Source organism: Coenobita brevimanus, chromosome 27 (assembly GCF_032717465.1).
Source record: "Coenobita brevimanus isolate Jiangsu-jjx chromosome 27, ASM3271746v2, whole genome shotgun sequence".
In the NCBI taxonomy this organism is placed as follows: domain Eukaryota; kingdom Metazoa; phylum Arthropoda; class Malacostraca; order Decapoda; family Coenobitidae; genus Coenobita; species Coenobita brevimanus.
This window is the reverse complement of record NC_136980.1, coordinates 13,689,830-13,761,918: the sequence shown is the minus strand read 5'-3', so window position 1 is coordinate 13,761,918 and position 72,089 is coordinate 13,689,830. Positions and strand designations below refer to the sequence as shown.

The window sequence follows — 72,089 nt, the reverse complement described above, 5'->3', positions numbered from 1 at the left end:
GCAAAGCCATCTATGGTTTCATATAAAGAAACCTGCTTACTGTACATTCCTCACAATTTATTCTTATTATTGCTAGTCCAGTCAGACGGTCTTGAACCATTGTAGACCTAAGGTAGGTTTTTATTTATTTCAGTCTGGAGAAGCTCCTCTCAGCAGCAACAACTGCCACTGGGATAGTGGCAGTGATTCTGAGGGCCACCCACGTATTTGGGTAAATTTCCTTTGGTAGTTTTAGTAGTTTTGAGATTTTGAGTGAACAAGAAAGAAAACCTAACCTAATTTAATTTCAAGGGGGTACAAAAAACATTCTGAGGCTTAGTACATATTTCATAATTCATATTTGAAGATAAACTGCTTATAATGTATGTTATATAACACGTACATAATAATCATTATTGTAAAAGTCAAAATAATATTCCCGTCCGAAAGTAAATACACAGATACATAGCTAGTCTGACTGTCTGGCTTGACCATAAATATTTAACTACATTTTATCGCCAACACAACTTGACGTACCACTATAATGGGCTTTCTCTTTCTCCTCTTCTTTCCTCCGTTTCCTTCCTTGTGCAGCTTGGTCTTTTTCATTGTAAAGTAAAATAAAAGATCTAGCTTCTTGCTCTTCTCGCAAGATGGCATTAGTTAATCAAACTAGCAGTCCATGGAACTTGTACAAGACCTGTCTATGATGCCGGAGTGCCGCGCAAATGGCTGATGTCATGAATCGAGGAAAAACTGCCTATCATTACCAAGTTATTTAATTTTCGACATCAAAGTTGGTCAACTAAACCACGTTCTTTCTATGTGCCCTTTGTGTTACTATAAGAGAGACAAATTATATCATCATTTTACTCACTGCTAAAAGGGAGAGGCTGTAATAAATTATAGTCATATAAAATGATGGAGAAGCTACCATCTCTGCATTAGGGATAAATATTATTCTTTCCTTCCTTAAGTATCGATAAGTTATATTTCTCCTCCACTTCATGTATTTGTCCACCAAAAATAAAATAATCAGGGCAATAAGAAACATGTGACGATTCTTCGATAATAAAAAACATTAGCATGACCAAGCTCAAGATCGTATGTCCTCGTCTGCCATCTTCCCCGCGGAACCTTTTGTATGTTACTTTGGAGCATTCAGAGGGGCGAAAGCAGTTTCGTCTCCTGACGATTTCGACGTTGATCAATGTTTAATTTTCATATGAAAAAACTTTGGAGATATTCTTCAGAATTTTCCAGATGAACCATTGTTTTCTAGAAAACTAAATAATATGGATTTCAACCAGTGCTGCAGCTAGAGCCTTGTACATGGGTGATAAATGCTGTCATACTCCAGTGTGCTTTTATAGTTTCTAGTAACTGTTTTACTGCATTTATTGCACTAAAGCATATCTAAGAAATTAGAATAACTGCTGAATAATAATATCATGAAAAGCTTAAGTACGGTGTATCAATAGCTATCACAGGAGAGATTTTAGAAAATATGCAACTCTTGTCTCAGTAGGGGTAGACCAACTTCCATATTGAACTAGCTGGCGATCACTCACAATTCTAGAGTTAGTGGCACTGGCCATTAAATGGTAACTTATTCCCCAGTCCTATTTTCATTGCACTGATTAGAAATGCTCGAGGAGATAAAAAATTGTGAGGAACAGCCAAATGGGTGCAAAGTATCTAATTTAACACAAGAACAAGACAACCGAATATGTTAATACATACAATATATTATTCATAAATGAATTCACTATACACTCGTAACACTCCTGTATTAATTTTAGCCTAAACTACCTGGGGACTGAAAGTAATACCTCTTAATTGGAGAGTTAATGAGCCAGACTCCTCTATATAAATATTCCAAGCCAAATTCAATTTATAATAATTATTCCATCTTTATTTACCGGTACTACTTCCTTATTCTTTATCTGTAGAAGAAGTGTGTGTTGTATATATAATTTAACCCGCCGACTCCCATTGACGTGTATATACGTCCAAATGTTTTGTCTCTGTGACTCCCGTTGACGTATATAAACGCGCCGCAATTGCAAGGTCTGTCATTTGCACGTTTTTTCAAATTTCATGCATGGTTTTTGGTATGTATACATGGGACACGTTCCTCTACCAGATGCCAAGTAGGGGCAATACCTTACCCCGCATGCCATTGTCTTGGCAATTCACCTGTTACCAGTGACCTGGCCAGTAAAGACATGTCGTGCCATGGTACGAAATTCAAGGCCAGAATGATTCCCCAGTTGATGACAATGTGGAGGACAAAGTTTACGTAGCATTAGAGGAAGAAACAATCAGAAATGATGATCATGTAATGTCGCCAAAAAAGGTGAGGTAAGTTGATGTGTTTGGTGGGTGAAACAATGCTTATATCGCCTATATTACTCTGTGAAAACCAATAGTCTCTTGTACTACATACAAATTCATACCAAATAAATAAATAAATACTGTTTATGAGTGGTCTGGAATAATTACCCCTCCCATAGAACTCGTTTTCTCTGAAGCCTGCCTCATAGAAAACAGTACGGTAAGAGGTATTGTTTCCTGTATCCGGTATTTTAAACCTCAGGTGAGTGATTTCTCTATGAATTTTCAATGTTTCTCACCAAAAGTGGATGTTTGATCCCCCCATTTTTTTTTTTTCCAAAATTGGTCGGGATTGAGGGTGGTCAGTGGTGGAAAATCTTTTGGGACGGGGCGGGTTGAACTTGATAGTGGCAAACTGACATCACCTCATTGCAGATGATGCGGAAAGGTGCTCACCGGTGAATTTTTGCTTATTAATATTATATGTGTATAATATATATGTATATATGTGTCATGTCTCAATGGTTGTTCAATCTGTACATGGCTGCGGTAATAAAAGAGGTACAAGGTAGGGTAGTGGATGTTGGAGTGGCCCTGGTGAGAGAGGGTAGTGTTTGGAAACTCCCTGTACTGTTGTTTGCTGATGATACTGTGTTTTTGAGTGAAGACAAAGGAGAGCTGCAAGGCTTGGTGGATGAGTTTGGGAGAGTGTGTAAGAAACGGAATCTAAAGGTGAATGTAGGGAAGAGTAAAGTGATGGTCTTTGAGAGAGGTGAAGTCAGTGAATGTACAGCGAGATTGGATAGTGAGGAACTGGAAAATGTGAGTACATTTAAGTACTTGGGTATTGTGATGAGTAAAGATGGAGGTTTGGAGGGTGAAGTGCTTGAAATGGTACAACAGGGAAGAAAGGTTGCTGGTTCCTTGAAAGCAGTGATAAGAAGCAGGGAAGTGAGCATGGAAGTGAAAAAGTTACTACATGACGGTATTGTGATACCAACTCTAACATATGGAAGTGAAGCTTGGATGTTGCTGGAAGGACACAAGTCAAGAGTGAGAGCAGTGGAAATGAGTTATTTAAGAGGAGCCTGTCAAGTCACATGGAGAGACAGGCTGACAAATGAGGATATAAAGGAGCGTTGTGATGTGGATGTGGATGTGATAGGAAGTGTTAGGAGGAATACACTGAGGTGGTTTGGCCATGTGGAGAGGATGGAGGGTGAAAGACTGATGAAGAGAGTGTATGTGAGTGAGGTGGAGGGGGGAAGGGGGAGGGGGAGGCCGAGGATGGGATGGAGGGATGGGGTGGAGAGGTATATGAGAGAGTGGGGTGTGAGTTGGGAGCGGGGCAGTAAAATGGTGGGGGACAGAGTGATGTGGAGGCGATTTGTTTGTGGCCACCCCAAATGGGATTGAGGCATCTGGCAATAGATAGATAGATAGATGTATTTCTTTCCTTTGAGGGTGTTCCCTTCCAGATGGTGGCACCCTAGGCAACCGTCTATATGGCCTATGCCAAAAGCTGGTCCTTGTGATCACTATGGCAATGATCTTGAGACAGATTGGCACAGGGAAAATTTTTGCGTAGGTCTGTCCATGTTGTAGGTAGGCCGGTAACTGGAGCATGACTGGGTTGCATGCAGGAGGGGTTGCCAGTGTTTACCTGTGGTGGCAATTACCTGTGAATTATTCAAACAATGCCACCAAACACTAGATCATGTATACATGCTACCTGGACGTCTCCAGGCAGTCATCTATACATGACACCAAGAGGCCATGGGTTAAATAACAGAACCAAATGCTGTTAATTACACAGTAGCAAATCTGTGTTACTATACCCGGATCCAGTGAGTTTTGTCATTAGCCACTGGTGATGATTGTTCATGACATTGTAACCCCAAAAAATGTTTCATTCACATGTTTTTTCCAATATTAATTCAAAAATTGTTCACTTATTATTCATAGAAAATTGTCTTTACCGTGTACATAAAGAAAACTTAAAGATACTGGAAAACTAATGCAATATTCCCTATATACATAATTTATATCATACATAACTAAACAACAAAACTTGCTACACAGCCTGTATATTCAGTAGCCCATTCAGTGCATTCAATAGTCTAGTCTTCTGGAAATACTGCACATCCACAACTGTGACAACAAAATCTAGAGAACTATCAAGTATTGCTGAAATTGAAAGAATTACCACAGTGTCACTTAATGGATAATTGAAAAGGTACTGAAATCATGTTTCATTTCCACTAAAAATCTAATATTCTGAAAGCAAAAAGTCGGCATTAGTAAAATATTTACTCAATATGATCTTCACAGAAACAGGATTGAGAATGTTGTTTCCAAATCTTGGTAGATTGAAAACAGGGCATGAACTTTTTTTAAAGAGAGGTTGTCATTGTCATATGACAGGTGAAAATTAAAACATTTGGGTGAAAAATGCATAGAGGAAGTAAAATATCATGGTTTTACTTGATGTGTGATAGATCTTTTCTTTTGCAGGCATCTAGCCACTTCCGTTGTACTTTGTGTTGGTTTTGCGGAAATACATGAAAAGATACAAACTTTCTTGTTTCTCAATCAACTTTGTATGTATCAACAATGCAACTCACCATTGCTACAAATATAGAATGTAAGCACAAACAAACCGCCTTCCCCTCAAGTGATGTGTGGTAAGGGGGGAGAGCTAGTGATGTCATAGTAACTAGCCAATCAGGACATAGATGAGACTCCCATATACTGCTATATAGAAAATTATTATTATTTATTTAATGTTAACCGAAGTATTAGGAATAAAAAAAAAATTCCTCCTCATCATTTACTTTAATGAAGTGTTTAGTCTACAAATAAACCTTAAAAAGTCCCTAGGAAAAACGTCATGTTCAAAATGTGTTACCGGTACTACAGAGCTCAGTGGGTGTGAAAACACCTCTCTATACACACCTTGATGACACCTACGGATGGTATATACCTCTTTAAAGTCTGGTAAACATTTGTATTGCTGGTTAGATTTTCTTATGAAAATTTTGATAAGGCCAGTGTAATGCAATGATGGTTACTGGGTGCTGAACAAAAACTTGAGATGCAATAGGCAGTCAGAATGATGGAGAAAAAAAACGTCTAGTCCATGATAACACTTATTACTTGGTGATAACTCTTCCTCAACACCTACTTAACTGACATATATAGGTCATAATCGAAGTGGCTAGGGAGAATTTATAAGACATCTTGCTTGGTAATGCATTCTGCACATTATATATCGGTATTCTCTTGCTTGTTACTGATATCAGATGTGGCAAAATTAAAACTTTATATTTAACATATAAGAGAAAGTGAGTGGTCATTAAGCAAAAAAAAAAAAAGAAAGACAGACAAAGAAATCGTTATGGAAGATGTGATACGAAACCTGCCATGACACTTAGAATATGGTGTTAAATCTCAGGGCACATGAACAGTTTGGTGACTCTATGGCAGCCTATGTTGTTGTTGTTGAAAGATTCCCTGCACATATAGTGCAGGCCGGGCCATACATTAGCCCGGTCAGTGGTGTATGGGCTGATTAATAAACAGTAAGTGGGGAGAACGGGACCTGGGGATTGCCCAGCACACACGTCCTGTCTCCTGACTGGCTTTGTGGTGTGTGTGTGCCAGCCTATGTCTTTGGTAACCAAGCAGTTGTGTAAAATTATGCTGGTCAATAAGATTTCTGAAGACCATATTTGCCAAGCCCATACTTGTGAGCAGTAGACTGTAGCACCAGTCAGGCAGGGCAGCACTCCCAAGGTGGATGGAAAACTGATGACAGGGACGGCTGGAGCTCTCATTTCATCAGCCCTCGGGACTAGTTCCTGACCATCCCCCTTTGCTGAACTTTTTCAGTGTTTTAGTAACACAGAGAGTAGGACTGCATGCTCTCCAATACAAGTTTCACTAACCGTCAACACCAGTCTACGTGTACAGTACGTGTTACACTTCCTTTTCAAAATTAGCAAAGGAAAATGGTGCACATTAACCATGACTCTGAGTCCCCAGGGGATGGGGGACCATAAATGCCCCCACCATCCGCCCCTTTCCCGGTGACGACTGAACGAGCTGCCTGGAACCACTGTCTGACTCATTTCTTCTTCATTTCTGCAACATTCACGGCCTTTCCTCTAAGTTTCTCTCTATCGAACACCACGTCTCCTCTAAACCTCACCTCTTTTTAACCAAGACTCAGCTGTCTGTGGCAACTGACAGCAAACACTTTTCTGTATCATCCTACTTTTTCTATTCTCATTTCAAAGCCAAAGGTGGCTGTTGTGCATACGCAGCAACAACTTATCTTGCTCTCGTGTTCCTGAACTTGATTCTTGTGAATTCTATACTCTCTGGCTTCAGCTCTCCTGTCATTCTCTGACTAAATATATCTGAGCTGTTTACTTATCCTCTAATTCTACTGACTATCAAAAATTCTTCAACTATCTTACTTCTACAATGGAACACATTCTGTCCATTTCTCCTTTCTCTTAAATCTCCATTCTAGGAGATTTCAGTGTTCACCAACACCTTTGGCTCTCTTCTCCTTTCACTGATCCACCTGGTGAACAAGCGTTCATGTTTCCTATCCTTAATGACCTAGAGCAGCTTGTACAGCACCCTACCCATATCCCTGACAGTCTAGGTGAGAGCTCCAACATACTTGGCCTCTTCCTTACAACTACTCCTTCTGCTTACACTGTTAATTTTCTCTTTCTGTTGAGCTCCTCTGATCACAACCTTATTACCTCAACCTGTTCGATTGCTCCGGTACGACCTGTGGTCCCTCCAATGAAACGTCGACTGTGGCACTTTGGAGCTGCGGATTGGTGGCCCTCAGGCAGTACTTCTTTTATTTTTCCTAAAAGATTATTGCTTCCATGGTCGGGAGCCATCTGATTGTGCCTTGCGCATTATGGAGGTTATTCTTTCAGGTATGGAAGCATACATTCCTATCTCATATCCTTTGACTGTTGCAAGAGAACCTTGGTTTAATCACACTTGTTCTAATGTTGTCCGCAACATGGAGGTGGCCTATAAAAGGTACCAGAGCCAACCAACCCCTGAATCACACCTTTCTTATGTTTCTGCCAGGAATTGTGCTAGGTCGTTCTTTGTTCTGCTAAAAATAAGTTCATCTGCAATAAATGCCTGTGACTCTCCAACTCGAATTCTTCCCACTCCTTCTGGCATCGTGCTAAAAACCTTTCTAACAACTTTACCTCATCATCCTTCCCTCCTATTTTCTACTCTGATGGCTCTGTAGCTATTTCTTCTACTGATAAAGCAGATCTGTTTGCTCAGGCTTTCTCCTCCAATTCCACCTTAGACGATTCCGTTGCTGTTCCTCTACCACTTCCCCCCCTCTGATTTCCTCATGGCTGACATTAAAATGTCTTCAGCTGATGTATTTTCTGTCATCACTGGCCTCAATACTAACATTACATATGGGTCTGACGGAGTCCCTTCTGTTGTCCTCAAAAACTGTGCTTCAGTGCTTACACCCTGCCTGGGTGAACTCTTTTGCCTTTGTCTTTCAACTTGTACCTTTCCTTCATGTTGGAAGTTTGCTGTCATTCAGCCAGTCCCAAAGAAGGGTGACCATTCCCAACCTTCTAACTATCATCCAATTGCTTTAACATCCTGTGTCTCAAAAGTTTTCGAGTCTAGTCCTAACAGAAAAATTTTAAAGCATCTTTCTTATCACAACCTTCTTTCTGATCGTCAGTATGGGTTCCGTCAGGGATGCTCCACTGGCGATCTCACCTACCTTTCAGACTCTTGCTCATCCTCCTTTTGGGACTTTGGTGAAAGCTTTGCCATTGCACTCGACATCTCAAAGGCTTTTGATCAAGTCTGGCATTAATCGTCAATTTCCAAACTGCCTTCTTACGGATTCTATTCTTCTATCTGTGAAGTCATCTACAGCTCCCTTTCTGGTCGTTCTATAGCTGCTGTTGTAGACGGCCATCGTTCCTCTCCTAGATCTATCAACAGTGGTGTTCCTCAGGGCTCTGTCCTGTCACCAACTCTCATCCTTTTATTCATCAAAGATCTAAGCTGTACATCTAATCCTATCCATCCGTAAGCTGATGATTCCACCCTTCATCCTTCCATTCAGTTCCCGCAACGTCCATCTGAGCAGTTACTTCAGCAGACAAGGGATGAGGCTATAGCACACCTAAAGTCTGACTTGGCTCATATCTGTGACTGGGGTAAAAATAATCTTGTTTTTAATAAATCAAAGACTCAGTTTTTACACCTATCAACCTGACAAAATCTTCCACAGGAGTACTACTAATGTTTAATATTATCCAGCTCAATCCTGCATCATCCTTGAACATGCCTGGGGTTTCATTCACTCGGGATTTGGAAAGTATATAATACATCTCTTGTAAAGTCTGCGTCCAAGAGAGTAAGTGTGCTAAGCTGACTCCGTACTTTCTTTACCCCTGCACAGTGATTGACTTTATCTATCTATATATCTATTGCCAGACACCTCAATCCCGTTCGGGGTGGCCACAAACAAATCACCTCCACGTCGCCCTGTCCCCAGCCATTTCACTGCCCTGTTCCCAACTCACACCCCTCTCTCTCATATACCTCTCCACCCCATCCCTCCATCTCATCCTCGGCCTCCCCCTCCCTCTTCCCCCCTCCACCTCACCCACATACACTCTCCTCGTCAGTCTCTCACCCTCCATCCTCTCCACATTGCCAAACTTGTACCTTTCCTTCTTGCTGGAAGTTTGCTCTCATTCAGCCAGTCCCAAAGAAGGGTGACCACTCCCAACCCTCCAACTATCGTCCAATTGCTTTAACGTCCTGTATTTCAAAAGTTTTCGAGTCAATTCTCAATAGAAAAATTTTAAGTCTTCTTTCCTATCACAACCTTCTTTCCGATCGTCAGTACGGATTCCTCAGGGACGCTCCACTGGCGATCTTCTCACCTACCTTTCGGACTCCTGGTCATCCTCCTTTCGGGACTTTGGCGAAAGCTTTGCCATTGCACTTGACATCTCAAAGGCTTTCGATCGAGTCTGGCATAAATCTTTAATTTCCAAACTGCCCTCCTACGGTTTCTATCCTTCTATCTGTGCCTTCATCACTAGCTTCCTTTCTGGTCGTTCTATAGCCGCTGTTGTAGACGGCCATCGTTCTTCTCCTAGATCTATCAACAGTGGTGTTCCTCAGGGCTCTGTCCTATCACCAACTCTCTTCCTTTTATTCATCAGTGAACTTCTAAGCTGTACATCTAACCCTGTCCACTCATACGCTGATGACTCCACCCTTCACCTTTCCATTCGGTTCCCGCAACGCCCATCTCAACAGTTACTTCAACAAACAAGGGATGAGGCTATGGCACACCTAATGTCTGACTTGGCTCGTATCTCTGACTGGGGTAAAAATAATATGGTTGTTTTTAATGCATCTAAGACTCAGTTCTTACACCTATCAACCCAACAAAATCTTCCACAGGTATACCCACTAATGTTTAATAATATTCAGCTTAATCCTGCATCATCCTTGAACATGCTTGGGGTTTCATTTACTCGAGACTTATCTTGGAAAGATCATATTACATCTCTTGTAAAATCTGCTTTGAAGAGATTGGGTTTGCTAAGCCGACTCCGCTCTTTCTTTACCCCTGCACAATTGTTGACTCTATACAGGGGTTTTATCCGCCCCTATGTGGAGTACAACTCTCATCTGTGGGGAGGCTCCCCACATACAGCTCTTCTCAATAGGGTGGAGTCAAAGGCTTCTCGTCTCATTAACTCTCCTCCTCTTACTGACTCCCTTCAACCTCTGTCTGTTCGCCGTACTGTTGCATATTTATCTTTTTTCTATCGCTACTTTAATGGTCACTGCTCCTCTGAACTGTCTGCTTGCATTCCTCCACCTCTACAATGGGCGCGTAGCACCCGTCTGGCAGCAAACTCTCATCCATTTTCTGTCCAACTCTCTAATGCAAGAGTTAACCGTTACTCCCAGTCTTTCATTTATGCAACAGGTCAGCTCTGGAACTGTCTCCCTCTGTCTGTATTTCCTGCTGCCTATGATCTCCACTCTTTCAAATGCAGTGTGTCCAGGCATTTCAAAATGATCGGATCTTGAATTTGGCTCTCTATTGTATTTTGTTTTTCTCTTGGAGGGAACTGTTACTGCGGGCTCATGGCCTTTGGTTCCTTCTTCCTCGCATAAAAAAAAAAAAATGTATTCCTAACGTTTCCTATCACATCCACACCACAACGCTCCTTTATATCCTCATTTGTCAGCCTATCTCTCTATGTGACTCCACAGGCTTCTCTTAAAATAACTCATTTCCACTGCTCTCACTCTTGACTTGTGTCCTTCCAACAACGTCCAAGCTTCACTTCCACACATTAGAGTTGGTATCACAATACTGTCATGTAGTAACTTTTTCACTTCCATGCTCACTTCCCTGTTTCTTATCACTGCTTTCAAGAAACCAGCAACCTTTCTTCCCTGCTGTACCCTTTCAAGCTCTTCACCCTCCAAACCTCCATCCTTACTCATCACACTACCCAAGTAATTAAACGTACTCACATTTTTCAATTCCTCACCATCCAACTTCGCTGTACATTCACTGACTTCACCTCTCTCAAAGACCATCACTTTACTCTATACTCGGGTGTTATTTGCCACTGTGTAGAGTACAACTCTCATGTGTGGGGGTCTCCCCACATACAGCTCTTCTCAATAGGATGGAGTCAAAGGCTTTTTGTCTCATTAACTCTCCTCCTCTTACTGGCTCCCTTCAACCTCTGTCTCTTCGCTGCACTGTTGCCTCTTTATCTCTTTTCTATCGCTGCTTCCATGGTCGCTACTCCGCTGAACTCTGTGCTTGCATCCCTCCACATTTAGGTACGCACCCGTCTAGCAAGAAATTCTCATCTCTTTTCCGTTCAGCTCTCTAATGCAAAAGTTAACCGTTACTCCCAGTCCTTCATTTATGCAACAGGTCAACTCTGGAACTGTCTCCATCTGTCCGTATTTCCAACATCTTATGATCTCCAGTCTTTCAAAAGCAGTGTGTCCAGGCATCTCGAAATGAACGTATCTTGATTTTGGCTCTCTTTTGTATTGTTTTTGTTTTCCTTTCTTGGAAGGAACTGTTTTCTGGACTCCTAGCTTTTGGTTCCTTCTTCCTCGCCTGAAACAAAAAAAAAAAAAACAACGTTAATCCCCCTGTTCTCATTAGATTGGAGAAGTGCTCACAGGTTCTATATTAACACTAATCCTTTCAATCCGATGAAATCTTGTTAATTTTATATTTGCTACGTCCAGGCGATATCAGTCAGCTTAGATGAATTGGAAAGGTTTGATACAGCACTGATTAATCCCTTGATACATAATGTCTCGCCCAATTTGAATAAGTTGATATGAAGGTAGCAAGAAGATGAATGAATAATTTGAGTGAATGAATTACAATGTGCTCTTGAGCGTCCGCTCCTGTGGTATCTGGTGGTCTCATGGAGTTTGTAAACAGCGCAGTGATATATGGTTCCTGGGACAATTACAGAAATAAATACCAATTCACATTATCATCAGTACTGGGACTGTGAGCAACGGCTTTCAAACCCAGTGATGCGATCGCTGGAACTCAAGAGTCTTCTCAGACTACTACGTGAGAGTTTGATAATTGTTCTACTAAAAAAAACAGAGTGATATTACTATCCACCATTGTACATTAAACTATAGTATCAAGAGGAAAACTGAACTTGTCAAGAAGCACTGGGTACTGACTGACAGTACTGTGCAGCGAGCAGAAGGCACTCAACACTGACTGACTGAGAGAGAGAGAGAGTGCACCAGGTACTGACTGAGAAAATTGTTCACTGAGATAGCAGAGCACTCACTAAATATAGTGCTACATATTTAAAGAGTAAATTTTACTGTGAACTGATTACTGCCTGTCACTTCAGGCGGCGGGAGCGGCATTGGGCGTGCATGCTGTCAGGTGCTGGCCAGGGAGGGCGCCCAAGTGGTGGTCACTGATATCAACCTTCAGGCGGCCAAACACACCCTCACTCTCCTGCCTGGTGAGTCACTCTCCTGCCTGGTGAGTCATTCTCCTGCCTGGTGAGTCACTTTCCTGCCGGGTGAGTCTCTCTCCTGCCTGGTGAGTCACTCTTCTGCCTGGTGGGTCACTGTCCTGCCTGCTGAGTCACTGTTCTGCCTGGTGGGTCACTCTCCTGCCTGGTGGGTCACTCTCCTGCCTGGTGAGTCACTCCTGCCTGGTGGGTCACACTCCTACCTGATGAGTCACTCTCCAGCCTGATGAGTCACTCTCCTGCCTGGTGAGGCACTCCTTCCTGGTGAGGCACTCCTGCCTGGTGGGTCACTCTCCTGCCTGGTGAGTCACTCCTCTGCCAGGTGGATCACACTCCTACCTGATGAGTCACTCTCCGGCCTGATGAGTCACCCTCCGGCCTGGTGAGTCACTCTCCTGCCTGGTGAGTCACCCTCCTGTCCATTGCGTCACAGACTAGCCAGAGGTAAAGTTATGTTTGCATGATGCGCCGTTGTGTTCAGTGTAATACTATGGAGAAAATGGTCGACATAAGCAGCTGTCTGCTGATAACTCACACTCTCTCTCTCTCTCTCTCTCTCTCTCTCTCTCTCTCTCTCTCTCTCTCTCTCTCTCTCTCTCTCCATCATAACCATAGCATGATTTAAGTTAACCTAACAGACCACAATAAATACATGTTTATCACCTTACAACGGCAGTTCACTTTCTTTAACTAAGGGCAATCTGACAATAACATGATTATAAATATCAGGTTGTTAACTTTCTGGCTATTGGAGTGGCATAATATGGCAATTATTCAGCACCAGTAAAGTAGTCTGTTACTGTCATGGGTGATGTTTACATGTCCTCTCTAGTTCCCTCACCTTGACTTGGCCCAGATTTTCGACCTTTGGCAGCTTATCTAACTCAGTGGCAGAAGACAGTGCTACGCCTTTATGTCCTTCCCATAGCAATTCCACGTGACTAGCAACATATTCCAGTGTTAATCTACAGTGTTGTTCCAACTTTATATTTAAGAGGGACTTGACATGTTTAGGCCAAGTTAGAGTAAAAAGAGTATAGTTTCCCTAGCAGCAGCTCACTCCCTAACTCTTTGTTAGAGATGTCAATTACAAATTTGAATGACAGTTCATTAAATAATCACATTCACAGACATAAGTATGTTATTGTTTATTTGGTATAAGTTTCATAAATAAAGCTGTTATGCACTATCTAAAACAGAGTTAGCCTCACATCCCATATCAAGAATTGCTTCGTGAATAGTCCATGGTGTGGGTTGCCAGGCCATTAAGTTCTTAGAATTAAAGCATTCCATAAGCACAGACTGAGGAATATAAATAATATCAACTAATTCTTCTTAATCGTATGTAATAATTTACAAAATGTTTACAGCCTTATAACCCACAGTACCGTGTTAGGTGCAGTAGCATTTAAGTTCCCAGGTTCATTAGACAATCAGTCATTCGTCACAAATCAACAACTTTTTCACCGGCTTTACAAAATGCTTGAAATTAAAACCTTTGATCTGTGACACCTCCTCTGCACTGACAGCAGTGACAATATACTCAGCAAGGAAAAGAAAAATCAGTATAGTAAACATCGCCGGCCTGTTCATTGCATCAAACAATACATCAGTCGTTACAGATGAATAATGAGGCAAATTCTTTGCATTTTGATATATCTTGTTTATTGGTACTTAATCTTCCTACCCATGGCTTTTAGTACAGCTATGGAGATATTTTGCATCGTATCAGATAACTTTTATTTATTTATTTTTTTTAATACTCAGTGTACACTGATGGTGTTCTGTTACGACATATTTTCAGCTTATAGTTTTCTTGCCTTTCCATAGTTATTGAGCTATTGACAGACGATGGTTTTGACATTAATCTTTTCTTTCGTCTGGAGTCCAGAAAGCCCCCAGTATGATAAAGGGGGTGGGGGAGGGAGAGAAAAGCTGGAAAACAGTGAAGCTATGAAAGAAAGAAAAAGCTGCGGTATAATCCTGGAGTATGCGACCACCCTGCACATAATATTCTGCTCGTTGAAATTAGATCATTTTCTCATACTACAAGAGTGTTAGCAGATGTTCGAAACTTCACATACCAATATGTACTTGCTGTCTGAATAAGAAGACTGATAGAGAAGTTTTGAAAAAAAAAAAAAAAGTTATTATTCATCATCCGAGTATAAAGTGAAGGTCTTTGAGAGAGGTGAAGTCAGTGAATGTACAGCGAGGTTGTATGGTGAGGAACTGGAAAATTTGAGTACGTTTAAGTACTTGGGTAGTGTGATGAGTAAGGATGGAGGTTTGGAGGGTGAAGTGCTTGAAAGGGTACAGCAGGGAAGAAAGGTTGCAGGTTCCTTGAAATCAGTGATAAGAAGCAGGGAAGTGAGCATGTGTACCCCCTCCACAATATGTCTACCCCCGATGTATATATGTTCCCCCCCAATGCATACATGACCCCACTAAATTTGCTAGGTCAGCATGCTCTCCCACGCCTGAAGACGGCGTTATTGCATCAGTTCTTAGCAGACAGCCGACACGGGTAGACTGTTTTACTGTGAGCTTGTAATAAACTCCTTATCTAGCTGTTTGTACACGGAGTTTCTATCACCAAAGTATTGCAAGTTACATTTGGTAGCAGCGGTGTTTCGAACCATCACATTCTGACCGCCTCCTTGGATTTTTAGTGATACAACAAGATACACGACGTCTCGCCTCTGCCAGCCTCGCCCCTTCCTCCATGCCTCTATACCTTGGCTGTGCTTTTCGAGTGTACCATTTTTCTCGCCAGTGCTCACCTCTCAAACCACCGCACCCATACGCCTTGTTCCTGACCGCAAGTGTCACCGTCGCCGACCTACGCACCTGTTGCACCTGTTCCCAGCACCTGTTCCGGACTCATCATAGCTCCTGCCCCCACGGTGCCACTTATCACTGTCTGCCCGCTGTCTGCCCACCACCATTCTCTGCATTTGCAATTCACCAGCTCTACACCTGCCTTGCGCCGACATCTGCCTCACCACCCACCACCGGCCTCCGCCGTCGCCCGCATCTGGTCTGCATTACGGAGCCTCCTAAGACCGCCACTCCCTGCCGGTGATTCATCGTGGCGTCTCCTCTCCTCTCCGCCCAGCTGTCTCTACCCTGCAGCCCAGCCCCGCCCAGCCCCGCCCCGTCGCCCCGCCCCGCCCCGCCCCAGCCCAGCTACGCCCAGCCACCCTGCACGTCATACCTCTCGACACTCCCGTTTCTACTGTGTAACTATAGTATATCTTTCCTTTCTTTAGAGATTATCCTCGATTTTTCTCTACGGATTGGTTATTGTAAATATTCCATCTCATTTCCATTACCCCGTTTTCATCTTCACCTACGTTATTTATTATCCATCTCATCCTTCGCATTTTATTTAAACCATCCATGCCCGCACCTTCATTCATTTTCACACCTAGTGTATTCCATTCTCTCATTGTTATTTATACATTTCCACCTACGTATCCATCTTCATCCTTTCATCTTCCATTGCCGCATTAAATGTCATACTTTCCACGTCAACCGCTTACCGCCAGCCCTCTCGACCCGGAAACATCACCTGCTCATACCCCGTCTGCCAACTCTAACACACTCACTCATTTACGAAGTGGCAAAGAGTACCACCGCCCTGTACCTGAGACTCCCGTTTCACTTCCCGCAGAATCACTTACTACCCGTCCTACCCTCGTAAATCCAGATACTTCCTCCTCTACTCCTGCCTCTACTCTCCCTTCTTCTTCCTCTACTCCTTCCACTGTCGTTACTTCTCCTGCCTCCCTTCATACCCCGTCTTCCTCGCCCTTAACTGCCACTGCCTTCTCTCTCTCCCACACCTCTCCTCCCGCCACTTCTGCACTTCCAGCTATGGCCAACCCTCCACAGTCTATCTATCTCGACGATGCCAATCGTCCCAAATTTACCGGCCAGGACCCAACTTGGTCTGTCTATGATTTCCTCAGAGAAGTCAAAACCGAAATAAATAATAGACAAATTACCGAGGAATCACTCAAAGTAGCTTACCTCCTCGGTCGCTTGCATCACGGTAAATCAGACATCGGATCCGCGATCCGTGCAGGACATTTCGATAGCATTCGTACCTTTGCTGATTTTCGTACGGAACTCATCAGCCTTTGTTGCCAGCATTCAAATTCCGCGTCTCTCATGGGATTCATTAATCTCCTAAACCAACTAGATGAGGACTTGTGCGTCCCAGCGCAATATGCCAAGCTCCGCGAAGCTGCCGCCGCCATGAAAGCAACTAGTAGTGAGATGCTCCAATTACTGGTAGGCACGAAATGGTTAGAAGACAAGAATGGCGTTCCAATGCTTTCACTCACCAACTTTGCTGACTTAATTGGTTACCTGAGATTCCTTCACTGGCTTACTCCTAAACAGCGAGAGCTAGCCTTGGAAATCGGTTTCAATCCAGGAGATAAAATTATTCAGGTCACTAAAGCCATTCATGAAAGAACAGGTTCGAACTACACGCATCAGGGCACCACCCAACCCTTGACCTCCTCAGTCTGTCACATCTCCACTACCCCAGACCAATCTCGCTCCCGTCCCACCACACGCGGCAGACCTGCCACACGTCGCTCTCCTACCGCAGGTCGTGATCAATCTAGCGCCCGACGGAACAGACAATCTTCGATTCTTTGCTGGTACTGTGGTCATCCTGGACATCGAGCATCCAGTTGCGACCGTACATACAGACGTCCTCACTCCCAAACCAGACAGCGTACGCCTTCCCGCTCACGTCGTCCACACTGGAAATACCACAAATCAAGCACGACTCACACCACTGAGGAATGTCGTTACCTCAACCGCCCACAGTCGGGGGAAATGCCGCGCCCGTATCGGACCAATATCACATAGAACCAGAAACCCAACTCCCCATCCGCCATATAGGTCCCATAACATCCTCGGGTTTAGTCATTCTCGGAAGCAGTCATGACATACCAACGTCATTCTTCTTGGACACAGGATCTATAGTAAATCTCATCTCCGAAAATTCCTTACAAATTATTCATCGCCATCACAGCCAAGTCAGTTTCCTCGAACCACCAGACATTCGCCTATGTGGTGTTAACGGCTCAGAGTTTAAGGTTAAGGGAAGAGTCACCCTTGAAGTCAAACTCCACAGAGCTTTGCCCCCTATCCTCATTGAATTTCATGTCACTAATGACTTGCAGTATCCCGCAGATGCCCTTATTGGTTTCTCCACCATGGCACAACATTCCATTGCATTATTACCTGCTTGTGGTAGTATAGACATTTCTGGATTCCCGGTTTACACTATGGAATGTCCCCGTCCTGTTCTTACGATCAAATCAGTCCTTCAATTACCTCTGTCCCTATCACTACCAAAAAGTCCAACCCAGCCCAAACCACCACTATCATCATCTGAGAATACAGAGATCATTCCTTTACTAAGTGCGAGCAAGGACATAAATTCCTCAATGTCCCCTGATACATCATCTCAGCCCTCGAACATGGCTCTTACATCCTCTCCCGACAACACTATCGCTGACTCAGACATGTCTCAGTTACCTACCTCACACAGTCTGAATGATCTTCTCCAACACGCAGAGACGAAACGTGCAGTAACGAATACGTGCACAATTTTGTTACCGCATGAGTTCACCAAAGTCTCTGTTTGTGTTGCCGGTGCGAAAGAAGGAGTGGATGTACTAACCCTACCTGAGACGTGTTGTGTGAATGGCTTGACTTATGAGTCAGCGTGGTGTACAGTCTTAGAGGACAGTTTATGCTACCTGTACTTGCTCAATGTCACAAATGCTCCACTAAAACTTAAAAGTGGTGTAAAGATTGGAGACTTCCTAGTATACCCAGCGGCCGTAAAGGTGTGCCAGGATTCCTCAATTCCTACTATTCAGACTGATGATACGCCAATCGGTGTATGTACTATTAACTCTACAGGATCTGCGCCGACGCATTCACCCGATATGCTCTCACATCTCACTTGCATAGATTTCCCAGAACACACGCCTCAACTCCTCGACCTTCTGACCTCGTACAGAAACGTGGTTGCCTTACCCGTTGAACCGATGGGTAGAACAGACCTTGTCAAACATACAATTGAACTACTCCCAGGAACTCAGCCGATTTACATACCAGCGTATCGATTGCCTCACAGCCAGAGAAAGCAAACAGATCAAATGGTACAGAACATGTTAGACCAGGACATTATTGAACCCTCCATCAGTCCATGGAATAGCCCACTTTTCTTAGTACCAAAGAAGGACGGCAACCTTAGACCAGTAGTCGACTATCGTAAGGTCAATTCTGTCACTGTTCCAGACCGTTTCCCACTACCTGTCCTCACTGATTTGCTAGAATCCCTTGGTGAAAATAACGTAGTCTTTTCATCTTTAGACCTCCTCAGCGGGTACCGGCAGGTCGAAATGGAAGAGTCCTCTCGCCCAGTTACAGCCTTTAGCACCCCTTCCGGACATTTTCAGTTTAAGAGACTCCCTTTTGGTCTGAGAAATGCTCCTTCCGTGTTCATGCGACTTATCCATTCAGTCTTCAGCGGTATGATGGGACACTCTCTTTTTGCTTACCTAGATGATATCATTGTTGTGAGTAAATCCATCCCTGATCATTTTACCAAACTCCAGCAAGTCTTTGAACGCCTCCAGCTCGCAGGCCTAAAAATCAATCTCAGTAAATGTGACTTCCTGCGAAAGAAAATCAAATTCCTAGGCCATGTCGTAGATGCACAAGGCATTCATACTAATGAGGATAAAACTAAGGCGATCATTAACTTCCCAGAACCTACCACTACCGACGCTGTACGAAGTTTCCTGGGCCTCAGTGGCTATTATCGTCGCTTTATCCGCGATTACGCGAAGATCGCCGCTCCTCTGACCCACTTACTCAAGCAGAATGTGCCCTTTGTTTGGACTAACGACCAGTCACAGGCTTTCCAAAAGCTAAAGACAGCTCTTGTAAATGCCCCTATTCTAGCGTTCCCTGATTATGCCACACCATTCCTTCTCTGCACAGACGCCTCAGGCACTGGACTTGGTGCCGTTTTGATGCAACTCGATGAAGCATCAAGGAAGCGGGTAATAGCGTATGCTAGTCGCACCCTTACAACCGCTGAACATAACTACAGTGTCACAGATCTCGAAGCACTAGCGGTAATCTGGTCCTTGAAACATTTCAGAGATATCGTCTATGGTTATCCAGTGCATATCCAAACAGACCACCTTCCACTATGTGATTTGTTCAAAAATCGCAACCTAACAGGTAGGTTAGCTAGATGGTCTGTCATCATCCAGGACTTTAATCCCACTTTTCAATATGTACCAGGCAAGTTGAATGTAGTCGCAGACGCACTCTCACGTCACGTAGCAGCAGCTATAACATCACTGCAGCCTGAAGTAACTGAAAACACTACACTAACGTCAGACGTTGTTCGAAACTTTCAACGCCAAGACCCCATGTGGTCCAAAGTCATTTATTTCCTAGAATCTGGCGATGCCTCGACCTTACCTACTCTGCCAGTATCACTAGATGAGTTCATGCTAGATGATGATCTCTTGTACATGAAAACACTGCTAACAGGCAAAGATATGCCCAATCGCGAAGTATGCCAACTTGTTGTCCCCACTGCCCTGATACCAAAGGTTCTTCATATTGTTCATAATACTCCTCAAGCTTCCCATCCAGGTAAAGACCGATGCTTGCGCCAAGCACGTCTCAAATACTATTGGCCAACCATGCGCCACGATATCAATGCCCACTGTGACTCTTGCCTCTCCTGCCACCGCCACAAAGGATCAACCGGCTTACCAGCACCTCTCTTACAATACCCAATCCCGTCACGACCATGGGAAACTGTCTCAATCGATCTCTTAAAACTACCTCTCACAGAATCTGGCGCTGAGTACTTGTTCGTAGCGGTCGACCACTTCTCCCGCTACTGTGTCCTCGTCCCCCTCTCCGACAAGACCGCGAAGAGCGTTGCCCGTGCCTTTGTAGATCACGTAATTTGCCCATTCAGTACCCCTCATACCATTCTTACTGACAACGGTACAGAATTCAACAATAGCCTTCTCAATGAGATCTGTCACCACTTTCATATCAGTAAGTGCGATGTCGTGCCTAACCATCCGGCTTCCAATGGCCTTGTAGAACGCCACAACCGTAAAATCTTAGAGTGCCTCAGACATCTAGGCTCTCATAGTTCGTCCTGGGATGACTGGATTCCCCAAGTGGCATCTTCCATCAATAGCTCCATCAATGCATCCATTGCTGAATCTCCCTTCTTCGTCCTTTTTGGCTTTGACAAGGACCTCCAATACTCTCTCTTATCCTCAAAGCCAGAACCCATCTACAACATGGATGATTATGTTAAACTAAAATTGGCCAACTTCCAGACAATCCACCAGTATGTCCAATCCACTTTGGCTTCCTCTCAGGAGGACATGCTGCAGCGCCAACATAAGTCCGCCTCTCCTATCACTATCAGTGTAGGCGATCTTGTCTTTGCTCATTCCCATACGTGTTCCTCTAAGTTGGATGACAAATTTACAGGGCCCTACCGCGTCCTCACTCAACAAGGCAACAAATTTCACCTCCAGGACCTGTCCACTAAGGACACCAGATGGGTCCACGTCGATGACTTAAAGTGAGCACCCCGTGGCCTCGTGTTGGAAGAGTCACTTACACAACCTCCTGCCCCCTCTTCCCCTCCTCCCATCCTTCAGTCTACCTTGTCTCCACCTATCCCTCAGTCTCCTTCCTCTCCAACTCCACCTGCTCATTCATCAACCAATCAATATCGGTCCAAACTGCGCTCTGCCCATCAACCTCTTCACGACCTTCCCCATTAACTCTACCCTGATTTTCTAGGTACGATGTTAGCGATCTCCCTGCTGGCAGTGCTGACCCTCCTGGGGTCTGGGTCAGGTCAGGACGATGGTGGAGTACGTCCCGGGGCCTTGGTCGGCTCAGGAGGCGAGGTAATGCTTATCGACGACATCACCTCTTTGCGCTACGATCTTGCGCCCCTGGCCGATGTAGCCATTGCCCTACCTGCCTACGCGCACCAGCTCCACGGAATCAGGAACCATCTCACGGCCCTCATGGGGACACAACCCGAATGAGTATCTCTATAACCTTTTCCTCCCACTCTCCTGGCAATTGCAATACATAAGTAACAGATTCACTGAGCTCAATGACACATTTTCCATTCAGACACCCGTGGGTCGTTCTCGTGTGAAACGAGGTCTCTTCAACTTCGGCGGTGAGATTCTGAGTGGCTTGTTTGGCGTTGCTACAGCCCGTGACATTTCTGGCTTCAAATCTGATCTCACTCATTTAGCTTCAGCCCTAGAATCACAATGCCGAGTCATTAAAATCCAACACAATGTTACAGAAGCTCACAACCTAACTCAATGAAGTCAAGTCCACTCTAAACAATTTCACCGATATCTTACAACGCCACGTTTCAGATCTCAACATTATCTCCCAGTTCTTCTACCTCAAACTCAACATGGATACTCTCCAACTGGCCGTTGACTCTCTCCTGTCTCAAGTCTCTACCTTGGTTCGTATCCTGGTCGATGCTATCAATGGACGTGTCACTGCCGACTTAGTACCTGTCTCAGCTCTCCGTTCTGTCCTAACCTTTAACCTTTTCCACATCATTCTCTTCCCTTTCCGCCTCAACAACTCCTTGTTACAGGTATCTGTTCCTTCAGAATATTTCCTCCTCTCCCATGATCATCTTTCCGTTGCCTTCCTTTCTTCCACAGACCTCCAGCAATGTTCCTCCCTTACTCCGACCTCTCGTCTCTGTGCTGCCCACCTTTTCGCTATCTTCCCTAGCAGTGCTACACCCTGTGAGTCTGCTTTAGTTTGCGACCATTCCATCTACTCGGCCTGTTCTTTTGTCCCAGCTCCTGACCTCCCGGTCCACCATGCTCACCTCAACCATGTCCAGTATTTCTTCTTTGCTGTTCCCATCTCTGTCACAATCATGTGTCCTGGTTCTTCCGTTCGCTCCGTCCCCGCTAGTGGTCTCTACAAAGCACCTGACTATTGTACCGTCAAATCAGAGTCCGTCATCACTTACGCCACTCGCTATCACCAAGCTGTTTGTAAACACTCCTATGACATCTTTCAACCAATCGACATGCCTTCCACCCTACCATCTGCCAACATTACCATCACCTCCCCTCACTTGCACATGCTCACCTTCCTCAATGACAGTGATTTCATTATGGATCAATTTTCTCTGGCCTTCAGCCGTTCATGGGTTCATCCAACAGTTGTGTTTCCCCCTGTGGTTATCGCTTTCATAGGTTTTCTACTCATCATCTGTGCAGTGCATTGTTGTGTCAGAAAAATGGAACGTCGACTCCAGGAAATCAGAGTCGCTACAGGCATAGTACGCCCTACACACGACGTAGAAACTCCCCGTACTTAGTGCCCTCACATTCAGTGACTAGCACTGCCATCTGACAATTAACCAACCTGTGCACAGCACTCTGCCTACTAGAAAATGATGGTATTTCTTTCATGCATTACTCAGTGACAGTGTGTCCTACAGAAAATCCACACAAAAAAAAAAAAAAAAAATGAAGGAAGAACAACAATAGAACTCTCATATGTACTCCTTGTTTATCATGTGTCAAACTATTATTGTGTAATTCCCATTATGTTCATATATCCCTTCGCCCCTTACTGGATTTGTACCTATTATTCCTTGTATATCTTATATGTATATATCCTTCTAATTCCCTCCCCTCAACATGGCCATGTCTCCCCTACTGCCCCTGTATCATACTTATCCCTTGTACAAACCTCCCCGGTCCTGCCTTACTACTATCATCACCCACCATTTACCTCCTGGTGTCAGGAGACACCATCTCAGCTACCCGGGGGAATAGTGTACCCCCTCCACAATATGTCTACCCCCGATGTATATATGTTCCCCCCCAATGCATACATGCCCCCACTAAATTTGCTAGGTCAGCATGCTCACCCACGCCTGAAGACGGCGTTATTGCATCAGTTCTTAGCAGACAGCCGACACGGGTAGACTGTTTTACTGTGAGCTTGTAATAAACTCCTTATCTAGCTGTTTGTACACGGAGTTTCTATCACCAAAGTATTGCAAGTTACACATGGAAGTGAAAAAGTTACTACATAACAGTAATATGATACCAACTCTAACGTATGGAAGTGAAGCTTGGACGTTGCTGGAAGGACACAAGTCAAGAGTGAGAGCAGTGGAAATGAGTTATTTAAGAGGAGCCTGTGGAGTCACATGGAGAGACAGGCTGACAAATGAGAATATAAAGAAGCGTTGTGGTGTGGATGTGGATGTGATAGGAAGCGTTAGGAGGAATACAGTGAGGTGGTTTGGCTATGTGGAGAGGATGGAGGGTGAAAGACTGACGAAGAGAGTGTATGTGAGTGAGGTGGAGGGGGGAAGAGGGAGGGAGGCCGAGGATGAGATGGAGGGATGGGGTGGAGAGGTATATGAGAGAGGGGGGGGGTGAGTTGGGAGCGGGGCAGTGAAATGGCGGGGGACAGGGCGACGTGGAGGCGATTTGTTTGTGGCCACTGCAAACGGGATTGAGGCGTTTGGCAATAGATAGATAGATAGATTATCATCATACGGACCTCCTTTGCCACTCTAGGGCAGGGTGTGGACTACCAACGTCCAGACAGCCCAAATTTGCCCAGTCCAATGGGCCATGCTTCCATTCACTCATCATTCAAGCCCCCGGAATCCTGGCTCTATCTGATATGCCAAAAACATTCACCACTTACTGCAGCTTCACATGAACGTATCCGATAGAGTCAGTCCGGACGCTGCCATGTTAAAAAGGGGTGCCAAATCCCTAATCATGAGCTCCTTCTCACAACATTCATCCAGCCAGCTCGATCTCTTATCAGTCCCCTGGCCTCACCAACTTCCACACCTCGCATCTTAATCCACCATATACCTCGCCTCCTTCCTGCTTCAGATCCGCTCAGATATACATTTTTCACCACTCTGTTGTTATCCATTCTCTCCACTAGACCATATCATCTTAGTTAACTCTGTTCGATTCTGGTGTCCACAGACTTCCTCACTCCACATCTTTCACGAATCTCATTATATAGTATCTTATCCACACTCTGTACTCCACATACAATCCTCAGCAGTCCCATCTGCACTGCTCTCACTCTTGACGCTTCATTTTCATGCCACATCATTGTCTTACATCCACATGTCAGTGTTGGCACTAACACTCCTTCATGTAAGCTTCGTGCAGCTGCAACACTCAAGCCTCTGTTTCTTATCAAGGCCTTCATTGATCCTTCCTTGTGTCACTCTGCTTTCCACTTCTTTTGCACACTGTCCTCTCTTTTCCGTCACTGTACCCAGATATTTTAACTCTCATCAATTTCAGTCTCTCTCCATTCACAGTAACATCACACCAGGGCCAGCTTTTTGCATAGACCATATAGGCTTTCGCCTAGGCTGCCACCATCTGGAAGGGGGCACCCTCAAAGGAAAAAAAATACATATATAATGTAAATAAGTAAAACCTCGCCGGTGGGCGCCCTTCCACATTATCTACAATGAGGTGACGTCAGTCTGCCACTATTGAGTTTAAATTATATATACCACACACACACACACACACACACACACACACACACACACACACACACACACACACACATTATCTGTTTATCCATTTGTCTATCTATATAATGATCTTAATAATTCGAGTAATACATATTTTTGTTCTGCAAATAAAGAATAAGGAAGTAATACGGGTAAATGAAGATGGAATAATTAAAATAAATTGAATTTGGCTTAGAATATTTACATAGAGGAGTCTTGTTCATTAACTCTCCAATTATGAGGTATTTATTTCACTCCCCAGGTAGGTTAGGCTAAAATTAATACAGGAGTGTTACGAGTGTATAGTGAAGTGGATTGTGAATAATGTATTAACATATTGGGTTGTCTTGTTCTTGTGTTATATTAGGTACTTTGCACCCATCTGGCTGTTCCTCACAATTTTTAATCTCCTCGAGCATTTCTAATCAGTGCAATGAAAGTGGGGACTGGGGAATAAGTTACCGTTTAATGGCCAGTGCCACTAACTCTAGAATTGTGAGTGATCGCCAGCTAGTTCAATATGAAAGTTAGTCTACCGCTGCTGAGACCAGAAGTCGCATATTTTCTAAAATCCCTCCCGCGATAGTTATTGATACACTGTACTTAAGCTTTTCATGATATTATTATTCAGTAGTTATTCTAATTTCCTAGATATGCTATAGTGCAATAAATGCAGTAAAACAGTTACTAGAAACTATAAAAGCACACAGGAGTATGACAGCATTTATCACCCATGTACAAGGCTCTAGCTGCAGCACTGGTTGAAATCCATATTTAGTTTTCTAGAAAACAATGGTTCATCTGGAAAATTCTGAAGAATATCTCCAAAGTTTTTTCATATGAAAATTAAACATTGATCAACGTCGAAATCGTCAGGAGACGAGACTGCTTTCGCCCCTCTGAATGCTCCAAAGTAACATACAAAAGGTTCCGCGGGGAAGATGGCAGACGAGGACATACGATCTTGAGCTTGGTCATGCTAATGTTTTTTATCGAAGAATCGTCACATGTTTCTTATTGCCCTGATTATTTTATTTTTGGTGGACAAATACATGAAATGGAGGAGAAATAAAGGTTATCAATAATTAAGGAAGGAAAGAATAATCTATCTATCTATCTATTGCCAGACGCCTCAATCCCGTTTGGGGTGGCCACAAACAAATCGCCTCCAAGTCGCCCTGTCCCCCGCCATTTCACTGCCCTGCTCCCAACTCACACCCCCCTCTCTCATATACCTCTCCACCCCATCCCTCCATCTCATCCTCGGCCTCCCCCTCCCTCTTCCCCCCTCCACCTCACTCACATATACTCTCTTCGTCAGTCTTTCACCCTCCATCCTCTCCACATGGCCAAACCACCTCAGTGTGTTCCTCATAATGCTTCCTATCACATGATGAATAATATTCATCCCTAATACAGAGATGGTAGCCTCACAATCATTTTAGATGACAATAATTTATTACAGCCTCTCCCTTTTAGCAGTGAGTAAAATGATGATACAATTTCTGCCTCTCTTATAGTAACACAAAGGGCACATAGAAAGAACTGGGTTTAGTTGAGCAACTTTGATGTCGAAAATTAAATAACTTGGTAATGATAAGCAGTTTTTCCTCGATTCATGACATCAGCCATTTGCACGGCACTCCGGCATCATAGACAGGTCTTGTACAAGTTCCATAGACTTCTAGTTTGACTGATTGATGCCATCTAGCGAGAAGAGCAAGAAGCTAGATCTTTTATTTTACTTTACAATGAAAAAGTCCTAGGTGCACAAGGAAGGACACGGAGGAAAGAAGAGGAGGAAGAGAAAGCCCAATATAGTGGTATGTCGAGTTGTGTTGGCGTTAAAAATAATGTAGTTATACGTTAATGCTCACGCCAGACAGTCAGACTAGCTAGGTATCTGTATATTAACTTTTGGACGGGTATATTTGACTTTTACCATAATGATTATTGAAATACCTGCTCGGCGGAGCGAGCCAGACATCACCACCCCAGGAGGAGGGTACAGGGAGGTGACCCCCACCCTACAAGGAGATGACAGGAGGCCATCTCACCTGCCGAGCCTTCCCAGCAAGAGCGACATATATTCCTTGTGACCCGACGCCCTTATTCCCTGCAGCCAGACCACCGGGCAGTACTCAGATTGTGTGCATTACACTCCTGTGGAGGAAGCACTCGCCAGAATCGGGGTGGGACTTACAACCTTTAAGTCCCAAGCAAGCCCTCGGACGCCGTATCCACTGGATCGACCTTCACAAGGGGATAGGATTCCACTGGAGCCTCTAGCCTTGCTTTACCCCAGGGGAGCAGCAGCACAGTAGAGTTTGCCGGACCTACTGTGGGTGGAGTGACTGCCAGTTCTCCATCCTCTGTCTGGAGTCAGCACGTCGGCACGTCCTACAGACACGTCCTACAAACGACTTTCGCTGGTTCTTCCCAGGAGGGAGGTGGGCCTGGAGGTAGTCTCCACCGGAGCTACCTAAGTGGGACAGACTGCCGGTTGTCACCCAAGCTGTCCCAGCCCTGACGACAGGAGGCCAGAGTACACCAGACCTGTGGCATTGGGCAGGAGTGCCCGCCTGGCCTCCCCTCTGTGTCATCTCTGGGACACGTGCCCCCACCACAGCGGCAGAGGGACAGAGTCCACCAGACCTGTGGCATTCACCTGGAGAGCCCACTGGGCCTCTCCCTCTCTCCTTCCTCGAGCTCAGCACCCGAGGGAGTGTCCTCCAGACCTCCTCTCACCTCCGTCCCTAACAGGAGTCTGGGCAGTGCTCGCTGGGTCTTCCTGGCCGAAGAAGCACCCAGTGGGTCACCCTCTCGTGCCTGGATCTGGAGTTCCGGCAGGGACCGCCAGGTTCGCCAAGTAGGAGAGCAGGCCACCGGTCTCTCCCCCTCTCCAAACCTCGAAGTTCCTACGGAGGCTGGAGCCTCTTATTCAATCTGCCCCTCCTGTGGTGGAGCAAGATGCCCCTCTCCCCACCCCTCTACCCTGAAGAGTGGAAACTGCTCCCCCACAGGCATCCCACCTGAGACCAGCCAGGGCGAGACTACGCCGAGGCCAGGCGTCCTGTTGCCGCGATTCCACCACCGCCCCTTGCAGGCGCTGATGGACTTCTCCAGAGTGAGTGGCTGCAGATCACCCCTGATGGCCTCTTCCCCCAGGCGAGACTGCAGCTCCCAGAGGAGGTGGACAACCCTTACCACCCACCACCACCACCAGACCCCTCCTGACAAAGGCGGCCACAGTCCACCCCTGATGGCTACTCCCCTCAGGCAGGACTGCTGCCCCGGAGGGGCACTGCCTCACCCGCAGCCGATCCTTGGCCCAAGCCTACCCAGCTCCACCCCCAGGACTCCTACTACGACAAAGGGCCGGTGCCGAGCTGTGCACCTCCTGGCCCTATTTGGCCCTAGTCCAGAGGGCCCCTCCTCATCCAGGGCTCCTACAAAGAGAAGGCTGCCCACCACTCTGCCCACCAGCTCCCATAGGACCTATGGTGAACCTAGCAGTGACCGACCCTGGGAGCACCCCTCTGACGGCCAGTCCCGTACGCCCGGCCGCCACCTGCGACTTCCTGTCTAGTGGGTCCCACACCATGTCCTGGTGCCCCTCTCCACCTGTGTCCGTGAGTAAAAGACTCTAAGGTGACGACCCAAGCTGCCTGGAACCACTGTCTGACTCACTTCTTCATTTCTGCAACATTCGTGGCTTTTCCTCAAACTTTTGCTCTGTTGATCACCACCTCTCCTTCTCTAAACCTCACCTTCTTTTTCTAACTGAGACTCAGCTGTCTGAGGCAACTGACAGCAGACCCTTTTCTGTATCCTCGTACTTTCTCTATACTCATTTCAAAGGCAAAGGTGGCTGTTGTGTATATATATGCCATGACTTATCTTGCTCTCATCTTCCTGAACTTGAATCTTCTGAATTCTCTACACTCTGGCTTTGGCTTTCCTGTCATTGTCTGACTAAATATATCTGCGCTGTTTACTTATCTCCTAATTCTACAGACTATCAAAAATTCATTGACCATCTTACTTCTACGATGGAATGCATTTTATCCATTTCTCCTTTCTCTGAAATCTCCATTCTAGGAGATTTCAGTGTTCACCACCACCTTTGGCTCTCCTCTCCTTTCACTGATCCACCTGGTGAACAAGCCTGCGCCTTTTCTATCCTCAATGGCCTGGAACAACTTGTACAGCACCCTACCTGTATCCCTGACTGCCTTGGAGAGAGCTCCAACATACTTGACCTCTTCCTTACAACTAATCCTTCTGCTTACACTGTTAATCTTTTCTCTCCGTTGGGCTCCTCTGATCACAACCTGTCCTATCACTCCTGTACGGCCTGTGGACCCTCCAAAGAAACGTCGTCTGTGGCACTTTGGAGCTACGGACTGGGAAGCCCTCAGGCAATACTTCTTTTATTTTCCCTGGAATAATTATTGCTTCTATGGCTGGGAGCCATCTGAGTGTGCCTTGCGCATTACAGAGGTTTTTCTCTCGGGCATGGAAGCATACATTCCTATCTCATATCCTTAGACTAATGCAAAAAAGCCATGGTTTAATCACGCTTGTTCCAATGCTGTCCGCAACAAGGAGAGGGCCTATAAAAGGTACCGGAGCCAACCCACCCCTGAACCACATCTTTCTTAAGTTTCTGCCCGGAATCGTGCTAAGTCTGTCCTTCGCTCTGCTAGAAATAATTTCATCCATACTAAATGCTCTCAACTCTCCAACTCGAATTCATCCTGCTCCTTCTGGCACCTTGCCGAAAACCTTTCTAACAACTTTATCTCATCATCCTTCCCACTTATTTTCTACTCTGATGGCTCTGTAGCTATATCTTCTACTGAGAAAGCAGATCTCTTCACTCAAATTTTCTGCTCCAATTCCACCTTAGACGAATCCGGTGCTGTTCCTGGATCACTTCCACACTCTGACTTCCTCATGGCTGACATTAAAATTTCTTCAGCTGATTTATTTCCTGCCATCACAGGCCTCAGTACTTGTAAGGCATATGGGCCTGATGGGGTCCCTCCTGTTGTTCTCAAGACCTGTGTTTCTGTGCTTACACCCTGCCTAGGCAAACTCTTTCGCCTTTGTCTTATCAACTTCTACCTCTCCTTCTTGCTGGAAGTTTGCTCATTCACCCAGTCGCAAAGAAGGGTGACCGTTCCCAACCCTCTACCTATCGTCCAGTTGCTTTAACATCCTTTATCTCAAAAGTTTTCGAGTCAATTCTTAATAGAAAAATTTTAAAGCATCTTTTATATCACAACCTTCTTTCTGATCGTCAGTATGGGTTCCGTCAGGGACACTCCACTGGCGATCTTCTCACCTACCTTTCAGACTCTTGGCCATCCTCGTTTTGGGACTTTGGTGAAAGCTTTGCCATTGTACTTGACATCTCAAAGGCTTTCGATCGAGTCTGGCATAAATCTTTAATTTCCAAACTGCCCTCTTATGGTATCTATCCTGTCTGTGCCTTCATCACTAGCTTCCTTTCTGGTCGTTCTATAGCCGCTGTTGTAGATGGCCATCGTTCTTCTCCTAGATCTATTAACAGTGGTGTTCCTCATGGCTCTGTCCTATCACCAACTCTCTTCATTTTATTCATCAATGACCTTCTAAGCTGTACATCTACCCCTATCCACTCATACGCTGATGACTCCACCCTTCACCTTTCCATTCGGTTCCCGCAACGTCCATCTCAGCTGTTACTTCAGCAAACTAGGGATGAAGCTATGGCACACCTAATGCCTGACTTGGCTCGTATCTCTGACGGGGGTAAAAATAATCTTGTTGTTTTTAATGCATCAAAAATTCAGTTTTTACACATATCAACCCGACAAAATCTTCCACAGGTATATCCACTAATGTTTAATAATATTCAGCTTAATCCTGCATCATCCTTGAACATGCTTGGGGTTTCATTTACTTGGGGCTTATCTTGGAAAGATCATATTACATCTCTTGTAAAATCTGCTTCCAAGAGATTAGGTGTGCTAAGCCGACTCCGTTCTTTCTTTACCTCTGCACAATTGTTGACTCTATACAGGGGTTTTATCCGCCCCTGTGTGGAGTACAACTCTCATGTGTCGGGAGGCTCCCCACATACAGCTCTTCTCAATAGGGTGGAGTCTAAAGCTTTTTGTCTCATTAACTCTCCTTCTCTTACTAACTCCCTTCAACCTCTGTCTGTTCGCCGTACTGTTGCATCTTTATCTCTTTTCTGTCGCTACTTCAATGGTCACTGCTCCTCTGAATTGTCTGCATGCATTCCTTCACCTCTGCAACGGATGTATAGCGCCTGTCTAGCAGCAAACTGTCATTCCTTTTCTGTCCAACTCTCTAATGCAAGAGTTAACTGTTACTCCCAGTCCTTCATTTATGCAACAGGTAAACTCTGGAACTATCTCCCTCTGTCTGTATTTCCTGCTTCATATGATCTCCAGTCTTTCAACCGTAGTGTGTCGAGGCATCTCGAAATGATTGCATCTTGAATTTGGCTCTTTCATGTATTTTGTTTTTATTTTGGAAGGAACAATTTTGTGGGCTCATCCTTTGGTTCTCTCTTCCACACAAAAAAAAAGTTTCATCCCCTGGTGGTGTTATTGTTTAACTCCTAAAGCGCGGGTCATTGCATTTGCGATGCTCGCCAAAAAAGGACATAACGGCGGATTGTCGCGTTTGCGATTCGAGTTAATTTTGAATAAACGCGGGCAAGGATGTTCCAGCTGGTATTGTCTATCAGTTCCACCACCCTTTAGCTACAATTAGCATACTTTACCTTTGTACTACTGACCTCCGTTGTTGCCAAATATCGCGTTTTTCCCCCCTTCACCCTCCCACCACGGCCCGGCCAGCCTGGCTGTGATATATGGCAGCGCTCTGACTGCTCAGAACTGTAAATCTGCGCTCTCCTCTCACAAGCAGTTTATGCTAATAGGAAATGCTTGTTTCCCCAGTTGTCACACTAGCTTTTTTTCGTGCAGTTTGCTCCTGTTTAGCGTCAGTTTACCGCAGGCTTTCAAAGTGACATTATGGCGAGTTCTAGCTCTTCTGAGTCAGTGCGAGCGGCCGACAGGAACGAGAATAAAGTGACGGGCGTAAGGCAGAATAAAAAGCGCACTGCGGTGATCTTATGGAAAGTAATATGATTGAAAATAATGTAGTATACGTGTCTTTAGCTGTGAAAATGGAAATGTTTGTTGAGTGATGGGAAGACAGCCGCCGCGCTGCATGTCGGCCGTACGCTTCGTTGATTTTAGCTTTATTTTCAGTGCTTATTGTACAAATACGGATTCCAAACTACCTGTACGTTGTAGTATAAAGTTTACTGTGACAGAATGAGGCTGTGGTAGAGGGGAAACCGGGTTGCTGGAGGTGTGAAAGTGAAGATTTTGTTACCCAACTTTGCAAGTCTCCACAAGTCCTTGGGTAGTCCACAAAGGCTCAACACCTGTCTCTGGAGAAAGCTGAATGTATGTACTATCTGCCATACCAAGTATAATGTTCAAGGGTTAATCTCTGATTTTTGGCTAATATTTTCCTACAGGTACTCAGACAGCGATACAACCCCGCCACCCGGGGGGGGTCGGCTGTCCATTGGCCGTGCTTTAGGGGTTAAAAGCAGACCCCCCCCACTGACCCCAGTGTTCCCCCCCTCCCCCCTTACTTGGCTCAGTGGATTTGCAACCCCAGGAGGAAACTCACGTTGACAACCAGTGCGAGCACGAGACAGGAGGCCCGATCGTTTCCCCCTAGTGTGACTCCCCCCTCTCTTTGCAATACACGACGAATTACCTTTACGTACAAGTATTGCGTCCCTGTCCATGTGTCGTCATACCCCCCTGCATTGGACTTATTCTCTATATACCGAGTGTATGTAACATGGGTTTACTCTCTGTGACTGACCTGTATGAGAATTCTATGTTATCATAGCATCCTCTGTCTCTGTCATGGAAATAGATTATAAGTGGTATATTCCCTCATCCTGTGTCACGCGTGTGTAACATAAGTTAGCCCAGACTCCGTCTATGTCATGCAGATGAGTCATAGGTAGCATAAGGTTGTGAATGGTTGTGAAAAGGGAATGTGCTTCCATCTCTGTTACATGCTGTGTATATTGAGGTAAATTGTATTAGGAGTGTTATACAGGAGCAGGAGTTACCTGAACTATTGTATGATATACGGTCACTGTAAAGTGAGACTGCTCTTTGTAAGTGGATATATACTTATCGTGTTGGTCAGTATTTTGAATGAACTAGGTGGAGATATTTAGTGTAAGGCATATTGTTCTGTGTTAGCTGATATTGTGTATTTATTAGGTTTGGTCATGGACTGTAGTGTATGATAGATTGTAACCCCACTTATGTTAATATACGTGTGCCCTTGTTCAGGCAGTGTTTGGACTTCCCCCTCCTTGTCTGTGTAGGCTGGCCTGGTCGTGAACAAAGAACCCAAGGCCCACACCATAGCTGGTCCTGAGATGTCGGAGCCCAGACTACACTGCATAACACTGGTGGCTAGCAATGGTTCTCGATCAGGCAGTAGAACAACAAGGAAGGAGGAAAAATTGCAAACATGGCTGCCAGACCTCATGTACAACTCCCCAAGTTTGACCCCAAACTTTATGATATACACACCTACATGTCCATGATCAAAGCTATACTGGATATAAGCTTTGAAAATGACCAAGAAAAAATGGCCATCACACTCCCCCACCTAGGAAAAATCTGTCAAGTATTGCCACGAAAATAGTCCTGGAGCTGAAATGGGACCAATTTCACCAAACTGTGACGCAGGCAATCACACCCTCACTCGGGAAAGTCATCGCCTTTTCCCTATTAGATGCCCTTACATACACCCTGAACCTAGATGACACCCTTATCCAAACGCGACAACTCACTGCCACTGCCTACCTGGAGGCGGACATAAATACCCAGGACCAGCATGTGTTCAGCGCCCTTCTAAGGATTCTCCCCAGTGTCATGAGAAAACATTTCACTATTATATGACCAGGCTGGGGACATCGACAAAGATATCCAGCTGGTGAGGCGCCTACTTACCGCCCGCACCACCCCTCAACAAATCGGGCTGGTAAGCCGAGTCTCCACCCACAAGCCTCCCCCCACTAAGCCACGGATGCCTCCCAGAAGCACGCTTCCCCCAGAACCCCCAACCCTCCCAAGGGCCGTCCCCACCAAGAAACACAACGACTCCAGGGATACCACCAACCTCATCTCCATTAACCCTTTGGAGTTTTCGGCATGGAGCCACCGTTGCCCCATACATGACATCCGGGAGCAGGTGAAAGCTGCTAGATGCAAAGCAACTAACCAGGGGTGCCACAAAGTATCGTCCATCGTCGATGACCGAACTGACGACACAACACCCCACACTGATGACCCAGACACTGAAGAACAGAATTAGGTGGCGAGGGAGAAGACGCCTCACCCCAGCTGGATTTTTAGGACCACCTCCGCACCTTCCCACGGTGGCAGGGGCCACCTTTCACAAATAAAGCCCCCCAGTCTACGATAAGGTAAGGCTGAATGGGGTGAAAGTTTGACTGCTGGTTGACACAAGGGCAGCCAGATCGTGTCTATACCACCACTTTTACTTCCGCCAATCCACAGCCTTTGGCCCTCTACTCCCCACCTCGGCCCACCTCATAGATGTGGGGGATGGCCCCCTGCCTATTCGTGGGGAGACACGGGCCCTCCGTGTCGAGACACACCAACAAGCAACCTCACGACACTCATTCATCATATTCGACTCTACCTGCCGTGCCTACGATGGCTACCTTGGGCTGGATCTACTACAGAAGCTTCGTGCTAACATCAGTTGCCACCAGCGGCGACTGCAGTTTGACAAGCCACCAGATCCGACGCCCCAGCCCCTTTGCACGTGCAACACCACGACACCACCAATCCCCACTGGATGTCACGACCTCCCTCACCCCCCAGGGAAATCCCGCCTCTTCTCCCTTCCGCATTGGCCCCACCTTCCCCGCTACCATCGCCTCCACCACCACTATCCCCCCCCCACCACGAGGCTTGGGTCCCCTTGCATCGACCCGTCGGGAACTATGTAACGTTTTCCCCGACCCCTCCGATGGGCGCCACCACCGCATGCCTCCTCTCTCTCACTTTTCTTCCACCCCCACGTCGCATAAATCCATATGCCCAACCTCTCCCCTCACCTTCCCTAAAAGACTGGTGGTAGGAGAAATGGAGGAGGCTGAGCCCCACGCCTCCCCCCTCTCCTCTGAGCCACCCATCCCTACCCCCCCTCCCCGTCCACCTCTCACCCCAACAATCAAACGACCTCAAACACCTCCTCCTGGACTTTCAGGACATCTCCTCGTCGGGACCCACGGACATAGGTCACACCACATTCCTGTCCCATGAGATCCACACAACAGGGCCACACATCTGCAAACCTTCGCGGAGGAAAAATCAAACCCAATGGGCTGAGGAAGACCGGCAGGCCCAGGACATGTTAGATGCCAGCGTAATATCACCCTCTACCAGCCCATGGTCCTCCCCCATCATCTTGGTAAAGAAAAAAGATGGGACACTCCATTTTTGCGTAGATTACCATCGCCTCAACGATGTGACAATCAAAGACACCACCACCCCACCCAGGATCAACGACTCCCTTAACTCCCTGTACTGGGCATCCCGGTTCTCCACCCTCGATCTCCAATCAGGATACTGGCAAGTTCCCGTCCACCCCGAAGACCGAGGAAAAACGGCATTCTCCACCAGCAACGGGAAGCACTACGGGTTCAGTGTGCTCCTTTTCAGCATCTGCAATGCCCTTGCCATGTTTTCCCGATTAATGGAGTCCGTGCTAAGTGGCCTTACTTGGGAGAGATGGCTTGCCTACCTAGGTGACGTCATTATTTTCAGCAAAACCTGGGCCAACCATCTCCATCGCCTACAACAAGTTTTCTTCAGGATAAGACAAGCCAGGCTTAAACTCCACCCCTCCAATCCTGGCACAACACTCAGTCTCTTTTCTGGGCCACGTCATATCTAGGGAAGGCATAGCCTCTGACCCAGAGAAACTAAAGGGCCATAGCCAAACTCTCCCTGCCCCAGAACGTGCACGAGGTCTGTGCCTTCATGGGCTTCGCCTCGTACTACCTGCACTTTGTGAAAGGGTTTGCGACCATCACCAAGCCATTACACGACCTTATGAAAAAGGGCAAACTCCTCACATGGACCAAAGACTGCCTCCAGGATTTCCGTGCCCTCAAAGACAAGTTGATCAGGGCCCCTGTAGTGGCGTTTCCCGATTATACTCTCCCCTTCTGCTTATATGCAGACGTGTTGCTAGTTGCAATCGGTGCCTTCCTGGCCCAAGTACAAGACGGCCGGGAACATATCATCACCTGCGTCAGTCGCACCCTGAATCAGGCGGAGCGAAACTACGCCGCTACCAAGCGGCAATGCTTGTGCACCATATGGGTGCTCGAGTATTTCCGAGCCTACCTAGCGGGGACCCACGTCACCATCATCACAGATCATCAATCCCTGCAATGGCTGTGCCAGACACCAAAAACGCACAAATGATCCGCTGGAGAGAGACTCTTGAAGAACTCAATTTTGACATAGCAACCAGCCTGGCAAACTCCACAGTAATGCAGATGCTCTCTCCCGCCTCCCCATCAATGCTGTCCAGACCGCGCCTACCCTCATGCAATGCTGGTAAGCCCGAGACCTCCCTGATTGGATGCCCACCCAGCTTTTCTCAAAGTTACAGTGCCATGGTCACCACTTATACACCCACTCCCGCCACATTCCCCTAGACCCTGACACCACCCTTGACACCCTCACACACCTCCACGGCAATAACGGGATCCACCTCGGTGCCAAAAAACTCCTCCAGATTTTTAATGACATCTTTTGGATCCTGAACCCCTCCAAACTCGCACAGCAAGTCGTGCAATCCTGCTGAGCATGTGCCCTTGGAAAAGACACAACTAGGATACAAGGCCCATCCGGACACATCCTAGTCAGCAAGCTTTGGCAACTACTATCCATGTATGTCATCGGCCCTCTCCCACCTAAATCGGTCTACAAATACATAATCACATTCGTGGACACATATTACAAGTTCTTGATCGCGTGTCCGGTGAAGGAACATCACGCCCTAGCCATCGCATATGCCTGACTCGCCATGTGTTCCCGTATTTCAGCATCCCCCAGGCCCTCCACTCCGACAATGTCCCGGAATTCACAGGAAAAATCTGGGCCAAACTATCCACCCTCGTGGAGTACAATATTTCACACTCCTCACCATACTGGCCCCAAGGAAATGGCATATGTGAATGGAGCCACCGCACCTTACTCAACCAAGTGCGGACAAGGATCCAAGACACGCATAGCGATGACTGGCCTGCTTATATCAAAATAGTGCAGTGGGATATGAACACCTGCCCCCATGCAGTGGAGTATGAACACCTGCCCCACGAATGGGTATACGGCAAGGCCTCTCTGCTCCTACTCCTCCGACACCACTTGCAAGCACCCACCAACCCCACCTCCTCCAACCCCTTTCACCACCTCAAACGCAAACTTCACCACCTACAATCTTTTACAGGACCTGACCCCAGACACCACAATTACCAACCCCTACAGGCTAGGTGAACTCATCCTGGTTGCCACCCTCCGAACACCACATAAATTAGCCCCTCACTAACAGGCCCTTACGAGATTGTGACCGTCCCCAACCCATACCAGGTCACGGTTCAATACCGCAACACCACCCGCACCTACAGGAATCACCATGTGCTCCACTTCCAGACCCCTCCCACACCACCACACCACCTACACCCTCCGCGTACGCCTCCCCCCACCTCCCCTCCACCTTCCGACGACTCTTACTTCTGCTACCCTTCCCCGTCCCTATCCTCACCCAGCCCCCCTACCACCTCCACTACCCCTACCCCAGACACCTCCCCCCCCTCTCTTACACCTTGCTCACCTGCATCCTCGTCACCACACTCCACTTCCACCCCATCGCTGCCTTTGAGCCCCACACCACGCAGCCACCCAACTTCCCCGCCCCCACACTCTTCCTCCACGCCCAGCTCCCCCTCACCCATCCCTCCCTTGCTGCCACCCCCACCCACACCCACGACCAGCCACCCGCAAACCGCGCCTACTCCAGCATCAACCACCACCGCCGCCAAAACAAATACTAGACCCCCCTGCACCCTGCCACCACGTTCGCCTACATCTCTGCCTCCAAGCACCACCACACCACCCACGCATCCACCCACTTCCCCCCCATCACCGCCTACACTTGTATTCACCACTACCGCACCAGGTCTGGCCGTTTGTCACGTCCCCCAGTACACCCACACCCCCTCCCCACCATCATCCTCTTCTTGTAACACCGTTCCCCTCACCCTCAAACTCCACCATGCCCCATGGGACATCCCAATTGCCCGCCCCACAAAGCCGCTTAACCAGGGGCGACCTCTTAAAAGCAAGTCGGCTTCCCCTATTTCCAGTCTACAACCAGACACCGTCCATCACACCTTTCCGCCTCTGCCACCCAAGATGAAGATAAAACACGTTTTCTGGGCCTCGACCATTGGCCGCAAGTGCCGCATCAATGGCACTACACAGTTTCTTCACCTCCTGCGGTGCGCAGCTCTACCATCCACCCTCACTGTGGTCTACTCCCGGCATCAGCAGCCCAACCAATCAACGCTCCACTGGACCACCCTCCTACGTCACCTCACGCCCTCGCACCACACCTCCCCCCGCCAAACTTTACCAACTCCAGTCACAGGGACGTGACTTTCACCCCCACAACGGTGGTGAAATACCTGCTCAGCAGTGCGAGTTGGACACCACCACCCCAGGAGGAGGGTACAGGGAAGTGACCCCCACCCCACAAGGAGATGATAGGGAGGTTATCTCACCTGCCGAGCCTTCCCAGCAAGAGCAACATATATCCCCTGTGACCCAACGCCCCTCTTCCCCACAGCCAGACCACCGGGCAATACACAGGTTGAGTGCAGTACACTCCAGTGGAGGAAGCACTTGCCAGAATTGGGGTGGGACTTACAACCCTCAAGTCTCAAGCAAGCCCTCGGATGCTGCATCTGCCGGATCGGCCCTCACATGAGGAAAGGATTCCACTGGAGCCTCTAGCCTTGCTTTACCCCAGGGGAGCAGCGGCACAGTAGAGTCTGCTGGACCTACTGTGGATGGATTGACCGCCGGTTCTCCATCCTCTGCCACCCACCTTCAGGAGCCAGAACGTCGGCATGTCCTACAGATGACCTTCGCTGGTTTTCCCCAGGAGGGAAGCGGGCCTGGAGGTAGTCTCCGCCAGAGCTACCTAAGTGGGACAGACTGCCGGTCGTCTCCCAAGCTGCCCCAGCCCCGACGACAGGAGGCCAGAGTCCGCCGGACCTGTGGCATTGGCCAGGGGTACCTGCCGGACCTCCCGGAACAGGTACCCCAGCCCCAGTGGCAGAGGGACAGGGTCTGCTGGACCTGTGGCAAATGCCAGGAGTGCCCACCGGGCCTCTCCCTCTCGTCTTCCTCGGGCTCAGCACCCAAGGGAGTGTCCTCCGGACCTCCTCTCGCCTCCGTCCCTAACAGGAACCAAGGCAGTGCCCACTGGGTCTGCTTGGCCAAAGGAGCGCCTGCTGGGTCCCCCTCTCATGCCCCAGTCTGAAGTTCCAGCAGGGACCGTCAGGTCCGCCATGTAGGAGAGAAGGCTGCTGGTCGCTTCCCCTCCATGACCCTCGAGGTTCCTACAGACAGTGACGCCCCTTGCTCAGTGTCCGCCCCTCCTTTGGTGTAGTGAGACGCCCCTCTCCCCGCCCCTCTCCCCTGAAGAGTGGGACCTGCTCCCCCGCAGGCATCCCATCCGAGACCAATGCAAGGTGAGACTATGCTGAGGCCAGACGTCCTGTCGCTGTGACTCCACCACCGTCCACGGCAGGCACTGATGAACTCCTCCAGAGTGAGTGGCCACAGATCACCCCTGACAGCCTCTTCCCCCAGGCGAGCCTGCAGCCCTCAGAGGAGGCAGACAACCCATACCGCCCACAACCACCTCCAGACCCCTCCTGACAAAGGCGGCCACAATCCACCCCTGATGGCCACCCCGGGTTGGACCACGGCCCCAGAAGGGTGCCACCTCACCCGCAGCCTATCCTTGGCCCGAGACTATCCAGGTCTGCCCCCAGGACTCCTACTACAAATAAGGGCTGGCACTGAGCTGCGTGCATCCTGGCCCTATTCAGCCCTAGTCCAGAGGGCCCCTCCTCACCCAGGACTCCTATAAAGAGAAGGCCGCCCACCACTCCGCCCACCAGCTCCCATAGGACCCATGGTGATCCTGACAGTGACCGACACCTGGAGCACACCCCTGATGGGCCACCCCCTACGCCCAGCTGCCACCTGTGACTTCCTGTCTAGTGTGTCCTGCACCATGCCCTGGTGCCCATCTCCGCCTGCGTCCGTGAGTAAAAGACTCTAAGGTTACAGTTCCGTCCCTTGGTGGTGTCATTGTTTAAAAGCAGACCCTCCCCACTCCCCCCAGTGTTGCCCCCCTCCCCCCTTACTTGGCTCAGTGGATTTGCAACCCCAGAAGGAAACTCACGTTGACAACCAGTGCAAGCACGAGACAGGTTGCCCTGATCATTTCCCCCTGGTGTGACTCCCCCCTCTCTTTGCAATACACGACGAATTACCTTTGCATACAAGTATTGTGTCCCTGTCCCTGTGTCGTCATACCCCCCCATTGGACTTATTCTCTATATACCGAGTGTATGTAACATGGGTTTACTCTCTGTGACTGACCTATATGAGAATTCTATGTTATCATAGCATCCTCTGTCTCTGTCACGCGAGTAGATTATAAGTGATATATTCCCTCATCCTATGTCACGCATGTGTAACATAAGTTAGCCCAGACTCCGTCTATGTCACGCAGATGAGTCACAGGTAGTGTAAGGTTCTGTCTATGTCACGCAAATGGTTGTGAAAAGGGAATGTGCTTCCGTCTCTGTTACACGCTGTGTATATTGAGGTAAATTGTATTAGGAGTGTTTTACGTATACAGGAACAGGAGATACGTGCATTGTAAAGTGAGACTGCTCTTTGTAAGTGGATATATATACTTCTCGTGTTGGTCAATATTCTTATTGAACTAGGTGGAGATAATTAGTGTAAGTCATATTGTTCTGTGTTAGCTGATATTCTGTATTTATTAGGTTTGGTCATGGACTGTAGTGTCTGATAGATTGTAACCCCACTTAGTGTTAATATATGTGTGCCCTTGTTCAGCCAGTGTTTGGACTTTCCGCTCCTTGTCTGTGTAGGCTGACCCGGTCGTGAACAAAGAACCCAAGGCCTGCACCATAGCTGGTCCCGAGAAGTCGGAGCCCAGACTATTGTGCGTATCAATTATTATATATGTGTCATATAATATACGTATATATTATATGCAGTTTATATTCAAATATAAATATGAAATATGTACTAAGCCTCAGAATGTTTTTAGTCCCCCCTTGAAATTAAATTAGGTTAGGTTTTCTTTCGTGTTCACTCAAAATCTCAAAACTACTAAAACTACCAAAAGAAATTTACCCAAATATGTGGCTGGTCCTCAGAATCGCCGCCACTATCCCAGTGGCAGTTGCTGCTGCTGAGAGGAGCTTCTCTAGATTGAAGTGAATAAAAACCTATCTTAGGTCTACAGTGGTTCAGGACTGTCTGACTGGACTAGCAATAATGAGCATAAATCATGAGGAATCTAAGCAGGTTTGTTTAGATGAAAGCATAGATGGCTTTGCAGCGAGAAAGTCCAGACGTGATACATTTTAAGAATGTGTAGTTATGTACATATGAACCTGGGACCGGCTTGGTGTGCATAATCATATCTCGTCAATGCAAAATAGATTTCAGGATGTGATTGAGGCACAAGGATGGTGTAGTAGGTATTATATGTAAAGATGGTTCATAATCATAGGTGTTTTCTATCTGTCTAGCTCATAATAGCAAAATAAGACCCCTGCTACACACCAACCCCGGCCCAGGATATGTGGTTAACCGTACAATACCTTAATTCATAGACTTGGAAGCTGTTCTATATTTTTCTTTTATATTTAGCTTCAGTAAGGCCAGTAGTTTTCTTATTTCAAAAGAACCAAATCCAATATCAATAAAAACTATTCAACTGAACACACCACACGCCACCTTTCTGTTCATTACATGTTACATAAATATAGAAATATTCATTGTTAGGCTACTAGGACTATCTCAGTCACCTCGTTAATGGGGTTAAAACTGCGGTATAACTTTTTACGTGGAAAAATATAATGTTTTCTTTTCTCTTTAATTAAAAAAATAAATAAATGTAGGCTACCTTTGTAGTGTAGAAAAAGTGAGTCATAAGGATGATATGGTGATGAGACAGTAATGGTAGGGCAGTGTGGTGGACCATGGACCCGTGGAGGTGTTGGGAAGGGGGGGGGGCAAATCCTAATCTCGCCTAGGGCTCTAAAATGGCTAGAGCTGACCCTGCATCACAATGGAAGTCACTTTCTTTCTCGATCACCAACACTTTACTCTTTCCTACATTTATTCTCAAGGCACGACGCTCACAAACATCAGCAGAACTCTGCACTAGCCTACCAAGTTCTTGTCAGGTATTTGCAAGTAGTACAGCATCATCAGCATGCTTTAAATTTGAGATATTCCGTCCATCACCATTCATTACTAATGCCACCCCCTTTCCATTACTGTGTGTTTACTTCTCTCATCACCCCATCCATATATTTATTGAACAGCCATGGAGACATCCCACAACCCTGTCGCACGCCCACACCGATCGTGAACCATTCACTTAGATCCCCAATTACCCATACACACGCTTCACTACCATCATAAAAACTCTTGACGGCATCTAGCAGCTTACCATTTACACCGTACATGCGCAAAACCTTCCACAATCCTTCTCTTTCTACTTGTATGCTTTTCCAAGATATATGAACGCCATAAAAACCCTATAGTCCTTCTCATAATCCTTCTTCACTATCTGTCTCACTGCAAATATTTGATCCACACATCCTCTGCCACTCCTAAAGCGACCCTGTTCATCACTCACCAGGACTTCTGATATCTCTCTTACTTTCTTTCTCTATAATAATGCTTTCATATACCTCCTCTACCACACTCATTAAACGTCTCATCTCATCAGCCGTTTGAATGTCCACTGCAGGACCAGCCTATCCCAACCGAAGTGGGGATGATACAGCCAATGTATCTCTACCAAGTGGTTTAGGCTGTCTGATCGAGATTGTATGTAGGGTGAGAAGTGCTTGTAAGTGGAAATGTAGTGTTGGAGTGGCTTTGGATGCGTGTGTAGTCTGTGAACCAAGTGTAATTGGCCCGCACAAGCCGACTGGGTGCAAGCATACTTTATAGTATGCGACACCGGTTCAACCACAGCACCCCTGATGTCCGCCAATGCAGTACGTGACCAGAAGAATGCTCCCAAAGTTTATTACCATGGCGGGGCGCAAACCCTCGTTCTTCAGTGTACGAAAACGCACACTTTACCACTGTACCACAGAGGCTCCTCGTTAAACTTATATCACGATAATTCTTGCATCCACTTCGCTCACCGTTATTTTTGTACAGCAGTACAATCACATCCTTTTTCCACTCAGCTGGCACAGTTTCACTCATTCATGACCTCTTACTTATCTTCAACAAGCATTTCAATCTGCTCTCTCCAATACTCTTAATCATCTCTGCATACACCTCATCAACCCCAGCTGCTTTCCTGTTTTTCAGCTTCCTGCACCCCTTCCCCCCAACATCCTTATCATAGCTGGGCTATACTAGGTTCCAGATGGAAGAAAAGAGTGATGCAGTTACCTTCATCTATGATTGTTCTGCAAATGTGAAAATTAAAGAATAATTTTGGAACATCACAAACAGCCGTTAGATGAGTAAAAGTCCGTTGTTGCGTGTTTTCCAAACACAGACACACAGACACACACAGTGGGAGTCAGAGGTAGCAGACGTGCAAGGTCGGCGCTCCGTACCGAACCAGCACGGCCAGTGGCATTACCTAAATTAGTATCTTTATATGAGTCAAGCTCTGTACCAGGTTAGACTAAATGATTTTTCATTATTAAAAGAAAAAAAAATAAGAAGAAGTTTAAACAAGACTTGTTCAAACAGAAAAGAGAACCAAGAGGCAAAAGAATTCGCTCAGTCAGCTGAGGTTTGTTTAGACTACAACTGCCCCAGGGAATGTACAGTAAGTACACTGTGCTTTTAGTATTGCAAAGTGGACACATACTTTAGTAAAGCAAATTTGGAAAAGAAAAGGGATTAAGGTAGAAAGCAAAATGATGATTTCTACCAAGAACTAGTTGAAGTGGAGACTCACAATAGACTGGTTGAACGAGTACACAAACTAGAAATGGCTTTCAAAAATGAAATTGATGAAATAAAGAAGCAGATGCACTTGCAAAAGGAGGAAATAAAAAAACAAGGAAGGGAGGCCAACAAGAAAGACACAACCATCAGTGAACTATCAGTGGAACTGAGTACACTTGGGAAGAAAATTAGTGAAATGGCAAGTACAGTAGTCAATCACGAGAGTGTTATGGAAGAGTTAAAATGATACAGAGACAATTAGGCAAGTAAGCAGTCTGATAGACCAAAGCAGTGATATTGAAGAGAAGATAACACAGGTGAATTAAGCCGTGCAAAGCTACAAAAATGATGTGGAAACCACGTATGCTGAAATGGTGAAAGTAAAGAAAGACTTAGAAACAAGGGTGAAGGAAAAAAGCATTAAACAGGAAGTGAAAATAATAATCCAAAACAATCCAAAGTTAGTCAGAGATTCAGTAGATATAAACAAATCTATAGTAATCACTGGTATAGAAGAGGAAGTAAAAAACAAGATCACAAGAGACAAAAAGGAGATGGCAAATATAATGAGCTTACTGAAAGAAGTATCAGAGGAAATCTGTAGTAAAGACATAGAGGAACACAAAAGGTTAGGGAAATACGAGAAAAGCAAGACAAGACCACTAAAGGTAACTTTCCAGAGTGTAAACACTGTGGAGGAGATAGTAAAAAATGCAAAAGAATCTTATGGAAAAAGAGGAGTTCAAAAATGTATGGATAAAAAGATGCCTAACACAAGAGGAACTGGAATTACTGAAAGAGAAGAGGGAGGAAGCAAAAACAAAAAATGAGGGAAGATCAGAAGAGGAGAAGAACAAATTTTGTTTACAAAGTAATAGGATTGCAGGTACGAAAGTGGTACACATACAGGATGGAATAAAAAGGAGGAAGGTAGTAAAACCATGTCATGACAAGTATATAAACAAGATGATAAAGTTGATATACTCAAAAGTGGATGGAATGGTATCTAAATTACTAGAGATGAATGATTATGCCAGAGAAAATGAACCACAAATAATATGCCTAACTGAAACAAAATTAACACCAAGGATATCCAGTGACATACTAAACTTAGAGGAATACAATATATGGAGAAGAGACAGAAATTAAAAAAAGGGAGGAGGAATTATTAACTAAGAAAAATCTAAAAGTCAATGAAATAAAACTAGATATACCATCACAAGTAGAACTGATTGCAGTAGAGATCAACACATCTGAAGGGAAAGTAATTGTAGCCAATTTGTACTTGCCACCCAGATCAAACACATGGGAAAGAGACGAATATGAGGACCTGGCAGAGAGTACAATTCAGAGTTTAAGATCATTACTACATAAAATGGAAGAGAAATCGGAAAGAATTATACTAACTGGAGATTTTAATACAAATATATATTGGAATACTCTAGATATAATTAGCCAAGAAAGCTGTTGGGACCAAAAGCTCCTGGATCTCGTGCAAGAGTTTTTCCTAACGCAACATGTGAGGGAAACCACCAGAGAAAGAGGACTCGATGTACCTTCAGTGCTAGATCCAATATTTACTAGGCAAGAAAACGATATTGACAGTTTAATATATCACCCTCCACTCGGCAAAAGCGATCATGCAGTACTAAATTACAACTTCAGGATAGCATATGACATAGTTCACAGCAATGAAAGTTACAAAAAGAGCCTAAACTATAAAAAGGGAAATTATCAAGACCTAAAGAAGTATTTCTTAGAAGTTGATTGGGAAAATAAGCTTAGAGGACAAGATTTAAATGCTGTATATAAAAAAATTCTGTGAATTTTATGAAATAGGAGTCCAGAAGTACATCCCACAGCACAAAGTAGATAAGAAAATACAGAAATGGTTCAATACAGAATGTAAAAAATCAAAAGAAAGAAGAGATTTGTTGTGGAATAGATACAGAAGACACAATAGTGAAAGGACGTATAATAATTACAAACAGGCAAGAAACGATTATACAAGAATAAGGAGGGAAGCCCAAAAACAGTTTGAGGAGGATATAATAAATAAAAGTAGTGATTAACCAAAGCTATTTTACAGCTACATCAGAAGCAAAACGAAAGTAAAAGATATAATACAACCCATTACGGACGAGGGAATCACTTATACGCAAGAGAAAGATATTTGTGAAGCACTAAATAAGAATTTCCAATTAGTTTTTACAGAAGAAAAAATTTTGAGAAGGACTATGTGGAACATGCATGTCCACACATACTACCAGATATACAAATAGCAGAAAAAGTAATACAGGAGGAGTTAAGTAGATTAGACAGAGGAAAAGCAAGTGGTCCTGATGAAATTTCATGTTGGGTACTACGAGAATGTGCAAAGGAGTTAAGTAAACCATTAATTTTAATTTTCAAGAAATCCTTGAGTCAAGGTAAACTACCTGATATTTGGAAGAAAGCAAATATTGTCCCCTTATTCAAGAAAGGAAACAGACAAAATCCACTCAACTACCAACCAGTATCACTGACCAGTGTTGTAAGCAAGGTATTAGAAAAGCTTATAAGAAAAGCTTGGGTAAATCATCTAGAAGAACACAGTATGATAACAGAAAGACAGTTTGGTTTTAGAAAAGGAAAATCATGTGTTACTAATCTGTTGAGCTACTATGATAGAGTAACAAACACAATACAGGAAAGAGAAGGATGGGTGGACAGTATCTATTCAGATTTCAAGAAAGCTTTTGACACAGTACCACACCAAAGACTTTTATGGAAACTGTACCATCAAGGAGGAATTCGAGGCAAACTGTTTTGTTGGATGCAAGATTTTCTCATAAAAAGAGAAATGAGAACAGTACTAAGGGGAAACTACTCATCATGGAAAGAAGTGACTAGTGGAGTACCACGGGGTTCAGTGCTGGCACCAATCATGTTTTTAGTGTATATAAATGATATAAACAGTAACACTGGAAATGAAAGCAATCTGAATATGTTTGCAAATGATGCAAAAATACAAAGGAGAATTACTAACACAGACTCTTGTAAAGAGCTACAAGAAGAATTAAATAAACTTCATGAATGGAGTAATACTTGGCAAATGGAATTCAGTGTGGACAAGTGTCATGTAATCAAGTTTGGTAAAAGTGGAAAAAGACCTGATTGGGATTATACGTTAGGAAATAAAACCCTACACACATCTGAAAGAGAGAAGGACCTAGGTGTGATTATCAGTAACAGACTATCTCCGGTTGACCACATCAGCGAGAAGGTTCGGAACATGTATACACTGCTTGCAAATATGAGAATAGCATTCACATACAGAAATGAAGACATGCTAAGAAGGATAATAACATCATTCATTAGACCAACCCTGGAATATGCATCAGTAGTCTGGAGTCCTCATCTCAAAAAACACATAGACAAGATTGAAAAAGTTCAAAGGGCCGCTACAAGATGGATACCAAGCTCAAGGGACCTAAGCTACGAAGAAAGACTAAATAAACTGAATCTACCAACACTACAGGAGAGAAGGAAAAGAGGTGACATGATAATGCTATATAAGTGCTTATCAGGGAAGGAGAAAATAGACATAAATGATTAATTAACATATGGAGAAACATCAGCAAGAGGACACTGCAAAAAACTGCATAAGAAGAGAGGTGATAAAGACGTAAGGAAATTCAGTTTCCCAAACACAGCAATTGATCAATGGAATGCACTACCGAATGAAATAGTGCGCCAAAACAATTCACAAATTTAAGGATATGTACCCCCTGTGGCGGGGGGGAGACAACCTGGCCGCACTATGGGGTGGTACTACTACTCTGCGGCCAGGTTGTGTTAGGAAGAATACTGCCACTATATTTCCTGCGTGTCGTAAAAGGCGACTAAAAGGGGCGGGGTGAGGGGACTAGGGACCCCCTCCTCTGTTTTTTAGTTCCTAAAAAGAGACAGGCCAGAGAAAGGGATGGGGGATGGAGTTATCCCCATACCCTGAAGATTGGGTCTATGAATGTGCATGGATGTAGTACGATTGAGGCTAAAAGGGAGGAGATTGGGAGAATGTTTGTGAGAAGAAAGTTGGATGTGTTAGCGTTGAGTGAAACGAAGATGAAAGGGAAGGGGGAGTCTATGTTTGGAAGTGTGAATGGAAGATTGTCAGGTGTTGATAGAGGAAGGGGAAGAGAAGGTGTGGCCTTGTTAGTGAGTCCGGAAGTACAGCAATGTGTGATTGAATGGAAGGAGGTGTCATCGAGACTGATGTGGGTGAAAGCGAAATTTGAACATGAGTTGTGGGTGTTTGTGAGTGCATATGGGTCTGGTAGTGAAAGGGATGAAGAAGAGAGGGAGTCTTTCTGGAATGATGTTGATGAGTGTCTCCAGAGTTTTGGAGCGAATGTGAATGTGGTAACGATGGGAGATTTGAATGCTAGAGTGGGAAATGTAGCAGTTGAAGGCGTAGTTGGTATGCATGGTGTGCCTGGAAGAAATGAAAATGAGGAACGAATGATAGCGATGTGTGTTGAGCAAGAGATGGTGATTGGGAATACGCTGTTTGAGAAGAAAGATATTTATAAGTATACATGGGTGAGACAGGAGGGTGGAAGGGTTGTTGATTGAGCTTTGATGGACTATGTGGTTGTGTCTAGGAATGTAATAGGAAGATTGTTGGATGTGAGAGTTCTGAGAGGGGAGGGTGGAGGTATGTCTGACCACTACCTGGTGGAGGGAAAGTTAAGAGTAGGTAAGAGATGGGTGAGAGCTAGGAGGGTTAGGTGTGGCAGGGAGGTTTTGAAAGTGAGTGAGTTGGATAAAAGAGAGAAAAAGATAGAGTATCAGGAGAAATTGAAAGATGAGTGGAACGCAGTGAAAGATCGGGAAAATGGTAGCGTGGAGGAGGAATGGCAGTTGTTTAAGAGTGCTGTGGTGGGGCATGCAGAAGAGGTGTGTGGTGTGAGACGTGTGGGTGGTGGTGTAAGAAAAGGAAGTGAATGGTGGTGCGAGGAAGTAAGTATGGCTGTGGCTGAGAAGAGACGTACATATGAAGTGTGGCTGCAGAGGAAGGATGAGATGTCATATGAAAGGGATAAGGAAAAGAGGAATAGGGCGAGAAGGGCTGTGCATGATGCTAAAGTGGCAGCAGATGAGAGGTGGAGCAGGCGGTTGATTGAGAATTTTCAACAGAATAAGAAAATGTTTTGGAAGGAGGTGAAAAGGGTGCAAAAGGAGAGTCTGAGAAGGAAGAGCGAGTAAAGGCAGAGGATGAAAGGATGTTAATTGAGATGGATGCAGTAAGGAAGAGATGGGCAGAGTATTTTGAAAGATTGTCAAATGTAGAGAAGGAAAGGGAGGCTGAGATTGTGGCGGATGGAAGGGTGCAAGGAATAAATGTGTTGGGAGAGTTGAATGATTCTTTGATCACGAAGGAGGAAGTGCAGAAGGCAGTAAAGGAGATGAAAACAGGGAAAGCTGCAGGTATGGATGGGTGTGCTGTGGAATGCCTGAAGGGTGGTGGAGTGACTATTGTTGACTGGTTAGTAAGATTGTTGAATGTGTGCTTTGAGAAAGGTATGGTGCCAATTGACTGGGCAAGTGCTTGTGTGGTCCCGTTGTATAAAGCCAAGGGTGATAAGTATGAATGTACTAGCTTTAGAGGTATAAGTCTGTTGAGTGTTGTAGGTAAGGTGTATGGTAGAGTGTTAATTATGAGAGTTAGAGAGGGTACAGAGGGAGTGATTGGTGATGAGCAGTGTGGCTTGAGGAGAGGGAGGGGATGCGTTGATCAGGTGTTTGCTGTGAGACAAGTGTGTGAAAAGTATTTAGCGAAAGGCAAGGATGTGTTTTGGGCATTTATGGATTTAGAGAAAGCATATAATAGAATTGATAGGGAGGCTTTGTGGACTGTTTTAAGATTGTATGGACTTGATGGTAGGTTACTAAAAGGGGTGAAAAGTTTTTATGTAAATAGTAGAGCGTGTGTAAGAGTGGGAAATGCTGTGAGTGATTGGTTTCCCGTGAGAGTGGGGCTGCGACAGGGATGTGTATGTCACCTTGGTTGTTTAATATTTACATGGATGGTGTTGTAAGGGAGGTGAATGCAAGAGTTTTAGGTGGAGGTCTGAGTCTGGTAAATGTTGATGGTGGAGAGTGGAATCTGAAGCAGCTGCTGTTTGCAGATGATACTGCACTGGTGACTGATTCAGAGGAGAGATTGAGACAGTTGGTAGAGGAGTTTGGAAGGGTGTGTGAAAGGAGGAAATTGAAAGTAAATGAGAATAAGAGTAAAGTGATGAAGTGTACGAGGTTGATAGATGGTAGGGGGATGAATATAGTTTTGAATGGTGAGTTGCTAGAGGAGGTAGATTGTTTTAAATATCTAGGGTCACATGTTGCTGTGGATGGAAGAATAGATGCAGAAGTGAAGTTTAGAATAAATGAAGTAGGAAAGGTGCTGGGAGGAATGAAAAAAGTGTTTAAATGTCGTTCGCTTAGAATGGATGTAAAGAGAAGGCTGTATGAGGGTGTTGTGGTACCGACTGCGTTATATGGGGCTGAAACATGGAATATGGGTGTAGCAGAGAGGAAAAGTTTGAATGTAATGGAGATGAGGTGTCTGAGGAGTATGTGTGGAGTGACGCGTATGGATCGGGTGCGAAATGATGAAGTGCGAAGGAGAACTGGAGTTGTTCGGGAGATGGCTGGTAGAGTTGAGCAGAGGGTGTTGCGATGGTTTGGGCATATGGAGAGAATGGATAATGAGCGATTGGTGAAAAAGATAACTAGATCTGATGTGAGAGGTGTAAGGCTGAGAGGAAGACCACGAATAGGATGGATGGACAGTGTGAAGAGAGCGCTGGATGCGAGAGGGATGTCTGTTGAGCAAGGAAGAGTGGCTGTGCGTGACAGAAATAAATGGAGAGAAATTGTGAATGAATAAGTGATGACGCAGCCCTGAGGGGATATTCTCCCGCATTTGGTCTGATCAGCTAGTCAGGTCAGGTGCGGGTAAGGGGATGGGTCTGTTATGATGTGGCAGGGGTAAACCAGTTCTGCTGTCGGGCCCTGCTGCGGATGTCACTGGTTGCATTGCGCAGTTGACCCTTGTGCGGTGTGGTGCGGTGAAGATCTGTCCGTTCTCCCCTTTGGGGCTAAGATGCGAATGAATGTGTTTGAATGGATGAGTAAATGGGGAGTGTGTCGTCCTGTCTCGGCTACCTCCCTTTCCTTGGGGGAAACAGCCTAGGTATATATATATATATATATATATATATATATATATATATATATATATATATATATATATATTGGTGCCTGATGGTTTAGTGGGTAATTATTGTGCTCCATTCGGATTGAGCCGGTGAAGGTTTATATCCAAGGGGTGGTTGGGGTTTATTGCTCACGTAATGCCACTCAGGGATGAGTGAGGTTGGTCACTCTCATCTTAAATGTCAGGACCAACTGCCTAGCCTCGGAGTTCTACACTCCTCATGGGTCAACATAATATTGGATGATATATATATATATATATATATATATATATATATATATATATATATATATATATATATATATATATATATAAATCTAACTGATCTAAGTACTTGAAGGGTATGGTGAAGAAAGGTAAAAATAAACAGTGTTGTAGAAACACAAACAATATTATTGAGCTATAGAACAAGCATAATCAGTTTACTACATGTGAGATTTTTTGGTCGAGTCGTAGAGGGCTCTGTGGTGCTGCACAACATGGAAGATCAGCTGCTGTTGTTCTTCATTCTTTGTCAGATCATTGTTGTAGGACATTGCCGGTTTGACTGCCCGCTCAACAGCATCACTGACCACTCTGAGATGGGTCATGACATCAGGAATGGGGCAGAGGTCATTGATGCTTTTCAGAGTATCCAGATTCAAACACTGGAAGAGGTTTTTCGACTTCTGGGTGACAAACTTGGAGATTCTCAGATCTGATGCTTTATCAATTGCCTTCATGTTCAAACGGCACAGACCCTTCTTCCTCGGCAGTGCTGTGGCCATATTTTTCAGCATTTCCTGTTCTTCCTGAGCAGAGACTTTGTCAGAATACATGGCTAATGAAGCCAGGTCCTCACTGAGGTATCAGAGGTGGTTTTTGACTCTGTCCAGTGCCTTCTTTGCTACAACAGGATCCACCTCTTTGAAGTCTTCAATCTTCTTCAGGAGACTGAGGCCATTGATTAGAGCATCAACTGCATTTGGGGCTTCAAACCAGTACTTCATATTGATGGTAACAAGGGCTCCTTTTGATGCCATGTGAAGGGGAAGGATGCTGCATCCTTCAGTTGATTTCTGAAAAGGAAGATCTTGAGGCAATAAAGGCCTTTGGGCATCCAACGTGCTCTGTGATAGGCACATGGACAGTGAAAGGTCATCCGTGCTGGCTTCTTGCCGAGATAAGCCAAAGACAGCTGGAGGAGCTCAAGGTAGTCGTTACGGGGTTGCACACGATCCATGTGGCTGAATATGAAGTGTTCAATGTCCTTGGCTCTGTTGGCAATCCACAACTGAGATTTTTCATCTAGGTCATCATGGTAGGGATCGAAGGAATCTGTCAATTTTGTTCCAGAAATCTTTTAATCGACAGAAGAGAGGAATTTCAGGACCAGAAGAAGAGAAAAAGAGGTCAAAGATCCTTGCCACAATGCGTTCTCACATGTGGTGCCTGCATGCCAAGAACGACAGTGGGACTTGGAGACCTCTTTCAATGACAAAGCAAGCTCCGCTGTGAACCCATGTTAGACGTTGTATTATTAAGACAGAGCCCTGCAATCTGGGGCTTCACTTCCGGCCATTCATCTAGAGTCCATAGCACTGCCGCTCCCATTGCTTCGCCCGTTCCAACAGGGATCTCAGGGATCGCCAGGATCTTCTCTGTACCAGTCCCTGTAACAACAATCGCCAGGCGATCACTGTGGCCGCCACCATCGATGTTGGGCCAGAGCTTTCCATCAAAATAGAGAATCAAGGGTGTTTGTGACTGGAATTCTTTTTTGGTCTTTTTAGCGATCTCAGTCCTTCGTTCCTTCCGAACAGAGTGGAGAAATCCGACAGACAACATGAGTTCCCCCACGTCAAGCCCTGCTGTGATCAAGGCGGAAGTTACCACTTGCATTGCAACTCACGTTGAAATGAGGCATGGGTTTGAGAAGTCCAAAGAAGAATTGCATCCACCAGTTGTGGAACTGAATAAGCACTTTCCCCTTAAAGTTCCTGAAGGTTGATTTTTCTGAACACCCTGATATCTGCCTATCTGTCTGTCTATCTATCTGTCTATCTATATATACATATATATTCATTTTTGTACTAAAGGATATGGATGGCAAGGCCAAGCATTGATGAAGAAATGTGAATTAATCTGAAATGCTTTTCTTTCATTCTCCTCCTATAAATTATACATTGCATGTTTGGTGCAGTGAACTGGCTGACAGTATTGATCATGCTGACTCGACAATATTATTTGTGAGTGTTTAAAACCCTGGAACACTGTTTCTATATGCCCTCAGGAGTGCTCAGATTAAGTGAATGGTCTCTCTCTCTCTCTCTCTCTCTCTCCCTCTCCAATAATTCCCCCAGGGCTGTGGCTCAGGCTGCTTACTCAGTAGCTGAATTAGAATATAACACTAGCATCTCAGGTAGGCCAGCCAGTCTCACAAGTGTCGGCTTGTCCACACCTCCACTTGTAGGACAGGATGGTACAGTTATTTATTGCCTGGGGAGAAGGTTGGCATTTTTTCTGATGTATTTGATGTCGAACAGGGCAGTACTCCCAAGGTGGATGGAAAGCTGATGACAGGGAGAGATGGAGCTCCCTTTTCATCAGCCCTTGGGACTAGTTCCTGACCATCCCCTTTTGCTGAACCTTTTCAGTGTTTCAGTACCACCGAGAGAAGGCCAGCAGGCTCTCCAATACTAGTTTCTCTAACTGTCAACACCAAACTACTTGCACAGTACACAATACACTTCCTTTTCAAAATTAAAAAAGAAAAATGGCGTTTATAAATCAGGCCTAGGAATCCCCAGAGGGTGTGATCATAAATTCCCCCACCATCCGCCCCTCTCCCGGTGACGACTCAGAGACATGCCTGGAACCACTGTCTGACTCACTTCTTCATTTCTGCAACATTCGTGGCCTTTCCTCTAACTTTCTCTCTGTCAAACACCACTTCTTCTCTACACCTCAACTTCTCTTCCTGACAGAGTCTCAGCTGTCTAAGGCAACTGGCAGCAAACACTTTTCTGTTTCCTCTTACTTTCTCTATACTCATTTCAAAGCCAAAGCTAACTGTTGTGTATATGTACGCAACAATTTATCTTGCTCTCGTGGTCCTTAACTTGATTCTTTTGAATTCTCTACTCTCTGGCTTCGGCTTTGTGGTCATTCTCTGACTAAGTATATCTGCGTTGTTTACTTATCTCCTAATTCTAATAACTACGGGAAATTCTTCAACTATCTTACTTCTACGATGGAACACATTCTGTCCATTTCTCCTTGCTCTCAAATCTCTATTCTAGGAGATTTCAATCCTCACCACCACCTTTGGCTCTCCTCTTCTTTCACTGGTCCACCTGGTGAACAAGCCTACATCTTTTTTGTCCTTAATGACCTAGAACAGCTTCTACAGCACCCTACCCGTATCCCTGACCGCCTTGGAGAGAGCTCCGACATACCTGACCTCTTCCTTACAACTAATCCTTCTGCTTACACTGTTAATCTTTTCTCTCTGTTGGGCTCCTCTGATCACAACCTTATTAGCTTGACCTGTCCTGTTGCCCCGGTACGGTCTGTGGACCCTCCAAAGAAACGTCAACTGTGGCACTTTGGAGCCACAGATTGGGTGGCCCTCAGGCAGTACTCCTTTGATTTTCCCTGGAATGATTATTGCTTCCATGGCCGGGAGCCATCTGAGTGTGCATTGCACATTATGGAGGTTATTCTCTCAGGCATGGAAGCATACATTCCATTCTCATAAGCTTTGACTAATGCCAGAAAGCCTCGGTTTAATCACGCTTGTTTTAATGCTGTCCGCAACAAGGAGAGGGCTTGTAAAAGGTACCAGAACCAACCCACCCCTGAATCACATCTGCCAGGAATTGTGCTAAGTCTGATCTTCACTCTGCTAAAAATAATTTAATCCATACTAAATGTTCTCATATCTCCAATTCAAATTCTTCCCACTCCTTCTGGCACTTTGCCAAAAACCTTTCTAACAAGTTTAATTCATCATTCTTCCCTCCTCTTTTCTACACTGATGGCTCTGTAACTATTTCTTCTACTGATAAAGCAGATCTCTTCGCTCAGACTTTCTCCTCCAATTCCACCTCAGACGATTCTAGTGCTGTTCCTCCATCACTTCCCCCCTCTGACTTCCTCATCCCTGACATTAAAGTTTCTTCAGCTGATGTACTTTCTGCCATCACTGGCTTTAATACTAACAAGGCATATGGGCCTGATGGAATCACTTCTGTTGTCCTCAAGAACTGTGCTTCTGTTCTTACACCCTGCCTATCTCTGCCTAGGTAAATTCTTTCGTCTTTGTTTGTCAACTTGTACCTTTCCTTGTTGCTGGAAGTTTCCTCTCATTCAGTCAGTCCTAAAGACGGATGACCATTCCCAACCCTCTAAGTATCGTCCAGTTGCTTTAACATCTTGTGTCTCAGAAGTTTTTGAGTCAGGTCTTGACAAAAGTTTTGAAAAATCTTTCCTATCACAACCTTCTTTCTGATCGTCATGGGGCACGGTGGCTCAGAGTTAGAGCGTCTAGCTCGTGATCTGGAGATGGTGAATTCGAGCCTCATCCAGGGCTGTCGTTCCGGGAGCGGTAGCGCGCTCCTATAACCTGGTGGGGCTATATCGCCATAGTTGCCTAGCTTGGGGATTAAATCCCTTTTCTTATCATCAGTATGGATTCCGTCAGGGACACTCCACTGGCGATCTTCTCACCAACAGTTCGGACTCCTGGTCATCCTCCTTTCGGGACTTTGGCGAAAGCTTTGCCATTACACTTGACATTTCAAAGGCTTTCGATCGAGTTTGAGATAAATCTTTAATTTCCAAACTGCCTTCTTATGGTTTCTATCCTTCTATCTGTGTCTTCATCTCGAGCTTCCTTTCTGGTCGTTCTATAGCTGCTGTTGTAGACAGCCATTGTTCTTCTCCTAGATCTATCAACAGTGGTGTTGCTCAGGGCTCTGTCCTATCACCAACACTCTTCCTTTTATTCATCAATGACCTTTTAAGCTGTACATCTAACCCTATCCACTCGTACGCTGATAATTCCACCCTTCACCTTTCCATCCGGTTCCCACAACGTCCATCTCAGCAGTTACCTCAACAGACAAGAGATTAGGCTATGGCACACCTAATGTCTGACTTGGCTTGTAACTCTGACTGGTGTATAAATAATCTTGTTGTTTTTAATGCATCAAAAACTCAGTTTTTACGCTTATCAAACTGACACATTGTTCCACAGGAGTACCCACTAATCTTTAATAATATCCAGATCAGTACTGGGTCATCCATGAACATGCTTTGGGTTTCATTCACTCGGGACTTATCTTAGATAGAACATGTTGCATCTCTTGTAAAATCTGCGTCCAAGAGATTAGATGTGCTAAGCTGACTCCGTACCTTCTTTACCTCTGCACACTTGTTGACTTTATACAGGAATTTTATTCGCCCCTGTGTACAGTACAACTCTCATATGTGGGAAGGCTCCCCACATACAGCTCTTCTCAATAGGGTGGAGTCAAAGGCTTTTTGTCTCATCAACTCTCCTCCTCTTACTGGTTCCCTTCAAGCTCAGTCTCTTCTCCACACTGTTGCATCTTTATGTCTTTTATATCACTACTTCAATGGTCATTGCTCCTCTGAACTGTCTGCTTGCATCCCTCCTCCTCTACGGTGGGTGCGTAGCGCCCGTCTAGCAACAAATTCTCATCCCTTTTCTGTCCAACTCTCTAATGCAAGAGTTAACCGTTACTCACAGTCCTTCATTTATGCAACAGGTTATCTCTGGAACTGTTTCCATCTGTCTGTATTTCCTACTTCCTATGATCTCCAGTCTTTCAAACGCATTGTGTCCAGGCATCTCGAAATGAATGGATCTTGAATTTGACTCTCTTTTGTGTTGTTTTTGTTTTTTTCTTGGAAGGAACGGTTTGGAGGCTTCTGGCCTTTGGTTTCTTCTTTCTTACGTTAAAAACAAAATTATCTAATGAAACTTTTTCTGACACGTTTGCAGTCCTGAGGTAAAACCTTATAATTTTGCATTGAGGTCCGTTCATGTGATATCCATTTAACTTGTTAACTGGAATCAAAGGTCATTATTAAGTTCCTCACAGCACAAACTTTTTTTTTTTCTTGACGAAGCACAAAACATTTCCTGTAACTGGTATTTGCACGTTAGAATTTTCTGGTATGTGGGACTTTGGTTTCATTGTTTACAGAACTTCTTGTAATATATTCTAGTAAAGAACATATGCATTATTTTTGTCTCTGGCAGATAGACAGCAGCACGTGGCTTTGGCCATGGACGTGAGAGAGAGGAGGAGTGTGGAGGACGCCATGAAGTCAGCCCAGGACCAGTGTGGTGCCCCGCCCTCGCTGCTAGTCAACTGTGCCGGCGTGGTCACCACAGCTCCCATCTTAGAGACTGATGATGATTCCTGGCAGAAAAATATTGACGTCAACCTGACGGTCAGTTCCTAGTTGTGACGATCATTTCAGTGTTGAATAGTACATGACTTAAAAAGTAATAATAAATGCTCAAACTATTATGACATTAATACCTGTACTTAGGCAACAATGACTCTAAAATTATCATCTTTTACTCCACAGGGAACTTTCTTGGTAACACAGACTTTCGCAACATCACTGCTGGAAAATGGGAAGGATTCCAAGGGTGCAGTAGTGAATATTGCAAGTCTTGTGGGGAAAACAGGCTCTATCAATTGGAGTGGCTATACTGCCAGTAAAGGAGGAGTTATTTCACTCACCAAGACGTGTGCTGCGGAATTGGCGAGGTAGCTAAACCATATAGGCATTCAGACAATGGACTGATCATGGCTTCCATGTACAGTATTTGCTTTAATGCTGGTAATTAGTTTCCTCATATATATAGAACGATTTTTTATGTAATATGATTCATCCATACTGAAGTGTAAGTTACTGGACCTCCATAACATTTCAGCAAAGCCATACGTGTAAACTGTGTGCTTCCTGGACTGATTGACACACCTTTGTCAGCAGGCGAAAGTAAGGAGTCAGTTGCGAACTACAAGCGGCTCGCACCATTGGGTAGAACAGGCCGCCCTGAAGGTTAGTGGAGGCAATGAATAGGTCGATGTTGTGAGATGACTGGTGGCTGGATTTGTGAGGTGATAATATTTAATATGCCGGGTGTAGACGTCCGACACCAAGAAGAAGAGTGGCTGGGAGGGTGAGGTGTCATTTTTGCCCCAGGCTTCACCATGTTATATGTTCAGATTCTGTCATCCATAGCTCTGCTGTTACACAGACTAAATACAATCACATTACATAAATGGACACAAAAATGGTTGAAGAACAGAAGTGCATTTTCAGATATTCGTTCTAACCAAAACTATATGATATAAAACTAATTCGTGTGCACATTTTTGTTCTTTTACTCTTATACGAATACTGAATCAGATTAAGAAAGGCAGGAACCTCATGTAAAGAAATCACGTGAGTGCAACAGTTTCGTTAGTTTTTAGGTAAAATATAAACAATATGGTACTTCTTTTTTCTTCTGCCAGGACGAAAGAGCCTGATCACATCAAGTTAGGTGTGAGGAAACCAGTACAGTAATTGTTTCCTGTATGTGACCAGTATATCCTTTGCAAACTTTGTGCATTTTATAGTAAGAAAAGCATTGACTGCCATGCATGATAACACTGTCAAAAACACAGTACCTGTAAACAAGAAACTAATATTATGAGAATATTAAGAATGACAGTTTTCACTTTATATGTTTTGCTATAAGTTTTTACATTTATTACAATCAGAGTGGCCTCTCATCTGTCGCTTCTGTGCAATCTATTTATTAGACCAGTGATGTCCTGTGCCTGCCCGGGATGGGGCCCCATTCTAACACCCACTACAGCACCTTGCAGACCATACAGACCAACGTCCCACACATCATTACTGGCTACACTAAAACCACTCCCACAGCTCACTTACTCTTTGAAACTAAAGTCCTTGCTATTAAAGAATATCTTGATAGGAGAGGGATACAGTTCAGTGTGGCAGCCTATCCCAGCACACATTCCCCTGTCATTATGTAACAGGGCCACACAACACAACTAGGCATGTGAAACAATCACGCACAAACATTACCAGACCCTCCTCCACAACATCCCATCTCCAAACATTTCAACATTAGCAATGAAGAAACACAACATACTCATTTCCTGTGCAGGTCAATACATCTCATCCAGAACCCTGTATTACAATCGCCTCCTCTCAAAATTCACCATAAACAGAGGTATTCTTAAATAGAGCTGATCGAGTACAACAAGCTAGATTTAGATCAGGACATCACCTAGTCCACTTCAGTGTAGAGTCAGGTCGGGTGGAACTAAAGACTACAAATGCCGTGCCTTTACAATGGACCCATACAATATAACACACATAATGGAGCTCTGCACAGCACATACCACACTAAGACACAAACACAGCATCAACAGGGTAGAGAATCTGTGGGAAGAACCCAATGGGGCAGTTGCTTACTTGTGGTTGACGGGTCTGCATGGCCAGGCAGATTGGGGTTAGCAACAAAAACAACAACGTATGAAATCTTCTGTGCTAGGTTGTATTGCAGAAGATTATGTTCTGAGATTTAGTATAATGTAAGCAAAATGGGGTAACAGGTAAACTAGCAGGGTCTGTATCCTGGTAAGGCTTACTCCTGAATTACTGAGAAGACTGTGGCCAGAGGGTAGGTTACCAGATCACATGGTATAACCTTCGATATTCCTAGTGACAGAGGTTATAGGAATGAGCACTCAGAGACTGCAACACCGCCTTACAAATGGTCTAGGGGAGGGATATTTGACTTGGCCCTGTGGTGTGAAACTTCGACTGATTGATCTTAAAACTGAATTACTTCGTTCTTGCCTGACTCTACCCTTTCACTAAGTTTGGTCAAAATTGTCTGAGTTGTTCTTACATTATTCTCAAAATCAAATCTCCTCATCTTTGGTTTACCCCTCAATTCTTCCAATAACTTTGGTCCAAACTGTAATGTAAACTGTCTAAGTCATAGTTTGGAACATTTTACCTTGCCTTCTGACCTTGACTGTTGACTTGAAGTTCTTAGAATCGAATAATTCCGTCTTTTCTTTCCTTCAAGCCTTCCATCAAATTTGCCCTAAATTGGATTAAAACCGTTTGCACTGATCATTCCATCTGACTTTGATCTTTGGTCTTTCTGTGTGTCTTCTGCCTTTGGCTGATTGTTCTCAAAATCCAGTTCTTTCATCCTTGCTTTTCCCTGGACCCTTGTAGAAAGATTGGTGAAAATTGGACAAAAACTGCTTAGGTAGATCATACTGTGACCTTGACCTTTATCTTATTACTATTAAAAAAAAAATCAACCTATTGGCCGATCGCCACTTGTTCCACCAAAGATGGTCCAAATCAGAGGACATTTTTAATAGTTCTTTTCTTCTCACACAAACACACACGGGAAGAACCTTGAGACTCCTATGTGACTTTGACTCTGATTGGTAAAATAAAACTCAGCTCTCCAATATCGCCTTACCCTCAACCCTTCCACCAAGTTTGTTCTAAGTCCGACAAAATCTATTGAGGTTAACCTTGGAAGGTGACCCTGACCTCTGACCGACTGATTTCTAAAAGAACTGGTCTACCGCTTAACTGATCCTAAACACTGCCACAGAGTTGTTTAAAATCATATTGAAACTGAGTTACAGTATTTTCTTTACACAAACAAACACAGACAGTTGCACACACAAATGCACACATGTGCTACAAAAAGCATTACATCTACTGAAGTATCGTCCGTGCAAGTGTAATAATATCTAATGCCATGATCTTATAAAATGTATGTTTAATCATCCAGTCCTTCTCTGATTCACAGGGGTCACAGGGGTTCGGGGCTGGAGTACTTACTCCCAACATGTAAGGCATGGGTGACCAGCGTCGTTCCTCTTTCAGTGCCATCATGTCAGCAATGAATTCTAACCACCCAGCAGTTGGAAATCCTTTGAGCCTCGTCCTATTAAAGCGTCTTAACTCACTAGACCACTACAGGTCCATTTCACTGTATGGTTACCACCCAATATGTTAAATAGTTTCCTGGGCGTTATACACAAAACACGTACTTACGGTGCTCAAAATGCAATATCTGAATTCTGGTGCCGTTGCTTACTGTGTTGTTAAAACAACAGATCACAAGCATAATTTCTCATAACAGATATTTCTTTCCGACACGTCACCCTGTCCATAACTTTTATAATTGTAAATCTCTTTGGCAGCAGCTGACACCATGCCTTCGATCAGTCAATCACAGGCGCTGTCAGAAGCAACTCTGAGGGATCAGTAGCCACTTATAAGATGATGACAACGCCAACATTAGGCAGTGGGTGGGGCTGTCGTAGTTTAGTTAAGACATATTTACCTGCAGGGACCTCTTCACCTACCTTTCAGACTCCTGGTCATCCTCGTTTCAGGACTTTCGCGAAAGCTTTGCCATTACACTTGACATATCAAAGGCTTTCGATCGAGTCTGGCATAAATCTTTAATTTCCAAACTGCCCTCTTACGGTTTGTATCCTTCTATCTGTGCCTTCATCTCTAGCTTCCTTTCTGGTCGTTCTATAGCTGGTGTTGTTGACGGCCATCGTTCTTTTCCTAGATCTATTAACAGTGGAGTTCCTCAGGGCTTTGTCCTATCACCGACTCTCTTCCTTTTATTCATCAATGACCTTCTAAGCTGTACATCTGACGCTATCCGCTTGCACGCTGATGATTCCACCCTTCACCTTTCCATTTGGTTCCCGCAACGTCCATCTCAGCAGTTACTTCAACAAAGAAGGGGTCAGGCTATGGCAAAACTGATGTCTGACTTGGCTCGTATCTCTGACTGGAGTAAAAATAATCTTGTTTTTAATGCATCAAAAACTTAGTTTTTACACCTATCAACCTGACATAGTCTTCCAGAGGAGTACCCACTAATGTTTAATAATATCCAGCTTAACCCTGCACCATCCTTGAACATGCTTGGGGTTTGATTCACTCAGGAGTTATCTTGGAAAGATCATATTCCATCTCTTGTAAAATCTGCTTCCAAGAGATTAGGTGAGCTAAGCCAACTCCATACTTTCTTTACTCCTGCGCAGTTGTCGACTTTATACGCGGGTTTTATCCGCCCCTGTGTGGAGTACAACTCTCATGTGTGGGGAGGCTTCCCACATACAGCTCTTCTCAGTAGGGTGGAGTCAAAGGCTTTTCGTCTCATCAACTCTTCTTCTGTTACTGGCTCCCTTCAACCTCTGTCTCTTTGCTGCACTGTTGCTTCCTTATATCTTTTCTATCGCTACTTCATTGGTCGCTGCTCCTCTGAACTGTCTGCTTGCATTCCTCCACCTCAACGACGGACGCGTAACACCCGTCTAGCAACAAACTCTCATCCCTTTTGTGTCCAACTCTCTAATGCTTGAGTTAACCGTTATTCTCAGTCCTTCATTTATGCAACAGGTCAACTCAGGAACTGTCTTCCTCTGTCTGTATTTCCTACTTCCTATGATCTGGAGTGTTTCAGACGCAGTGTGTTCAGGCATTTCGAAATGAACGGATCTTGAATTTGGCTCTCTTTTGTATTTTTTTTTTTCTTAGAAGGAACGGTTTGCGGGGTCCTGGCCTTTGGGTCCTTCTTTCTTGCATTAAAAAAATAGACGTGTCCCTCCTCGGATCTTTCATAGTGAAATACACGAGTCATTTTGCTGGCAAAAAAGTCGCGCTAAATAATTATTGCATCACAGGACTATTGCTGAGTTCTTAATCACACTGTTAAAAGTACCAGAACGACAGCTGCACTAGCAATTGTATGTGTATTGGCCGTTCTTTCTCGCCCTTTGTGTTGGGCATTATATTGTTTCAGTACCACACAGAAGGGAAGATCGTCTTCACGTAGAAACTAATAGTATGAAAAGAGGTATTCGTAAGTAACTTCCTGAGGATGTAGTGGATCTCTGTATCTCATATCATGCCTTCTGCGCAGTAGACTATAAAGCTATTCTGTCACTAGCTCAATCTTCTGCATTCAGATATGTACAGAGTTTGGGGTATTTATTTTTTTACTTCTGACTCCACTTAAGCTATTGATAATTTGGTGATGTTATTCATTTCATCATGCTATGGCACTATTCTGCTGTAACACTTAACAATTTCACCCCAAATGTCTTTTAAGTGTTGTTCCACACACCTTTATTGTAACTACTTTATATAGTTAAAATGGAGTATTTAACTAAGATTAATAGCCCAACATTCTGGAATGACAAACGTAGAACCTAACCATCTGGAATGACACAAATGTAGGAATTGCGCATGAAATATTTCTAGGTATCTTCTATCCCATAAATACAACAATCCCCCTAAGACAGAATGGAGAAGCAGCACTGATACACTGACAGGTATCACCAATTTATTACACAGCCATAACGCCCTGAGATATTAATAAGTGTGTCGTGGGACACCAGGCTTCAACCCTCTCACTCTTTTGGATTTTTGCACATACTAGTTCATAATCATACCGCTATACAAGAACTGCAACTGATATTTCTTCCTTGCTTGAAATAAGTGTGGTAAACATGTAGTCATCTTTTATACAAGTAAAAGGGTACTACCTCTGCACTTCCTTCTTGGTTACAGAAACATGCCTACTGGATAGCATAGCTTATAAATATAAAATAGAAGCCTTTAAAAAGCTATTGTATACGGTAGGCATGTTGCTAAAACTATAAAGGAGGGATAATATCATCAAGAAGAAAAGAGATAATGTCAATGTTCAATCAAACGAAAGCATACAAGATATGCATCTGTCCCCAACACAACCAAGGCTTTGGTTATCAACAAGTACTTAAAGAGAGCAGACCTTAAGATCGCATCACTATTGGGATGTAAAATATGAGAAACAGTGAAAACAAAAATAAGAGGAAGTAAACACTAGAACAGTATAGCATACAGCATACCGTTTAGTGGATGCTCAAAAACGTATATAGGGGAAACAGGACGATGAATAGATATAAAGACAGCAGAACACAAGGCAGATGTGCGATGTCACAGAGTATCTGATTCCCTAGTGTTGCACATAGATCAGCACAATCATTGACTCAAGTGGGAAGAAGCTACGGTCATTAAGAAATATCTGAATAAACAAATGAGAGAATATTTGGAAGCAGATCACTGTGTTTAAAGTATAACTAACCATAAGGAGGGATTTTTCAGCCAAGGCAGGTTTACACAAGGATAGCACTAATGTCGCAATCAGAGGCGGGTTAGGATGACGGGATTTTCCTAGAGGCTGCCAGTCAGGCTGCGACACGACGATAGGGAGTGAATTTCCAGAGTGATAAATGTCTCGGCTCGATCACTTCTTGTTTAGAGGGGCTTTGATGCATGGTTGTGAAGGGTACGGACATGCATGTCTTGCTTCCCTGTATCTGGAGGGCTGCCCCACCAGCAATAAACTTTTTGTTCAACATTACGGTGTTGTTTAGTTAGGTTAGCTAGTACTCATTTTCCTCCCTTCCACCTATAGAAACACAATAAGTGTTTGTATCTATTTCCTGAGATCGCCTTTGCTTACTCACCTCTGGAGTGACCTCCTCACTGATCAGTCTCTGTTGTCTTATTCTGGGTCTCTTGTCCTTTGCTCATCCTTCCTCGTTCTTCTCACTTCTCCCATGAAGGGTGGTAATTACTGTGGTGGACGCCCATGCTGCATCTCCCACCTTCAGGGGATTGAGATGGTCCTGATGGACCCATGACTGTGTCACAGATTGACTGCCCCTAGACTGACCAGCCCTAGACTCATACCCCCTTTGACATTTCTGTAAATGATGCATCTTTTGTCTTGCTACATGCTGTCCGTTCCACTCCAATTACTAGTCTTAATCCTTTCATTATTAAAAAGGTAATTGACGGATGTGCTAGTGAGATGCAACAAGTGAAAAACTTGCTAGTGGAGGCATTGTGGTTAAGGCTGTTACTTCCTTTTAGTAAATGACTTGTTGAAGCTGCATAGGTTGCACTGCTATGATGTCAAGCCGAGGATCCCGGTTTCCATGAATTCCTGCATGGGTGTTATCACCTGTAGGGACCTCATGGTTACGGGGGAGGACGATATCATACGTGAACTTGCTCAGTAGGATGTGATTGACGCTAGATTTATAAATGGATTTTCGATGGACTAGGGGACTAAGACTGCCACCATTATATTGACCTTTGACAAAGTTTTTCTCCCTGTGCATGTCAAAGTCGGTTACGATATTGTCCACATCTGGCAATATATCCGTAACCCTCTTCGTTGTTCAAGGTGTCAGTTATATGGCATAATAACGAGTATTGTCGGACTTCTCAGTCAGTGTGTGGTAGGTGTGCAGTTCAGGGTCATGATACTGTACACTGCAAATCCGAGTCTGCATGTTGCTTTCATGAGCAAGGGACTTCACTCCACTTGCTTGAGGGACTGTCCCAACTGGAGGAAGGAGGAGGAGGTCTGCACAGTGAAGGTAGCAGAGGGCATATCCTATTACGATGCTAGGAAGAATGTGAGGGAGCTGCATGCCACCCCCAAACTTACAGTAAATGTCACCTATGCATCGGCCACTGTGTCCCGTCTCATGATGTGCACAGTGAAGACACAATCTGACCCTGTCCCCAGCACTCTTGTCACTCGTTCTGCCTCTTGGTCTGCTCCTCCTGTACGTTCCAACTCTTTTACTGATATCCATGTTGCAACTTCTCATTATCACTCTGCTGCTTCTTTTCAGTTGGTATGGTTTAAACCAAAGTCTGACAAGTCTAATGAGATTAATCTGACTACCCTTTCGAAGCAGCCACGTCCTCATGTACTTTCTGTTTCTGCTCCATCGAGGGGGAAATAGGTTAGTTCTTCCCTGGGAGACTCTGGGAACCTCGTTATTGATGATCATATGAAGGTTTCCAACAGCAAGCAGAGGGATAGGTCTTCCTGTAGTCACCCACCTGTTGACGGGCAGCATAAAAAGATTAAGCACTATGATCCGCCTCGTAATTCTTAAACCGTCACATTCAGTGCTACAGGGGAATTGCAGAATTCTTGAGAATAAATTACACAATATAGCAATCTTGCTACCTATACCCAGGCCAGATGACATTTGTTTATAGGAGATTAGCTTGGAGGATCACCCTGATCAGCCACAGTTCAATTACTACCACTCGTATAGAAGATATGATGGACACGGGGTTGCCATATACACACACAAATCACACCCACAAACAGAAGTGGCTCTAAATTCTACTCCAAAAGTTGTCGTGTGCCGAGTAAATTAATAACACATACCTGCCTTTTTGCTCCCCACTGTCCTCCACATGGCCTCATTGATAGTGATGCTGTAATTTCACTTTTAACCACTGTCCTGGAAATAAGTTAGTCCTGGGCTACTTTAACGCACATCACTATGAATGGGGCAGCTTTAGTATTGATAGTCGTGGAAAACAAGTAGTTGACAAGTAGTCCAACCTCTGGTGTCTGTTTGGTGGTAAAGCGGCTCGTGTGGATGATCCCACAGGAAATTTTCGGCCACTGACTTGTTTCTGGTCTCCCCAGGTGTACATTAAGATTTCTTGTGGAAACCATATGGGGATTCCTTGGGAAGTGACCATTTACCCATCTGTCTTGCTTATTAGCACGACGATATTTCGGACCCACCACTCCCAAAGTTCCGCTTTAAGAAAGCAGTTTGGGAATCCTTCTCAAGGATCGCCTAATTAGATATATCAGCGGAGATCATAGATGTGAAAGTCCAAAATTTTACTAAATCCATTTTACATGTGGCTGGGACTGCTTTTCCCAAGACTTCTCCAATTCATGCGAAGCATGGAGCTTATTCTTGGACGCTGGATTGCCAACAGCATTAAGGAAACGCAATCCGACTGAGGAAAACTTTATTGCATACAAACAAGCGAGGACTGAGGCAAGGACAGTATTTAGAGCAGCTGAATGTGATTTCTGGCGTTCGTTTGTGTCGACGGTGAATTGATTTAACCAAGTGACTAAAGTCCGGTCCACTATTAAAATACTATATAACAAACGCCCTTATAACGCCATGACCAGTCTGCAGGTGGACAACAACATATAAAACAAACCAGCAGTTTTTCTCATGTATGTAGCTCAGCCAATTACAACCAGCGTTTCGATGACAGTAAACGCACGGCTGAGCTATGAGTATTAGACCTTACCACAGAAGACATAGACTTCCTTTACAACCAAAACTTTACAGTGGATGAATTAATCCGTGCCCTAAAATCCTGTAAAGACACCAGTCCTAAACCAGATTTTATCATTTACTTTATGATCCAGCATCTTCATCAGGACAACCTGATTTAGCTGTTGGCATTTAATAATGAGCTTTGCGTGTCCCGAATGTTCCCAGACTCATGGCATTTTCCGCACGTGATACCGACACCCATACGGGCTGGTTGTCTTATGAATCCCATTTCATTCATTCATTCATTGCCAGACGCCATGTATCCCACACGGGGTGGCCAAGGGCTTAGAGTTAATTGTTTTACAGGGAGGGGCACTAATCCTCCACCAACCCCACTTGACACGTAGGGATGCCAACAGCATCTGGTGTTCCCAGGCGGTCACCCATCCAAGTACTAACCAGACCCAACGTTGCTTAACTTCGCTGATCGGACGGGAAGCGGTGTACTCAACGTGGTATCCCATTTCACTTCGTATAATTGTGTTGAATCCTTGTCCATGTACGGTCATGGAACGAATGGTTAATGATAGGCTTTTTCTTGCTTTCGAGTCGAAGAATTTGTTAAATGATCATCAGTGTGACTTTAAATACAGAAGTAAACTAGATCATATAATGAATTTGGAGCATTGCATTTTGGAGGCATTTGTCAATAAAGTATTCATGATAGAGGTGTTCTTTGATACGCCTGTGACATGACGTTGCGACACGGTACACTAATGAAGCTTTGTGCTTATGGTTCATTAGGTAATTTGCCTGATTTATTTCCATTTTGTTGACAGACAGAAGTTTCCCTGCCAATTGCCCCGTAACATACCATCGGATATTTTTATCCAAGAACACGGGGCACAGGAAGTGTGCTCCCATTTTGTTTAGTATTATGATCAATGATATTCTGTCATCAGCTCCCATCCTGAGGAATCTTAAATACTCACTCAGCGTTTTTGACTGTGCAATATGGCACTTTTTCAGTCATGCACAATTTTGGGCTGGGCGGAATCAAGCTGCCTTGATTCCGTCCACCATTGAGCCTTGCAGTGGGGATTTAAGTTTTCCGTCCCTGCGTGTGCCGCTTAGTTTTTACCACTCGTATTGTCCCGGATTTGAATTTGGTTTCGGGAATCAGCCGCTAACATTTCAAACTTCTGTCAGCTCTTTGGGCCTCCATTTTGATCGATGATTAAACTTTAAATTTCAAGTTAATTCTTTACTTGCTCGTTCATAATTTACTCGCCCTTATCATGCAATATTTGATTTTTAAAAATGACTCCGGCCATGTATTGTTTCATTCAAGTTTTATACAAAGGCATGATATGAAGACGCCCTTCCTAGAATATATTGTCTCCAGTTCACTCGTCAACTGCCTTTTACACTGTGTAACTAAAAACTAAAAAAAAATTCTGTTCCTGTGTAATAAGTAGGCCTACTATTTCCTTACTTGTTTTGCTCCAGAACTATAGAGAACATATATCATCATCTTAAACTTCGCTTTTGCAAACAGGAGAATGATTTTTTATATTTACTAATTTTCTATAGAAAGAATGAGTGGGTTTGTCTTTTCCTTCGTGAGGAGCCAGAAGAAAACATATAAATATGAAAAGTGACATGTAATAATATTGAATACATAATTAATGAAATCACAGAAATCTAGAATCGAACATTTTTTCGCGATTTGCGATTGTACAGTAGATCACTTTCACGGACCAGCCCCCAAATGTAGTCCCCCATCATGCTTTCGTTATGCTATCCTTGTTATCTCCTCTCAAAGTGCATTATATCTTGATAGAAGCGTTCTCCTTGCTCTTCAGAATACGCACCCATGGTGTCCTTGAATTCATCCAGATGGGAATGAGGCAAATGAATCTTGAGTGACATTCTTCAGCCCATGGCGCCGTAGTTCTTTATGAGGTTGTCAATCAGCTCCACATGGTCCTCATCCTTGTGATTTCCAAGAAAACCGCGAACCATTGCCTTCCGGCTGTTCCAAGTCACTTTTGCCTCTTTCCAAAGCTTGTTGGGAAGATCCTTGAACTCCAGGATCTTCTTAACTTTTGGACTGACGAAATTACCAGCTTTGATTTTCGCCTCCGATAGCAGGGGGAAGAAGTCCCGTAGGTACTGAAATGCTGCCGACCGCTTGTCCAGAGCCGTGACAAATTGCTTCATGAGGCCCAGTTTGATGTGTATGGATGGCATCAGTACTTTTCTGGGTCCACAAGTGGCTCCCATTTCACGTTGTCAAAATATGCCATATAAGCTTCACACATCTGGACAGGGGCTTCAACAGAATATTTCTTCTTTCTCGCTTTAACAAATTGACCACAAATGTAGCAAAATGCATCAGCGGAATGCTTACAACCTCTAGATGACATCTCTGAAAAAATAGATACATTCATGTTTGCAATGATCCAAAAAACAAAAACAATGGTGTAGAATTTAGAGTACAATAAAATTAGCACTGTTACTGTAAAAATCCACAATTCATCCGTAATTCGATAAAGAATTGATATATAATATAAATTTACAAGCCTTTCAACTAAACTCCGCTCAGACTGACTTCATTTCAACTGACAGCGCCCACACACGGAAAAGTACGGCGCGTCCAGAAACGGTTCGTGTTCGAATAATGTGCTTCAGCCAGTCACCGAGCTCAGCAAAATGACGTGCAATGCTGACATCAGCACATGCAGACACATGTAAAATTATTTGTGAAGTGAAGCTTTTCGTTCGCCCAAGAACTCACCTCACTCTGGCAAGGTAGCCTTTTTTCAAGTGTCTGAAGGCATAAAAATCACTCTCCTAGTCACAAAAGCGAAGTCTGACGAGAGTAATGGCCATTTTTCATGGTTCTGAGACCGAAACTATCAGAAAGTAACACCCACTACCCAGGAACACAAATCGTGTTACATTGTGTTATCGGCCACCCCTGAATCGGTGGATGTTATAGTCCTTTTACCTTAATTTGGCCTAGATTTTATTCCCTTTGCAATTTCCTTCACGTAGGTCATTGTCACAGTAAGACGATACTACGGCTCTGCATCCTGTATATAACACTTTTTCGTGACTAGCATCATGCCCAAGTGTTAATCTACTATTATAAGTCAGCCGAGGATGAACAGAAGGAAAGTGAGAGTAAATTGGGTATCGTAATTGTGGGGGTGGTGGCGTATACAAGTAAGCATTAGTGTAAATGTAAGTGGTGTGAGTGTTGTGGGTGTGGGTGTAGGCAGGTGTGGGTGTAAATGGATGTGAGTTTCAATGGGTGTGGGTGTGATGCTTTGGTGGTTGCGAGTGCAGATGTGGATATGGGGGTGGGTGTGAGTGTGGGTGGAGGCAGCCCTAGCATGTATTCAATATGGACGGTGGGTGTTAGCGCCGAAGTGGTGACATGTAGAGGTGTCCGGTGCGTAGGAGGACTACTGGGCCTTGAAAGCAGGCTGCGAAGCCTATGCCCAGAGTCGGTCACATAAAAAAAAAAAAAAAAAAAAAAAAACTAAGTGTCAATGGAGATGTGGATGTAGGTATGGGTGAGAGGTGTGAGTAAGTGTGAGTGTGTGAGTATGTGTAATGATGGATAAAGGTGTAAAAAATGGAGGTGTCGGGATGTAAGTGAGAGGTATGAGTTTAAGGGGAAAAAAGCGAGTTTTCTTGAATGGTTAAAGAGAAAGGAGTTGTGAGAAAATTACTTGTAGTCAGCTGCGAGATCTATGTCCACTGTATGTAAATTGATAATCCTTTATCCTTGGATGGGAAAAAGAAGTTGGAATGATGATGATGATGCTATGTTGTTTTTATCCTCTCGTCTCCTGAACGGCTGTGTGTCGACTGAGGGTGTAGGTGAGTAATGTGCAGATGTGGGTGTCGACTGGAGTGTTGGGTGTTTTGTGTGTGTGTACTTGGGAGTAAGTATGGTGGTAAATGTGGGACAGAACTTTGATATTTTGTATGTGTGTGTGTGTGTGTGTGTGTGTGTGTGTGTGTGTGTGTGTGTGT

General features: G+C 44.7%; 1 protein-coding gene and 1 pseudogene across 1 annotated transcript; one reads left to right on the top strand and one right to left on the bottom strand.

Annotated features, from left to right (window-relative positions):
- The first annotated feature begins 11,958 nt into the window (after positions 1-11,958).
- Positions 11,959-62,170, top strand: LOC145394454 ((3R)-3-hydroxyacyl-CoA dehydrogenase-like). Its single transcript, XM_080268313.1, has 6 exons — positions 11,959-11,998; positions 12,297-12,413; positions 58,088-58,281; positions 58,423-58,607; positions 58,775-58,902; positions 62,103-62,170. The coding sequence occupies exons 1-6, from the start codon at positions 11,959-11,961 to the stop codon at positions 62,168-62,170; spliced, it is 732 nt and encodes a 243-aa protein (XP_080124439.1).
- Positions 62,171-68,449: 6,279 nt separating this feature from the next.
- On the bottom strand, positions 68,450-68,568 carry LOC145394621 (5S ribosomal RNA; annotated as a pseudogene).
- Between the last annotated feature and the right edge of the window lie 3,521 nt (positions 68,569-72,089).

Excerpts from the sequence above, each read along its gene's own strand:
- LOC145394454 (XM_080268313.1), top strand. The coding sequence starts at position 11,959 with ATGCGATCGCTGGAACTCAAGAGTCTTCTCAGACTACTAC. Across the intron at positions 58,608-58,774 it reads TGTGCTGCGGAATTGGCGAG|CAAAGCCATACGTGTAAACT; the intron begins GTAGCTAAACCA and ends ATAACATTTCAG. Across the intron at positions 58,903-62,102 it reads TAGAACAGGCCGCCCTGAAG|CAGCTGACACCATGCCTTCG; the intron begins GTTAGTGGAGGC and ends TCTCTTTGGCAG.